The sequence below is a fragment of the Temnothorax longispinosus genome, chromosome 5 (assembly GCF_030848805.1).
Source record: "Temnothorax longispinosus isolate EJ_2023e chromosome 5, Tlon_JGU_v1, whole genome shotgun sequence".
NCBI lineage: Eukaryota > Metazoa > Arthropoda > Insecta > Hymenoptera > Formicidae > Temnothorax > Temnothorax longispinosus.
In genome coordinates this window covers 1,910,098-1,974,972 of record NC_092362.1, presented here as the reverse complement: position 1 = coordinate 1,974,972, position 64,875 = coordinate 1,910,098, and the positions used below count along the sequence as shown (strand labels likewise).

At 42.4% G+C, this 64,875-nt stretch overlaps 1 protein-coding gene across 1 annotated transcript; it reads right to left on the bottom strand.

Annotated features, from left to right (window-relative positions):
• Positions 1 to 11,618: 11,618 nt before the first annotated feature.
• On the bottom strand, positions 11,619 to 56,486 carry Dve (SATB1_N and homeodomain domain-containing protein dve). The gene is made up of 7 exons (XM_071778491.1): positions 55,281 to 56,486; positions 47,325 to 47,595; positions 18,156 to 18,298; positions 17,495 to 17,797; positions 13,202 to 13,738; positions 12,560 to 12,946; positions 11,619 to 12,202 (listed from the first exon to the last, which is right to left on the bottom strand). Exons 1-7 carry the CDS (start codon positions 55,353 to 55,355, stop codon positions 12,026 to 12,028), a joined length of 1,893 nt encoding a protein of 630 aa, XP_071634592.1. The 5' UTR covers positions 55,356 to 56,486; the 3' UTR covers positions 11,619 to 12,025.
• Positions 56,487 to 64,875: the final 8,389 nt, after the last annotated feature.

The following is a 64,875-nucleotide window of genomic DNA, read 5'->3' as shown; positions in this document are numbered from 1 at the left end:
GAATTTAAACAAAATTATTGAATGGGGGAAAGTAGAGTACGAAAGGAAATGGAGAAATTTGTGAGAAAGCGAACGTGAGATGTTGACTTTGTTCAGAGAAATGTGTAAATTTTTAATATAGTCTATACGGTTTCTAAATATTTATATCATAAAGTGCTTAACAATCTACACGGTTAAATTCGTGACTTGTGTCTATTTTTATTTTTAGATTTTAGAAACCTACATTTTATTCATATTCCTATTTTCTCGCGTATCATGACAAATTGCTGAATGTCCCGTGTGTTTCCGAGTGTCTTAGATTTTCTCACAAGACGTATCCGAAGGTACTGGGTCGACACGAGTTGGTACAACAACGAAAGGTATACGGTCAGATAATGCAAAGAAGGCAGAAGAAGAGAGCCGTTGGGCAACGGAGGGAGAGATTTAAGATGGCGCGGCGCCGCGGTAAACAAAAGCCGCGATAAATTTCATAAGTCGCCGAATTAATAAAAGATTACACCGCGGTTACTGCGGGCACCCGCGAGATAAGAAGACTCTCTTGGCGGAGCCTCGAGACCGCAGCTAAATCATCGGATATCTTGCCCCGTGATACATAAACCACCCTTCAGGCTTACTACGTATACGTTGTACACAACCCCCGCGCGTTATCTTCGCCGGGACGACGATGCTCCGACTCCGCGATATAGTCGATCCTCAAAAAGAAATCCGGATGTTGGTTCTCTCGTGACGTTTTCGCGAGAAATCGCGGAAACCGCGACACGGTTGATATACCTAGCGAGAGAATATTTGTTACCTGAAAATGCTCAAATTAACAATATAGATTTCCCAACTACTGCAAGAGTAACGTGAATTAACACCTGATCTGTTTAATTAATTAAAAAACTAGTTACATTGTGTTATCTTAAAAAATATGAAAAAATGTGATTTACAAGTATAACAATAAATTTTAGATATTTTAGATAGATATTATTTATCTAATACGTTATTTTTTGTATGTATTGTTTATTACAATATCCGAAGAAGAAGAAGAAGAGTGTCTGATGGAAAGATACAAGCAATAACAAGAAGCCTTATAATAGATACAAGTGGGCCAACCTCATCTCTACACTCGACCCTTCCTTCTTGGACTAACGGTTTAACGTCTCTTCCGAAAGACAATTTCTCGCGCGAGGGGCGCAGCTTTCGGAATATTAAAAATTCCATGTTTACGTGGCTCTAGTGGACTCGAACCTGGTTTCTTATATTACGAGTCTGGCGCTCTACTAGACCACCCTGCCGCCTTATGTATTGTTTATTTCGTAACAGATAAAAAAAATATTTATTCTACAGTAAAAATTTAATAACTAATTAATATTGTAATTGTAATAAAAATATTTATGAATAAAGAAACTTATTACTCGAGTACTTTTAAGAACGGAACGATTGGATCTATTTGAATCTTCTGCCGCATTTTTGTTATTATATAAACTTTTATAAGCTACATAAGAGATGATTATTACCGCGGCAGCACAAATTGATTCATTCGTGCGCGACGCACCATAGCGGGATCTCTATATTTACTTACTATTACGGGATAAGACGTAGCAGGAACTGATGGACAAATATATAGGTCCTTTATTAATTGGCAAGCAGGACACTTTGACAGATAGCTGGGGATGGGTGGAAGACCGAAAGCTTCGCTTTGATGTTCGAGGACCGCGGTCCATTTCATACTGCAAAGCTCAATTAATTAATTGGCGAGAGAGTGAGCGCGCGCTTACGAGTCCGACAGTTCCAAGACAATGTTAAATCTTTCTTCGATAAACGATTGGCGCAATGTTTTAACTTTCGCGTTTGCGCGACTTGCCGAGGCGACGCGTAGCGCGACAGTTAAATAGAACCTTAAATAATCCATAGGTCACGGATCGTTCGTGCAACTTCGTGAGATAAGATCCTAATCTTCTGACCCAGGCTGGAAACGTTAGATTGCGAAACGGGGATTCCGGCCGTACTCGTTTGCGCGACTAACTTACGATGATAAATTATTAAGGAAATCAGTAAGAGAGAAACTCTAGACTTAGCGAAGTGAAAGATATATGCGAAGTTTGTACTTCAGCGATTATCTTCTTTCAAATTGACCTCGCGACATCGTCGCAATTAGACATACTAAACCTGGATATCTTCACAACTTTCTTCCGCAAAAGGAAAGAAAATTTGTAGTTTGACAAATTATATATTATTTACTTCAAATATCTTAAAGACTCTATTGTTAAAATCAAAATATCAGAGGTTTCGGAGTAATAAACTCTGCCAAAAACACATTTTACACGTTATCAGTTTAGTAACAGAATACAGCAAAATTGAACCGTACATACATAAATATTAATCGTCTACTTGCAATATGAAATAATCAATAGAATTTTATTATCAGAAATATATTATAAGATGCAAATATAATTTACGTCTTCATCTGTAACTCTTTATTTCCTGCTCATTATCCTTCTACTGTATCAAAAGTCTCTATCTTTGACTTCTTTTTAGGGATGACGAGATTTACACATCCGAAGTAACACACGTGATCAAGATTCATTATCCTCTTTCTTGCTCGCTCTTTCGCTTTCTCTCGTTTCGCGATTTGATTTCACCGTGAAATTAACCGGCGCGATCTTTAACGCATCGATTTTCGAATATGACGTCTCCAGCGAATGTTCGTTAAGCGTTAAGTCCACGGTATTAAGACACGGTGGACGGCGAGCAAGAAGGAGGAAGCCCGCGACCGATGGCAGGCAGAGGAGGAGAACAAGGGGGACGTGCGAGAGCGGGTCGAAGGAGGAAGAAGACGAAGAAACGAGCTGAAGGCACAGTGGCGGCCACCAGAGGCGGTGATCTATGGTGGGATTACCGGTGGCGGTATTTCTTCATAACCGTTTCTCCGGGTCGCCTCTCTCTCTCTTTTCTCTTCTTCTTACCCACTCCGGCCGTCCTCTTCGCCCCTTCGGGGGCGACGTTCTCTCCTGGCTGCGGCTGGCCCCAGCAGGTTCTCACCGCGAGAGAAGCTCCACGAGCTTCTTCGGCACTGCCTATATCTCCCTACGTCGGTAACGTACACGCCCCCGCGCGCGCGTTCAGCTCGCGGGGGGTTGTATCTTAATAACATTCATGAGCTCAGATATACCCCGCCAGATTTATTGCCCCGGCACCCGCGGATTCTGCGAAGACCTGCGAACCGACCCCCCCTCCGCCCCCCTCCCCTCCTCTTACGTTCCTTGGTCTTCGCACTTCGCTTCCTTCGTTTTTCTCGTCTCTCTAAGATCACCCTCCTCGTCTCTTGGCCCGCGATTTTGCCCTCCTTGTATATAGATGAACGTAATTTGGCCGCGACTGAAACTGTAAACCGTGTTTGATATAATTTAATAAAAAAGGGTTACGATTCTGAAACACAGAGTGCGGAAAGAAAATGCAGCTGGATATGTTTCTTTAAAAGTTTATAGGAAATGCAAATAGAATTAATTAAATTATTAGACTGATTTATAATAAATAAATAAATAAATATTTAAACGAAATAAAAAAATGCGCAGAACTGTGGCACATGTTTATAATTCTATTGATGTATATTTCGCCAATAATCAGTGTTAGTTAATTTTGTTTCGTAATGCTCTCAAGCACTTCTGCGAATCCCTCTCATTATAAGACTAAATTATGTTGGGTCATGAGTGATTTAGTGACGGTTTTCATAAACGAGTCCCCGATATCGGTTTTAAATACCGCCGCGCGCGAGCTTTAATTGGGTCAAACGCGCCGATGGAAAGCTACGTCGTCTCCGCGTGATACGAAACCACTGTGGCTTCGCTTTTATCCGTTTATCAATTGAGTCTCTCTCCCCTTGAGACACCCTTACTACCTTACACCGCCCACCCTCCGTGCCGTGGCAGGCGCCGTCGACGGCTCTGTGTTTCGATATTTATGGCTCGCTGTATATTACACATGAATCTCCGCATTTCCAGCGCCGTTGTGTGTTCGGCATTAAATGCATAGCATTAACTATTATCGATTCAATTCGATCGACTAGCGACTGGAGCGAAAAGCGAGGCACGTTCGGACGTCACGTGTTTTATTCTCCCTCGCAATTTGCACAACAATCGCCGGGGAAATAGAAACGAAAGTAACGGAAAGTCAATCGAATATTCGGTACGCATTACTGTTACATTACTCCGTTAATTATAGAATTTATTATTATCATCCTCGTGACTACACAAGTTTATTGGAATAATTAACGGAATAATTCAAGCGTGACAAAATTATCAGCATTTATTAAATTTAGTCTCTAAATTATATCATGTTTATTCCAGACAACTGAAATTAGTAATAATTAAATTTCAATTAAATAAGAATTCAACATCAAGTGTGTGGAATATTAATTCTCAGTCTTATCGGTGAAAATTACTCGCTGCTATTGGCTTACCGATTTATTTTTTTTAATAAGTTGTTGCGTTTGAAGCGACTTATTAAAAGCGCGTGGATATTTAGAAGAGTAAACTATTTCCGAATTGTAACCAGGCATTTCCCTCTCCGGGAGACGAATCTCGAGCGCGGGTTACATCGCGGAGGCGCGTTTGCGTGCGCGTTCGTCCAACGTGTGTCTATGTGGGTGTAGTATAAGCTCCTCTCCTTGCTGCGCAAGGCAATACAGATTTATGTAAGTATTTAGCACGGGCTCTTTGCTTTATCGCGAGTCGCCCAGCCAAGACGTCCTCGGCGGCCCGGCTCGGCGTACCATCGTCCCATCCCCGGCCTGACCGTCCGAAAATTTTCAATTATTTTTTCTCTCCTCCTCTCTTCGGCCTTTTGCTCTCTCCCGCGGTCCCGTGGGACACCCGGAGATGCCCGACTGCTGATCATCCGGCCGTCTGGACCGTGAAAGAAGCCTAAACCGCGCTTGATATCGCTGTCCCTACGATTGCACGATAATCGGTTACGAAGAAATTTTTTTTGTTGGAAATTGAAGAAACGATTGTTGAATAAATTCGTGGACGTGTAATGTATTTTGACTTTCAAATATAAATAAAAAAATGAACCATGTAATAGCCATCTTTTTTAAAGAAAGAAGAAATTATGGAAAAAAGATGCATCAATTTGAAAAGCTTTAATTTTAAAAGAAGGATACTTTATCGAGTGTATCTGCAATATTAATTCATAATAAATACCATTGGAAAAGCAAAACGAAAATATATAAAAAATATATTTTTAATTTTGATCTTATTATGCAGTAAAATAGACTAACGGAATGTTTTGATACATTGATTTGGCTGTAAAGCTAATTATAAAAGGATTATAAATATTATAAACATTACAGAAATGTTGGATATTGATATTCCAGCGGAATATCCTTATTGATAAAACGTAGTCGGTCGTCGAGCTTTAAAAGGATAGCGTCGCCTTCGTGGGCTTCACGAAAATATAGTCAGATATTACACGTGTAATGTTAAATCCGGCAATAAATAAACACGGGGGTAAGAAAGATCGCCCGGAGTCAGCCGGCGAGGAAATATGTGCGCAATATCCTGATCCTTCTCCACAGTTAGCTCCAGTCGCGGCTCCCGTGCGGAGGATACGAGGATCAAAAGGACGCGCGCGCGCCTCTGCACCGGCACGAAGGATTCTGTTTGGCCAACCATGAAAAGGCTAAAAGCCATCGGTATCAGCAACCCCTCCGTTCGCGAATCCTGATCTCCTTCAGGAACGAAACTTAAGCCGCACGGCGCATTCCTTCTGATCCCCGAAAAAGAAGAACTAATCAGTGTCCTCGAATTTATCGAGAGTCTCGGTACACACGTGACATTGATCTTCATCCCCCTTGCAATCCCCGTGCTGGACGCGGATGTGTCTCGTTCAAATCGATGTTCGGACATTTCGTTTCGAACAGACGTGGGCGGAAATAAAATTTAAAGAGAACACCCTTCGCGTTTACTCCAATTTGTTATGTCCATAATTTGCACGTCGCTACTATGTGTTCTTGTGATAAATGTAAAATCCCTGTCATATTTATTTTTAAATTACAAATAATGCTTTAATTTAAAAAGATTTTAAACTATACGAAAACGTTTTATATCTACAAGATAGAAATCCAAAAGAGAGTTGAAGAATATCAGTGGAATACTGATTGTATAAACATTACAAAAAGGCGAAATTGATTAACGATGAACGTAGAAGGCGTAAACGGATTACTTCAAGTTGCGAAAGAAATCTTTCTACCGTGTATTGTATCCTAAATTTTACAATTCCTTTTCTTATCGGTCTATCGGGTCTATAGCCCACGGTTATACGCTTTTCCCCCATGATACACCCTCGTATCCCGCATAACGCGCTCACGTACATCAACAACCCCGAACCCATCCGGTGATCTATCCGCCTGTGAAGCGAGCTAATCGCCGGGGCCTCCGCGGTAAGCGCTTTCTTACCACGTGCAAATAACGGTCATGCGGATGCAGGGCACCGGTAGATCCCGCGCGGGTGCGAAGGGGGAGGGGACGGATGTGGCGGAGATGTTGGTGCTCGGTCGATCTTAATGCTGTCTTAAGCCCACCGGAGCGCGACATAAATTATGTATCGTCCGGGCGTAAGATGCCGCCAAGATCCCAGGAGCACCTGGTATTCCTGGTTCGGCTCACGGTTTCTCTTCTCCAAGACTACCCACCGTTCGCTCTCCATCCTCCGATCCCCCTCCCCTCGCCCCGGTTTATGTACGCGAGCGCATCCCTACCCCTATTCCTTACATCACCGGGGGTCCCTAAATTTTCTCGAAGTCTATAAGGGTTAAGGAATTAACTGCGGCTGCTGGCTGGACCGACCGCTCGGGCCTACGAGCTTCTGATACGTCGGGGTGGTTGCCTCCGGGGGCTTAATAACCGGGGTGAGGATCGCTCGCCGACGGGACGAGCGAAAGGGGGTGGGGTGAGGGGGAGGCTGGATGGTAGGAGAATCTTCGCTAAAGGCCATTACAAGGATTTCTTTTATTTACGGTCGCGAAAGGAGCTCCGAGCGTCGAGCGGGCTAAGTGGTATAATCTCCTCTACTTGTGCTTTACTCTCGCGATAGATCTTGGCCAATGACCGCTAAGCGTCCACTCTCCGAGGCTTAATACCTCCCCCGTCCAATCGTGTAACATTCGGCAGTAGATCAATTAAGGCGTCGTTGCTAGGTCCGGGCCGAAATCACGGTGGTATCACTACCGCGATTTCTGCTCCCTTTAAGCTCCCGTGGAATTAAGATCGATATTGGCTCTATTATTATGCAGTCTCCTTCGGTTTTTAAGACGCGCATAGATTCCGCGAAAGCTCTTCCCGTTCTTCCTATCGCGAAAAAGTTGAAGCTTTATTCGTGAAGCACGCTCTTCGGACAGTTTAGAGCATAAATATAGAAACGTTAAAAAATATTTCTTGAAACTATTTATTCTACTTCAACTAATTGCATCCATGTAATCTTTTGGATATCCTTAGGATCGCGATGAAGAATGTCTTCGACCAAACGTTATTGCTATGTTTTATTTCTCATAAATAAGAAAAGACGTTTCGTCCGGTTTTTCTTTCTTCACACGCACGATCGCATCGTCAGGAGTCGGTGCCGATAAATTAACGGGATTAATTATCCGACCATCGGATTACTTCGTAACGGAGAATACGGCCTATCCCTTCGGTGATTTTCCTTCCACGGCTCATTACTTTCAATCGTTGGCCTTCAGCCGCTCGTCCTCTTCTTCGCTACTCGTAATTTTTAGTATAGCCGGCGCAAGTGCAGGGGAGGGGTAGGATTAAAGAATAAGAAGGGGAAAGCGAAGTTCGTTTATATGACCTCATCAGAGCCACCCTTGTGAACGAATAGAGAAAGAAGTAATAAGAGGAGGAGACAGCCGGAGAAAGAGGGAGAAATGAGAGCGGGACAAGAAGATGGAAGCCGCGTCGCCGACCGTAGCATCCCTCAAGGATTATGAGGCCAATCCTGCGGCTAATTTGCGAGCTCTCGAATTCTCAAACCCCTCCGCTATCTCATGGACCTCATCCAAACCGCTCTCCGGTCTCCCTTCTAACTATTTTACCGTTGTTTCTTTCGCCTAACTCTCGGAAAGGAAGTCCTCTCTCTTGTCACATATTAAAGCCATTTCATTTACGCGAATTCCTTAGTAAACGTTAGAGTTTGTTCAGGAGATTCTCTAGCTGCTCACAACCTGAAAATCTCAACAAGTTTTACAACTACTTCCTCGTAAATCTTATTATTATTAAATCGCATTTATAAGCTTTTAATGTAATAAGTATGTGTATATATATATCCTATTATAATTATTCACGTTCAAACATAAATTGTGTATATCTAGTCGAGAAACGTATAAGCAATGAGAGTTATCGCATATCTCCTTTGCGACACATATTTTAGCAGCTATTTTTGTTATGGGAAAAGTTATGCTTACGAGATACCACTTGTGTCCGCGGTTGTGAATGAATAATTAATGGGAACAACGACGTTCTTACGCGGCCGGAACGTTCCACGCGCGTTCGTTTACAATCCGATTCAGCGACGGAGGGCATTTTCGGTTCTTATCAATCGCATCCAACAATCTAACCATCCTGGCCAACATTATCTACGGCGAAACGTCCGGCAGCCGTATGGAAACAGAATAGTTAGGCATATCCTAGCTGCGGCTGATAGCAGAACCGCGTGGCTCTCCCTCGCTCGCCGTCTCTCGCACCGTTTATATCATTCTCTCTTCTTCCTTCCCCTCTCTTTCCCTGTTTCTCTCTCTCTCTCTGTCTCTCTCTTTCTCTTCCACGAGCTCTCTGTTATTATTCAGGAACTTTGCTGACAGCTCCCCGGATAGGCAGATAAGAACGTCCTCTGAATGCCAAAGCATGCACAATGCTCCTTTGAAGCGACGTGTACCCACGTCTCGCGGATACTTTTCGTATATTTGATCGTGTGGGAATGCAAAAGGGTAATGTCTAGCTCGCGTTGCATCGCGCTATATTCGTCGGTCCTAAGTGATCCTAAATTCCCTTCGATCATTCGCAATTTGTCACCCGTCCGCAGCTCGTTTGCTATCGCGTAACTTGCAAGGAAACTTATTCCCGCCTATCGCTTATTAAATTGTAACGGTTAGCCGCTGCACGCATATTTCTACATTATATTGTGTTTTTCAAAAATACATGCAGCAAAAGACATTTTCACGCAATTTTAAAATGACTTCCTTATAATTTCAATTATTTTAGCAAGGCCAAGTCTTAATTACACTGCCAGATTAATTATTATTATATATTATTGTTACTATTAATTTAATTATCAATAATATGTTTGTTGTTTGTGTTACTTCCCCAAAAAGATTCTGTTTGGATAACATATCTATATATTAAAATATTTTAAAGATCGATCAAAAATATATCTTAATATAACAATGGCAGATTAACATTGCCATGGACATGTCTTGCACAGCAGAAATTTTATTACATCTACGTCAATGACGGTAGAAAGCTAATTTGAGCAAAACTGGCCATTTTTCATAACGATTTAGTGCGAATGGTGTGGTCTAAATTGTCTGCGCGCGACCTGACAAATTAAGATCAGATAGAGGGATGATCCTCCGGGCTGCTGACTTTCAGATTTTCATAAGACGTTGCTTCTCTTCTCTCCTCCGCTGCCATTTCACTGTTCCCTCTTGGTTCTTCGTACTCTTCGGCCCAGCAGCAATTTTCTTATCCGATCAACCAACCTGCTCTTTTTTTTTCGCTTCCTTCCGATTGAAGATCCTCGACGGTCGTACGAAGAAACGACATTCCAAAGAACGATAACAATAACAAAAAATAATAATAAATAAGTCTCGTTGCTTTACTTGTCAAATTTAATTAGTAAAATAATAAAGAAATATTCGTAAATTCAAAATTGCAATTCGAAAAACTGCATATAAATATTTGACAGCTATACAGTTAAGAATTAACTACAAATGTATTAAAAAAATATATTTCCAAAATTTCTGACATTATACTAATTAAAATTGAAATCTGATCGAAAAAGGAATTAATTCAATAATTTTATTAATTTCTATATTTTATGCATATACCAGACAAGTAGCATTATATTTGCATAACGCATCGAAACAAGATAATGTATTGTGCCCTAACATTGTGACCTGTAAGTTCTCGTCACTTTGAATTAACTGCCAATCCGCTCACCTTCGATTATGAATTGTGTTTTGCCCGATGACGCGGTAGAATCTGCACGACATTCGCGGATACCGAACGGCACTCGAGACAAGTTCCATAAATCCTTGTCTGCCTCGTTGCTGCTCCCCGAGTCGCGCTCGGTTCGGAAGGCGGAGCCCGATAATGATAACGAGAGGGATAACGGTAGGTAGGTACCTATATAGCGCGGGGATAAGAAGAGAGGCTGACTGCGGCAAAGTCTAGATTCGATGTTTTGCGAATGAGCGTCGACCCGGATGGATCCTTGTAAGACGTTTTAATTGGACAAATCCGCCTATCCTCATTAAATCCGGGACGACCCCCGGCGGGGGGGCCCACCAGGACGACAGGTCCTGTGCGCGTGTCGTAGATGACAACGATATCCCCTCGGCATCGTCTTTGCGCATCACTACGTACTTAAGTACGCGAAAGTCTTCCATTTCACTACGCATTTCGGAGCAGCGTCTCGAAAATCCGTATGTTACTATAAGGATTCGATTCTGCTCGGATAATCGCTTTTTATATCGAGTCTCTCCCAGCAGAATATTGATAACATAAGTATCCTACTATAACGATCGACTGCTCATTTGAAACGCGCCATCAATGAAAGCGGAAACTTAATGATAAATACGTTATCCTTCCGCAAAAAAAAAGGATATGTGCCGGCAATGAAAATAGCCAGATAACGAAAGAGGTTGGCTATCTTCTGCGCTCGGTGGATATTTTTTTCAACGCGCGTCAATACACCGTTGCTTCCGTTTCATCCGTTCTCTTTGTCATTCCCTGCCGCGCATCCGCGGTCTTACTGTCCCTGAAACTCTCGCGAACGTCGCGAACGCGAGTAGCGCGCCGTAGACAGATAGTAACGGCCGCTTTTAGAGGAAGACTCATTGACTATTGTGACGTTTGAGTTAGGGTTGACTCGATGACAGCTCGGCTGTCTTATCTTAGCTGCGAGATTTCGGTCGGGGCGGCCGCTTTGTGCATTCGTAGACTTGAAGAGACAGTATCGTTGTGCGCGCTTCTATTGCATGCACACGCGCGTGAACACAACGTTGTCCGTTTAGGCATGTATATACGTTATTGCAGGCTCTACGAAACTCGCGAAACACCATTTGGCGATTTATTGTGCTCGCCCTTTGCGCGACTAACGAACGAACGTATATGATAACGCTCTTAAAGCTCTTACCTCTCGATTTGTCCTTCTTGTGAGATGACGAGCTGTAAAATTGATAGCAATTCTTCGAGAAAGAAATTTTTCGTACGCTGTATCCCTGGAAATTGATTCAGCAATAATAAAATAAAATATTATGCTAATTTGTGATAAACGAACTTGTAATAAATTTGAAAATTAAAAAAATAATTCTAATAAATTGATATAATGTGTGTACAGGTTCATAGACGATCCATATTTATTTCTATTCTTCCAGTATTGCCTTTATATCGAGGTATAATTAATCGATACATAAATTAACCATAAATATTAATCGTCTGGAAATACCGTCATCGTTTTTTTTAATGCCGATACGTCCCCGCCAATTTGCACAAGGGCAGATGCTTAATAATATTATCTTGTCGTGACGTATACCTTTTATTCGACATCATCTCGTATTTACACTCATGAAAGTCCATAATAATTATATTAATCGTTACGTGATAATTACAATGAATGTGCGGCCGAAGTAAGCGTTTAAAGCCGCGTGTCAACGATAGTAAGGAGTAACAAGTCGGTTAACGATTTTTTTCCCTTTATTTCCGTGCTGCGAAAGGCATCGCCTCACCCGCGCTTTCTGTCCCTAGTCAACGTTATTTAAGGAAATTAACTAGTCGGCGTGATATGGATGCTGTTGCGGCGACTCGCCCTCGAACAGTGCCATCTTCAGCCGCTTATTCTTGGCCCTGCGGTTCTTGAACCAGAATTGCACGTTCTTCGGCTCCAGACGCGGAAACTTCTGGCGATAGGGCATCTTGTTCAGTTCCTCCGTGTACGACAGAATGAGCTACGGACCGATCATAAAATTCTTTTCAACGAATCTCCCGTAAGATAGGAGTTAAAAAACTGAGTAGCAATATTTAATCGGCAATAAAGTTAGTTGTAAAAAAATTCCAAGCAAAAAAGTTTAAACATTCTTAATAATTCGTGAAGTTTTATTAATGCACATAAAACAGAACGCGCTTTCTGTGCTACAATTGCTTTGATGTGCAATGAAATACTTTGTTCAGAGTGTTATTGTATCTACGAACGTGCTATTATAATCCACAGAAATTTCTCGTAACACGTTAATGTCACCGTCGAAAGAGAGACAAATTAGCGCGATAACAACGATACATAACACGTACGATCGATTTATACGTACCGCGTGGCTTGGATGAGTGCTCCGCTTAAACCAATACTCTAATCTCGGCACTTCCGTCACGGGATCGATGAACGTCCGGTTCCTCTTCCTTCTCTCGTCGGCCAGCATACTGGTGGGACAACCGGCTGGCCCGCGCGGCGGCAGATAATGCGACATGTACATTATACCGTGGCCGAACATAGGACTAGGCACCAAGGAGAATCCCGGCGGAATGGGGCCCGTGTGCCTGGTCTCGTCGTCCTCGGAACCGGAGGACACCCTCGCGTCCTCCTGCTTCACCGAGGATGGAGTCGACGTCGGTGGCTGCTGCTGATCCTCGGGTCTCGTAGTCAGGGATAGAGGACCGACCGGTGGACTGCTCGGTGGACAGGGTGACCCCGATGCCGACTGAAAGCAGCAGTTAAGAACCTCATCTCTTTGAGATTTTACGTAGAGTCCACAAGCCAGTATCGAGAAATATACTCTTATGCAGAATAATCTGAAAGCCTCAATTTTTATTTTTTGCTATTTTTCATCTAGTAAAAATATTTTTATTGAGAGGATTTCGAGGGGAGAGAGTTATCGCTTCTTGAAGCTATTAAATAATCCACGGCACCTTTTTAATATTGCAATTACAGTTTTAATTCTTCTTTCAGGGCGTACCTGATGCCTAGTGTCCTCCTCTTCATCCGTGCAGTCCTCGCTGACAATGCTGGCGCCTCTCGGGCTGAGTCCAGGCGGACTGCAGCCGTTCATGCTCGCTCTCTTCTGCGCCGCCCTGGCATTCTTGAACCAGTACACGACGTTGTTCGCGTCCAGCGGTTTCCTGCCGCGACGCGACTCCAGGGAATTCAATTCCGCGACGTAGTGCTGTATCTGTTCGCGCGACGGATGCTGATTCTCGGCGAACCAACGCTGGAGGCGCGGCAGCTCGAGCTCCGAGTCGAAACTGGTCCTCATCCTGGTCTTGTGCGAATACTGAAGGAGCGCCGGGTGCGGCGGCCCGATCGGACCGCCACCGGGTGGGATCGGGCCGCCGCTGTCCGGCTGCGGACTTTGCGTGTGATGATGGTGGTTGGAAGTGGGTGCTATTGGGTTCATACCGAGACCTATCTGTTGCTGCTGCAGCCACGTCTCGAAATTTCTCTTTGTCTCTTCCGACAGGTCGTTGCCGCCTCGGCAGAGGGACAGCAGGGTCATCTGTAAGAGGAAAGCAACGTGATCTTGTTTCAAAGACCTTACTCTTCTTGCTTGCATTAACTGTATAAAAGATTGATAAATAATGACGTCGATAATGACTGTCAAAATATTTTTGTTTTCTTGCTTCGCCTTTTTGTAAAATATATTTCAAATCTTTTTATTAAGAGACTATCAATTCGTAGTTGCATCGTAAACGCAATGAACAGTCATCTTGCATTTTGCTTTTGAGATAAGATACGAAAACAGGAGAATACTCGAAAGAAAATAAAACTGCTGGGATAGATTTATTACGTAAATTCACAAATTCTCCCCACGATCGATTTCTCGTCGGCTGGCTGTTGACGCAGAGGCGCTACAGAGCGATATCGTTTAGCGTCACCGTCGTCGTCACGGCATTAAGGTGACAGATTATGGAAAATTTCACGCCTCAGGAAGCGGTACGCGCACCTTATCTGGCCGATGATTTATAAGAACAAATATATCTCCGGGCTGGAAAGATCAGGCACTAGACGCCACTTTAATAACGCGGTAATCCGTCGCGTATCCCTGGCACCTTGGTAGCGTCAGATACGAAGACAACAATTATCCGGGCGCAAACGGCTTTCCGCTAGTCACCTTCTCGAATTCTCATCCGCCTCAGTTTTACGACACCGCACTTAATCACTCCAGGTAGGCAGGCCGTGGCGCGGAGTCTTGACAGGCAAATTCAAGATTTCAGAAATCGTTCGGCAAATAGTGGCACCACCGCTCGAAAGCGGAGCGGCCGGCTTATCTGACGACACTGTGAGCCGCGATTCGAGAGCCTGATTTACACGTATTTATTATTTAAGAGTGATTGCGCACACCAATCGGCTGATCCGTAGAACAGTGGTAAATCAATCGCGATCACGCCACCTTGATCAAACAATCCGCGAGATCGCAACAAGTTCGCGAAATTCACGACGCGTTTATCGGGTGCTGTTGCTATGGCTTTTGAACATAATTCTTCTATAAAACGCCAGAATTATAAGCGTTTAGTAAAACGAAAATTGATTAACCAATTTCTAAACTATTATTTAAATAAAAATTGTAGCTTTTTTACCAAACTTTAATAAAGATATAATATGCTATATATATAAGATATAGTATATTCATCGCCATCTTGATACATTTAACTTTATCGCGGATTTTATTTTGGTAAAGAAGCGGATGCCACAATCGCCAAATCTTTATTAAAGTCAACGTAATCTTTCTAACCCTTTATACACATATTTATGTAAAATGTAAGCCAGATTTCGCGATAAAAAATTTTGCAAAAATATATAGTAAATAAATCAAATGCCCCGCTGCCGCGCTATAAATACGGTTAAGCCCTAATCCTGATATATCAGGCGACGTCTGTTAACATCACTGTTCTACATTTCAAACTAAATAGGATTCAAAGCAGATTTTGTTGCTTTTTATTGTCTGAAATCGCGCTGACACCGCGATGATTTATGTTTGCCGATCCCAATTAATGCGAATTTCACGCGCGGAGCCCCCTTGAAAAGTATTTATTACCTTTCCGAAACTTTCCATTATCCCGAAAGAAATACGAGCGCTTGTACTTTTCAAAAATCATGTGTGCTTTAACGCACCTCGGTTTGCCTGACGGTGCATGTTATTCTAATTATGCTCTCCAACGAGAGCAATTTTGATATATCCAAATGCCACAAATTGTGCACTTCATCTTGAGTCACGATTACCAGAAATAACTGGTAGCAATCTTGTGATAAACATCCTTGCATCAAGATAAGGCTAAACAAAATTTGCAGAATGTAAAAAATAGTAAAATTTTTTCCATTTGCTTTTTAATACGACTGTAATAGGCATGCAGTTTTAATCTGACGCTACATTTCTGATTTTATTTGGAATTTAATATTAAAGATTAATGAAAGTGTAATATATGTCAGATAACGATATTCAATTTAATTCTTCTTTTAGAAAAAAAACCCTTGTCTTTGCAAGAAATTCGTGGCCAAGGGAAAATTTTCGAACCTTCAAGTCTCCTCACGGCGATAAAATGTAAGCGCGAGAGATGGAATAATTTATAATCTTTTGAAAAAGGTGCCGTTGCCGAGGAGTATCATAAGATACGTAAAGAGAAACGAAGAGGGGAGCTCGCACGGCGCGGCGCGGCACGTCTTCGTGCATCATCGTCAGATTAAGCCAAATCTATGCGAGAGACGTCGGTTCTCCATCACAGCGGTTCGCCATTAGCCGTCGGGCTACGAAACTCAAGCAGGAAACGTTTGCCAGGGAAAATTGGTAATCATAGACCACCGTGAGCGGCATTAAAGTTCGGGGATGGGCGGGTAGCGGGATCTTCAAAGAGAGTGCACTTAGATAATGCCGGCTCGGAGGAGGCGGCGGGGTACCGCTCCTCTTCTCTCCCCCCCCTCTCAATACCGATATCGAGGGGGCTTTTGATGAAGGCTGCGAATTTGGTTGAGTAAAGGGTAATCCTATCACACGCTACGAGATCTTCCGCTGTCGGAAGGGCACGTCTGCGCGAGCGGACGACCAACCCGAAAAATCGCGCGTCTATTTCAATCTTCGGGGAACGGAAGGGAGGATCCGCGTAATCGGGATAAACTTCCCGAGAAGTCATCGCGGAAAAAGATTTCACGTTAGTCGAAATTACGTTACTCGGTTTCGTCGCTAAAGATCGAGCGAAAGACGCTAGTTCGCGCAGCATTAATAAACTTTTGTCGAATCAGCTTTGCGAAACCGTCAGCGAAATGTTGACATTAAGTAAAAAAAAAAACCTAACCGTCGTCCACTTTTTCCTTAAGATCTCGATCGAGATATAGCTTCAGGAAAATGTCTGCTTTCGCTACTTTTAGGAAGAAGATAAACATAAATCGTAGCAACCAATAATAAGAATTAGCGCGATTAAGATAATGAACATTGCAAATGTACGTAAAATATTCCAGAATAAGACGAGTATCGCGATTGGGGGGAAAAGCTTCATTATTCGAGCGTTTCGATTCGCGCGCGGGGAACGAAAAGCTACCAAAAGCGCGGTGACTTCTCGACTGGTGATTCGAAACCAAGAAAGCATTTATTCAAGGTGAGGATCAGCGAGCCGCGAGCAAGAATCTACCGAAGATTACCACTTGCCGTTCTTACCGGGAGGTACCGAGGTACAAGGGTACCGAGCCGGAGGACTTCTTAATGAGATTAAGTGCCCCGACGACAAACACACTCTGGCTAGATTTACATTTTTAAGCGGTCGCGTCTTACTACGAATATTCCCTGCTCCGATCTCGCCTCCGAATGGCCCTTAAATTCTCTCGGTACGCCGTTATTCAACCTCGTTCTTCAAATAAACGCACCTTCATTACAGATTATATATTTTCTTCTTTTCCTGCGATTTTTTTTCTCTTTTTTATCTTCGTTTTTATCGGCACCGAGATATAAAAGAAAATTTAAAAAAATATGTCGCTCATTTAAGAACTTGAGAAAGTTCTTTTTAAAATAGTGTTCTGCAATTTTCAGACGCGAAGGATATGACTACCGAATATTCAGAATTAACTTATATTTGTAAAAAAATACGGGGGTTTTGTTTACATATGTTTGCATCTCGCTACTGTATCCATTGCAAACGCTTTTTTTAACATGTGCTTAATAAATTTAATGTAATGCAACTACGTGCGTTTCATTTTTTTTCAAATACCCATTAATTCCAAATATAAAAATATAAATTTCAACACCTAAGATCTCGAGACATCCTACCTCGTCCAAAGGGCACCCGGCGGAGACGAGAAGCGTATGGCTGTGCAACAGGAGCAACCTCAGCAATTTATTTCTAACCTCAGCTGCTGGACTGGGAGGTGGCGGCCTGGATCTGTACACCTGAATCTTCAGGGTCGCCACCGACGTCAATTCGGCCAGGATATCTCCTACCGTCAGTAGCGGTCCATCGGCGACCTTCTCCATCGGCAGAGGTTTCCAGTTACGTATAACGATGCTCCCTCTAGCACTTGGTATCAGATCACTAGAGTATCCCAGGCGAACAAGCGCCTCGCCCACCAAATCCTGTCAGCAAAAGAACAAAATTATTGTTGATGTCGTTTAGAAATGTTTTCATATATATATATTGTATATATATATCTCTAAATCCTTGTAATAATTTTAGTAAAAAAAAAATGTTTTTCTTTCTTAAGAATTCCTGACTTGTACAAAAAGAAACAAACCATGTTTGTGGAGAAGACTTTACTTTCTTTCTAAATTCAATTTGCTTATTATTTTATTTAAATAATAAATTTCTTAAAATAGGAAATATTATGATCTAAATAAGTTTCTCAGTTTTTTTTTTAACTACAACCATTTACGTTATATCAATAGATATAATGATATAATGATACATACTATAATAAAAGAAAATAATTCTTACCTGAAAGGGCATAGCTACCGGAATAATAACGTAAGAGTCCGTCTCCACTTGGGGACTTCGCCATTTTTCACGGCTGTTGCTCACATGGCTTTCCACGATATTGTGAATCGTCTCCACCACACAATGCACCGGCAGATTTTTCGCTGCGACAGACAAAAGAGTTTGCGTGAAGTAACGTCGACGCTCGACAATCTGCTCTCATTACGGGCAACAATGGAGTAACAAATTTACTATGGGTAACAAATTAGCTAACAATTACATAATTTTACGAACGTGACTTAATTGCATGTAATGTAAATCCTCGATTGAAAATTCCATGGTCGCTTTTGCCACTGGATACAAGCTATATAATTTTTCATATAATTACGTCGGTCTTTAATTATTTAATGTATTGTAGTACATTATTGTCTTACTTTTTATCAATATTTCAATTACACGTTTCTTTTACACTTTTCTACGCTTCTCACTATGATTGATCTTTAGATGATCAAGAATTAACAATAAATAATTTACGATTTCTTGAAAATGAGAGACCTTAGCCTAATTAATTTAATTCGGAAACCAAAGGTATCTTCACGAAGGCTCCGCGAAGTTCATGAATGCCTCAAATCGTCTCGTAGCTTCAGCTGAAGCACTAGCTTCTACATCCGGCTGACAATAGGTATAGTTTTCGGCGTTTCGGCATCCAAATTCGAGGGGCAGGATGATTCGCGGAGCGCGCATTGAAGATCGCCAAGAGAAGACAGGGAGAGAGAAGGAGAGAGAGAAAGAGAGGGCGATGCAAAACGCGAGAGGGAGAGAGAGAAGTTTAACTCCGGTGCTAAGCATATGCAGATCCACTCGTCTATCCCGAGACAATGGGACCTGTGCGATGGCACAATAGCTGCGATCCTTGTGTAACCCTGACTTAAGTCCGGGAGTCTATCCCACTCCAGGTCATAATCCCAGACTTCTGCGAAACCCGAGGAAATGGAGTGCGAGAAGGAAGAGAGAGGGATGGCGAAAGAAAGACTGAAAGGGAGAAGGGTGGAAGAGGGAAAGTTCCACCCACACAATTCCTGGTTGTGGTATATACCTATACTCATCCGTTAAAGAGCACCGCCAAATTTTCGATGAGATTACTGAACGCGCTGTTTACCGACATGCTCGTACATTTCGCATTGTTCGGAATGCACGACTATACATTTTTGTCAGTCGAAATCAGTGGATTAATCGATGTCACGTGTGTCCACCCGAAATGCATATCCCTAAAGGCAGTGCACTGCTGAAGAAATGTAATTTAGCAATTGCCATTGACATAACTTTTCAAACAACAATTTAATAATTTAAATAGAAATTTAGATTAATATTTAATTATAAAATGGCATTTAGTGCTAAAGTTACAATATTGTGGTAAAAAGTAATGACTTTATTTTCGCTTGGGATAAATCAACTTTGAAATTCATAGAAGGGACTATAGTAGAGCAATATCCCCGTAGTAGGAAAATACAGATGAAATTTTTCCTACAGATTTATATTCCTGACAGTAGATTGATATCAAAATTGCACTCCTCGCGAATATGATAAGCTAATCAAAGTGCAATATTGGATTGTACCCGGATTGATAGATAGGTCGAATGTCTCTTGATGGACTTGATGCAAGGCGTTAAGTCCCCGTCAGAGATGACCAACAAAGGATTTACTGCCAGCGGCATGATATTAGGTATTAATGGCCGAAACTTCCATCTAATACGCCGGGCATCATAGAGCCCGCTGTCCCTACGTTGCATAAGACAGGTCGTATCTCTGGCGGGTCCGAAGGCTGACCAGTGTCCACCTTAATCTAGGTACGTATAGTTTTCATTAAGGCGCCCCGTCCTTGCGTCGTCTTTGTACCGGGATCAGCTGGTTTAAGGTGGGCTTTTACGCCGCAGGACTTAATCGCGGGGACGTCGTATTACGCGCTCTGTTTATTACCGACGCGTCGCCGTCGTCTCGACGCGAGTCTACGATACACTCTCGCTGCCTGATCACGAAAGTATCCATTTATGAGATTTATCACGCAATTTAAGATCGTTTTTTCCATAAACTGAAGTAACGCCAACTGAAATAATTAATTGAGACTCTATTTCTATTTATGGACAAATTAAAAATAATTCCTAATATAATGTATTAATAATAATGAAGTACAATTCAAAGTGCGTTCTTTAATTGTTCAATTTATTTTTATACGCTGCAACAAAACACGCTAAAAATCGATCGTAAGGAAAGAAGTGGAAACGATGACAACTACTCATCCGCGAAATCTTTAATCTCTGCAACCGCAAAGACATTTCTCATTTCTGGTGCAGAACCTATCGGGCTTCCGGTTATCTTCCCGCACGACGGAAGCGTCATGCCGCTTCGTCTTTGACAGCTCTCGTCGAAAGATAAGATTCATCCGAAGGGCAACCCTTGAAGAAGCGAAACCAGTTTCTCTCGATGGTTCTTTTTCATCACGACGACTTCGTCTTGTATTTCGCGTTAGCGATTTCTTGTATTGTTAAGTCTCGCCGCAATCTATTTATCGCTGACTTGATGTACATACATCATCTTTTTGTATAATAGTATAATATTTATCTAAAATTACAAAAAATCAAGAAATATTTGCAAATATCGGAAATAAAATTATTAATTTCATTGATTAATCATATAAAAAGCTAAGAAATTTAAACCCGGAAGTAAGAGAAATGATAAATAGATACGTAATAATTATTAAAATTAATCTCCAGCAAAGGTGTTAAAAAATATATTCAAGACATATTATACTGAAAGAAAATAATTTTACAATTAAGGAATAAAGCTTCCTAATATCTCGTCTTCTTTTTATTTTGCAGAATCGTCCGTTTTGTGGCTGAAACGCATCGGACTCGTAGCACGATTACGAAACTCTCAACTTCGCAAATTAACAGACCGCTCAGTTCTGCACCGAGACGGTGCGGTGGTGCAGATACAAGATAAAAAGTTGGAACATATTTTTCAGCACCCCGCTATCGCCCACTCCGCACCGCCGCGATAATGGCCGCGTTCGGCACGGAAAGCGCGATTTGAAGGGGGTGCGGTCGAAGAATCACAGCCGAATATTTCTTTCCGCGTCTCTTCGCGACCCTCGTTTTCTCCGCGCGAGATGATTACCAGCGCGCTCCGAGATTACCGAGGATCTTTCTAAATCACTGACGGGAAAAGCACACGCCATTTAGATTCATCGACAGTGACGTTTCCGTCGCTATATCGGCGTGCTCGGATGCGATTAAACGGAGCGACGAAGGAGTGGGGAAAATAATATGAATTTAATTTCTCGGTGGCTTAAAACGAGGATAAGAATTTAGATTTTTAGTTTCGGTATTTAACACTTAAATTAAATTAAATGTTCAATCTAGGAAAAAGAAGAGCCATAATCCGTTCAAATGTTAGACCGTTCTTAACTTTCGTGAGTTGTAAAATAAGTCAATTTAAAAAATCTATAAGTGGTTTACATAAGTGAGTTGTAAAATAAGTCAATTTAAAAAATCTATAAGTGGTTTACATAACATTATACGTAGCTGAAGAATAAGCATAAAAGAATTTCTGAGTTACAATTCATACGTGAATGCATCAGCCACTTAACTAAATCGAGTTGCACTCGCGCTTATCAAGATAAACCTGTTAAAAGATATAAGTCGTTAAAGGACGTGAGAAAATTATCGCTTGTTTGACACCTTCATCTGAAATACCACGACCGAAGAGCGCAAACTCAGTGTCCATTCTGGGACCGTTAAGTCTTAAGGTTTCTTCTTCGTCTTGATGACTCGGTAATCCAAGACGACTCGGCTTAATCTCTCGAAATCGAATCAGGCTACGAAGCCACGTTCAAATCGTCCGAATAACACTATATTCTTCTCGGCTGACCCCGCGCCCGTGTTCGCCTCTGGTCGATCCGGTGCGCGGGCACGGCCGAAAAACCCAATTTGCAGTTTGCATGTCCAAAAGAAACGAATCGCGCCATCGGGATATCTGAGCCCCCAGCTGCGGCGCGGCGCGGCGTGCGGCGGAATTCGCGATCCCTGGAAGTCGGCTGCTTCCGTCCTCTCGGAACTTAGCCTAAGCGCGTGCACCAGAAGGAAAGTGTGGGTGGTTTCGGTATCTGGGGCTGATCCGGCGGATGTCGGTCTTTACAGATAAGCGACCGGCTCTTTCGAAGTCTTTATCTGCGACACCCGTCCTCTTTCTCTCTTCCCCTCTCTTTCCTTTCTCGTGCTTCCCACCGCCCGCCCTTCCGCGTCGCTTTTATTTTCCTCTCTCGCTAACGAACCGTCCCGGTCATCCGAGCTCTCTCCGTTAATGTCCTCGGTCCTCCGGATTAATGCTCGTCGAGATTCTACCATCGCGTCCGTTCTATTCGACGCGTTACATTCGATTGATTAAGGAACCGAGAGCTATCGATGGCCCACGCTCGTCATGTATTTATGATCAATCGATCGGAGAATACTGAATAGCTTCCAGCTTTCTCGGGCTCCGCACATTGCTTTGCGCAGCATGCAAAGCATGCCATTGTCCGTAAGCTCGCGTGCAATTTAAGCTCGTTCGGCGTCGCTAAGCTTTACGTCCGTTGAAAACAACAGATAAGACATAATTAGATAACCTTCCAGCTGGTGCTTATAAGATCACCGACCACGCAACGAAACCTTCTAAATCTAAAGTGTTAGCCGATTCATAGCGGCTGGATCACGCACCGTAGCCAACGAAGTATCTTAATAGCATCTGAAGTTACTCTCACATTTGTGTGAGCTAACTGCATCTAGATAGCGCGCAAGGAATATAAGATTAACAGTATTTCCGCTTGTTCTACGATATCAAATAAAATAAAGAAATAAAATTTCTACTATGTTCCGTCCATTTTTGTCATTTTTGGAATTTATACGTGCGAGCAATTAATTTAATTAGCAATAAAAAATATGATTTTGTTATTTACACCTTCAGAATTTATCGAAATATAGATAATACTATTGCCTAGTAAAAAAGTTACAATTTCTTATAAAAATCAATATATCTTCATTGATATCAATACACAATACTTCATTTTTTCGACTGTCGAGAAAGCGTGTGTAGTAACTGGAATAATAGTGTCTAGACTGAGAAATGGTTAGAAGATTACTCGTAAGAAAAAAAAACGGACATCTTCATTCATCGAGAAATGGATTCGGTCGATCCCTTCGCCGACAAACACGATCGCCGTGATCGCCGGTACGGCGAACGTACCCGTCGCTCGCTGGAAGCAAGGGTGAAAACTTGCCCTAAGATGCTTAGAGGGTAAGCTCTTATACAACGTGGAGAATAAGAGAAGGGTGTAGTTCTCCGATACTTTACCATCGCCGTTCTCCGTCTGCGCTTCTTCACACATACGCGCACACGTGCGACCGCGCGGCTCGCACGCACAACGCGTGATCGGTGCGTTTTGTGTGTGTGCGCGCGAGCGCGCGCGGGCACACGCACCACCGTGTGTCCCGCGTGTGCGGAAGATTAAAATTACTTCGGTAAACTGCCTCGCGGGACGAAAGGGGTGGCGCGAAGCGAGGCCCCCGAAGAGGGCGAACGTCTCGTAAATTTCTCGGCTAAGGAGCTTAATTTGGATTTTCGGTAACGAGTTATTGTGAACGCCAACTCATTGGGGGATGATTTAGGTGGCACCAAGGACAGGTTCCGGTCGTCTATTACCGCCGCGCGATAGACGGATTATTCCTCGGATTCTGAAGAGTAATATCTAGAAACTTCTTATCACCGTCGAGACGCGTAACCGCCTGTCACTCTGAAAAGTTTCTCGGGCGAAAGTCGTGGCGGTAGGAGCGGAGGGGGGGGGGGGAAGGGGAACCGCAAACGCCGCCACCGGGAGCTTCGCGCCCAATCTTCCAAATATTAACGCCAGAATCGGGAGAGACCTATCTTTGTATTAGCATATTTATTGCAACCAACTTAGGAACTCATATCACATTCTATAGCGCTACTTACAGAGACGAAGGGGGAAGGGATAATATCTCAATTTATACAGTTATATAGATATATAATATATATACTTGTTCTGGGGTAAAGACCTGAAGACCTAAATCCAATTCTACAATATTTGACGTAGAACCTATCTATGTTCGATTACACTAAACGCAATCTTAATATTAGCTAATAATAAAAAACTAAGTTTGTTTCATTCACCACTTGATGTTAATTATAAATGCAATCTATCAAAGAATATCACATGGTACAGTAATTCTAAATTTGAAACGAAAGGTCTTTATCTCTTTCGGGCGATGATTTAATTCAAGAAATAATTTAGGTGCAACGGATAAAGTAAGATAAACCAAAAATAGACGCGCAATTCGACGAACTTAAATGCTCCAGATTAGAGTGATCCCGGCGCATGCTTTGTGCCGGTGTACCCCCGCAATGTCGGTCGTAAGCGCAATGACGACGAGCGCGAACGAAATAAGAACGAAACGGCGTGCAATGACTCGGTCTGACAAGCTGATTTAGGAACAGGATGGAGTCCTGCGCGAAATCCTCAGAAGGAAGAGAGCTGATCCTTCCGGCGACCGGAGGAGTCCTGCAGAATGACGTAGTAATCCCGGGGGAGAGCCTCGGCCTTAGCCTTAGCTTAAGCCATGAGAGGGTTTGCATATACGTGGAATGGGGCCGACACTAAGACATCGGGGGGGCATATCCACGGGGCGGTGTGCACGCGTCCTTAAAACACGGATATGCGCGCAACGAGGCACCGAGAGGCGCCGTCTAATCCACGAGGGTCTCAAGCAAAACCTGAATTCCCATTGGCCGAGGAATACTAACGGATTTGGCTATTCCAGTTCGCTCTGACCGATCTGAAATATTTAGCTGGATCGACTTGGACTGGGGACAGGTCGAGAAGTGAGATCAAACAAGCTCGCGAGCGTACTCGGCGCGTCGAGGGATTATGGGTGCAAGACGTGCGCCACGGAGCGGCTCGCTCCGTGTGACTTGCATTTTTCGCGACGATCTGATATAATGAACACCGTGTTACCAACGTCGTGTTACTAACAAGTTGGAATCGTTAGACATTAAATAGCTTCTTAATGATCGTGTTTATCAACGTAAATTAATTAGAATTTTTATTAATCGAAAGACACTTTACGCAACTGGGAAGAATAAATAATAGGTGTAGTAAATTGCGTCACAGTGCGGTTTCCCCTTCAAACCTCGACGGCATTTCGGCGCGTAGGAGTTAATTGAAACATGGTTGCCGGTTCTTTTAAACAATGAACGGCGTTTTAGCGACATTGTGTGCTAAGATACGTAATCTTCGACGGTTTCTTCGGGGGAGTGATTAAGATCGAAGTGAGAGGAAGCGAGAGTGGGAGGAGCGGAGAAAACGGCAGCCACTAGAGCAGAGGATTCGTGATAGAAGGGTGAAGCCTGGGGGAAGGGTAAAAGGGGAGGGTTAAAGGGCTCCTTAGCGGAGATCTTAGGCAAATCCAGCGTGAAATCGCATCAGAACATCCCCCTTGCCAAAACCACCACTTACTCCTACCCATCTTCGCCCGGTATCTGCGGTGTATCCGCCTAAGGAAATTCTTACTCCTATTTCTTCGACCCTGGTCACGAAGGTCGCGGCTGAAATTCGACGACGTTCTCCCGTAATCTCGCGTGTCGCGTCGCAACCCTTTCGGAGAAAGTATTCCACGCGTAGCACTCCCGAATTCCTCGGGATAACGATTAAAAGTTATCGTTCTAAATCGAATGGGTACCGATAATAAATCGTAGTTTAATACTGTTCAGCCTGATAAAGCCAATTTTGTGATAGAGCTGCCTTGTTTTTTTTGGAGAAATTGATTCTTTCGGATTCACGATTCGTCATAACGAATTTAGAGCTTGGCTTATCTCGATCTTCGTTCGCCGTACTCCCGAAGGTAGTCAGCTTCTGACGAGCTGACAGTTACAAGCGGACAATTACTCAAAGCGCGCGCTCTCTTCCTCCCCGTCTTTTCCTCTCTCGTCGTATCTCGTCTCTCCGCTCCGGCGCATCACTCTCTCTCCTTCTCGCCGCGATCGCGAAGCATATCCCGGGCTCCGCTCTCTTAATCAAAACACGGAGAGAGAAAAGACATTAAAAGCCGCCGTCGAGACTCGCGTATCTCGCCTCGAAATAGAGTTCTAGCCGACCAGGGAAGATAAGACTCCCCCTCGGAGAGCTCCGCTCTCTTTTCCGGCGCTCTTATAGGATCGCTCTATATGCGCGCTCTATTATTACAATACACTCAGACGTGCCTGCCGAGAGAGAGAGTCGCGTGCGATTTCCACGCCCGGTGAGGAGATTATGTCAGACCCCGGCGAAACGGAAAAATGTTTCGGCCCGCGTGATAAACCGTGACAGATCAGAACAGGGGTCGCGAGCGGCGAAGTATAGCGGTCTTTTTACGCAATTTCCGTACGAGAGCGAGTCTGTGTGACATAACAATAGCGCGACGTTCGCGAATAACGTCGCTAAATATGTTATACGCCGTTAAATACTATCTGAAATGGTTTTCTGTGTCATCGATTAGCCTAAATGTGGAAAATGTATATGTGCAAATGTATATTTCTTGAAGAAGAGACGTCGAGGCACAGTTTCTCTACTTTTACCTGATTCACTTCTGTTAATCCTGCTGACATTTCGTATATCGTAATTCAATTTAATAATAACTACCGCATATGAATCGTAGAATCGCATAACGTATATGAATCTTATAGAAGTTAAGAATGGTGAAACAGAATATCTCGATCGCGTGACGTCTTTCGTGAAGTTGAGTAAAACAACGCAGCACACTCGAAAGAGCAATGTTCCACCGGTCGTTTCGATCTCGTTTAACGACCCGAAGATCCGCAAATCCATTCCCGCCTCTGACGACCCGAAATCGGCGCGCTCCGATGCAACGGATCGCTCATATCATACCAGGCACCGAGAGACGCGATCGTTAAGCCCGGCCACACACACGCGCGCACACACACACACACACACACACGCACGATCCAGACTTGCGCTTTCTTACACGCATGACGCGGGAACTCGAACTAGATCTCCGTTCGAATACATCCAGGTGAATACATAATGTGTAATCCCCGGGGTATGCGGACTCGGCGTCTTAGGCTAATCTTGTTAGGCCTTGTAAGCCTCCGGCTGACCCTATAGAGCAGACTTTTAATCCCTTAACACGCTACGCATACGGAGATTTTGCATAAGAAAGAAATAGGATTGTCCTGCCCTCGTCGAAGGCGACGAAGCGCGTCTTCCGTTCTGTCTCGCGCGCGAAGGGGCTGCTTTCCACATTCGGTTTCTATCAGTCGCAGTTCAACGGTTTGTGCTTCTATATACATTTCTAATTAGCTTTTCGCACAGCCCTGAAGAATCATTGGTCTGGAATGGCGATGACGCCATTCATCTTCGTTTCAACCGTTCTTTGGTTACATTAACAATTTTAATTAATATTTAGAAATTGTATAGAAGAAATGGTATAATATTGATTGATCAGAAATATATTCTTAATGCATTCATTTAAACGAACATTTTATCGTCGAAGCATCTTATGTTACAAAGCGTAATATAATTGTGGAAACGTTTATTGACTAAAAAACGAAATCACCAACATACGTGAATTTTTAGCACACAGTGGCGTCTCGTTATAAACCGCGAGATATTCAAACAATAAGCACTCTGGAAGAATGCTAATGCTTTTTGTTGATCTGCGTCGGCTATAACGTATGCGCGCATAGTGCAGCGATGCGCTGCTCCGCGAACGGGCGCGAAAACGCGCATGATGTTTCAGCAAGTGATTAATGCGCGCCCCACGCTCTACTATCCTTTCTCACTCCCTCTCCTTCCTCGCTGTATCGTGATACGCGGAATTGAAAAAGAAAGTAACAAAAATCAGCTACGCAGCTGTTGCGAGAAGCGGAAGACAAATGGATTCCCGGAGTACCAATCGTCGCCGGGTGAAACTTTAAATAATAATTAATGATGATTACGGCGTAATGCGCTCGCGTTCGAGAACAACGCCGATAAATAGCGGTCATTGTCAATATCATTTTAATAGTCGCGCCGCGCTTCACAGAATGGAAATCGCGGACACGTGTCTTATAAGGAGCTGCGATCAAAAACTGGCGTGGCTCTCGTGCAAATTCAATTTACCGGCGTTTCATCTCGACGCTCGAAGCCGAAATCGATCTTTCATCAACAAAACCTCAATCTTCCGTTTAAAAAAAGGATAATACATAATAATGGCGTTAATTAACATCGTCGGAAACTTCGATATCGAGGGCGATCTAACGATCCGATTAACCAGCAAGACAACGCGCTTTCCCAAAATGAAATTATGTGAAAGCGAGACGGCGAGTTTGCGTTGCAAACGACTTTTTCGCGACCGCGATAGCGGGCGCATTGTGTATCGCTATCTATGTAAAATTCGGTATGTATACATGTAGCGTCAGTTAACAAATCCTATTAAAAATAGATGCGGAGCGGCAAAGCCGAGGCCGAGCCGAGCGCGGCGTTCAACGGCGAGCCGACGTCGTGGCCGCCCCGTCAGTGCACAACACGAAGACGCTGCTTGCGAGACACCGCCTTACATTTATATTTATAAGAGCCTTAGAACATTAAGGCTCTCTCTGCCTTGCGACCATTATGAATGCACAATGGAGTCCAACGAGTCGCGCGGCTTCATCCCTCGTCGGGGATAATTAAAAAGGGAGCCAATTCGACAATTCGGCTTATGAGAAGCCTCCCTTTGCCGTGTAACTTCTTTACTCTTCTTATACATTTGGATAATGTATTGCGCGATATCGTATCTTTAAGGCTGCGAAAGCGACTCGTATTAATCGACGAGTAAAGTTCCACTCGCTTATTCAACTTATTATGCCTATGAGAATCGTAGGATTAATACGAGCTGTCGAGATTAACTCGTCACGTATTCTTGTGATTTTGATTATTTAATCTGCGTCAAACCATATCGGAAATATTTGAAGATATACCTTAAGAATTAAATTTAGTAATTGCAATTTTGTCATAATTAAAATAATATTGATGTTCACAATTATCCATTAGTCGTGTAAAATTAGCAAATAATAATATCAATTATTATCATATACTTAATAAATTAATAAAGTAATTTCATTAATGGTATATAAATATAATTAGCTGCTCTCCTCTTTTCGAACCGTGATCGGTGACAGTGGCATAAATCGTATTTAAATGGCTTATAAAAATATCTGATATAAATATAAAAATCATACTTTATTATAAAGATAGTAAACTATTTATGTCACACCAAAATAATAAAGCGCACTTTTAATTAATTTTATTAATCTATTTTAATTTGATTTATGCCACCACGCACACCATTTCGAATCTCGATGCACTTATTGTAGTCAAACCGCAGCGATTGATCTCAATAACAATGCTGCAAATAGATTCAAGTTACTTGTCGCGTCGCTTAGCCATTCTCAATGTTTTAATGATTATTACCGGTCGGCTGAAAAATACCTCCCGGCAACATCACCTGCCCCGAGTCTGAAAGAGGAGAAAGATAAATCGAAAGCAGGATGCAGAGGCGTGGATTTTCGCGGAGGCCGGCGAGTGAGCGAACGCACACGATTTCGCGCACACGTATACGCACGCTTTCGCGCGGTAACATACAGGAGAGAAAGAGGGTGAGAGAGAGAGAGAGAATAGGAGACACGCATGACGAGAAAGAGAGACGAGGAGAGGTTGACGAGGGTGGCGGAGCGAGAGGAAAGGTGAGGTCGGTGGGATCGCCGTATACCTATACGCATCGCGATATAACACGTCGGAGTTAATGCCACCAACACATCGCCGCCACCTTCGGGGATTATCCTACGGGGGATATTTTTGATCGTGCAATAATCCCTAATACGATTTACACAGCTCGTGCTCGCAGGGACGCACGCAACAGCCCGGCTAGCCGGTAACGATTCGGCCGGTTGCACCTGATCGTTATTCCAGGCGCCGCTCCGCGCGTTTTCGTTTTAATCATTAGAAGCGTTAACGCAAAAATATACACGTACAACGCCGTACATATTTTGTATAATAGATACCGGCCGCGATTCATTTCGAGCGGAAAAACGCGCCACGGCCGTTTCGTTAGCGACGACGGAAAGGAACGATATTCGCTTCTGTTGAATAGGTACTCTTGTGCGTTCGGAAAAGCGAAATTCTTTTCATTTATGAAGAATGTTACGAAAATGTTAACGCCGGATAAAATCGTGCAGAATCGTCAACCACGGATGGAAAAGCAAATAGAGAGAGATATATATACGCATACATATTCTTGTTTTTACGAATAGGGCGTTAAAAGAAAAACTAGAAAAAAGTTTACGGCTTAATTGTAATTTTCAATTGCGTATAGCGCTGTGAAATTAATGGGGCGATAGTATATTTAATGGACCTAATCCATGGCGAGAAGGGATGTCTCTATATGGAATATTAAATCACATTACGGTGATCACGCACATCAATTCAACTTTAAAGCAGATAAACTTAAATCATTGCAAATGTTGCATCCACTTGCTCTTTCAATTGTGCACAAGTTATCTGTCCCAGCTGCCGCATTCTTATGATTTACAAGATTACTCAAGTGCGATACTGTACAGTACGGCAAACGGGGAACAGCTGTAACGTATATATTTCTCGGTAACTGAGACATACGATTATTGCATCTTAACTAACATCTCAACGTAAATCAATTCGATACATCTATTGTTATGGAGAAACGTCCGTGCTACGTTAATTACGTACTTTTACACTAGACATTTTTCCGTTATCACGTCACTGTCCGTATTTTCGCAGCATTTTCGGGGAACGGCCACGGGCCGAGAAGTACCTAACTGACAGACAGAAGAAACCGCGGCGTGAGAAAGGATCTTCGATGAAATCGCTCGTTCCCTTCAGTGATTAAAACGCGCGCTAATCGCCCGCGCAGGTCGTTTCGAATCAACTCGTAAAAGAGCCGACGATTGCGAGCGACACTCCTCGCACGGTCGTTAGAACGCCGGATAAAGATAAGTGCCCGACCCTTCTCTCTGCGGCGGCGCGTCTCTCCTCCTTGTCTTCTTCTTCCTTCTTCGGCCGAAGATTAAGCCGGCACCCGTGGGCGCTGACCCGTGAAGATAACCGACGTGTATTCCTTCTTAAAGCCGTCGATCGGCTCTCCGCGCTGCGCTGCGCTGCGCTGGTATGGCACATACGTGCCTCGTCGCGCGCGTAAGCCGCGGCTTTTTTATCAACCCCCGCGCGCGCGGCACGGCTCGTTGCATCGCCGACTTTCGGATTTCCATCAGGCATCGCCGCCGTCGTTCGTTGCACTTTGATCCCTGTAACGCGTTCCGTCCGTTATGACGCGCGAGGAATCACGTCGCCTCGATAACGCGCGTTCATGGGGGGGAAAGAAGATCGGACGAGAATGACGGGTGACGGATCATTTCTTGCGACCAGCGGCACAACAGATTTTCCCCTTTGTCGAGGGACTGCTCATCCGTCGAGAAAAGGCACGTGCATGCGGATTATTTCGTTATACTTCGGCTTCAATAGCGCGCTCGAGTCATGGTCAATCGCCGATTTTCGCTGATCGCGCTTCGTCTTCTTCTTACGGGGGTTTTTAACAGCAACGTTCGAGGAACGTTCAAAAAGTGCTCTACCAAGTATATTAAAATTTTTATTTATAACGCTTTATGACCTACGGCTATTGTGATGCACAGCAACTTGTCTCAAAAAAGTCGTATAAATTATACTTACATGTATTTTGAAGAACAATAAAACTCTATTAAACAATGTGTCTTTTTCAATAATAGTAATTCATTTTATATTTCTTTTATTATTGTGTTCATTTTCATTTGTGAATTAAAAACTATAAAATAATACGCTATCATTAATAGAATATTTTAAATGCTATAAAGCGAACGAATCTGCCGTTTAACAAATTAATCCCAAGCAGTTGCGTATCTTTGCATATTAAACACGGCGCCAGTTTATTCGTAAACTCGACAAAAATTTAACAACTCACGCTCGGAATCATCAAGGCAAACAAAAATTACGTTCACGGATCCGATAACGCGATGAGAAAGATTAAATGCCGATAACGCGACGTAAAATCACACAAGTGCGATAAATAATGGCGAGGATTTGGTAGAAGAAAACGAAATTCTACCGTCAAACAGACGCCAGGCGCGTTTCGAACCTACAATAAGCAGCGGATCGCGTTATCGCGGCTACGCGCATCAAGGACGAAGAAAATCCCTTCCTGCTGATCCCGCGATTCGGTCTCGCGCGGCGACGAAGAGCGCGAAATTAATTCAACTCGCGCCGCGTTGTTCTCCACACATTCGACACGGCAATCGATGACAATCGCGCACCGCGGTACGGCGTTTGTCCGTGTGCGCGACGGTATAGTGTTACGAAAGTGCGCTTTTAATCCCCCTCGAGCTAAAAATCAATAGCGTGCCCCCTTGATGGTTAAAACCTCCCCCGGGATAAGCCCCGGGCTGGGACCGTAGTTAAATAAATCCTGGATCAAAGGATAAGTCCTACCTACCGCTCTCTCTCGCTCGCTCTCTCTCTCTCTCTTTTTTTTTCATTCGCATATACTTTCTCGCCCCTTCTCGCACGTTTCCCTTCCCTGCCCCCGGCATATCGCCCCTTCTCCCTTTTCCCGCGCTTTCCCATCCGCCGCGGATTATTGCCAAGATCATAAATTATGAATCTTAACCAGTTCGACCAAGTGAAATTATTTCTCATCCCTCCCTTCCTCTGCCCCTTTTCGGCGACGCGACGGGCCTGTCCCTTTATTCGGCACCGGGTACGACGGCTAAGCAGGAAGATCGAGATTTGTGACGGTCCCCATTCGACGGAATTAAGATCATGTTCCGTCCTTTTTTGCGTCCAAGTTCCTTTCTCCCCGTCGCCGTCGCGTCGCTCCCGCTCGACCCGAGTTTACTTATGCGCGCGCTTCTCTTTCATCGCCGTCATCGCTCGCGCGAGCTTTAATCTCGGATTATTTCGAGCCACCTCCAGGATCGGGGATTAATTCGAGGAAGAGTTGACTTATTTGCAAACGACGACGACGATGGCGCCTTTCCGAGACGCGCGCGATTACTGCGCGTTGAGTTTATCGAGCCTCGCGATAAAAATTAATGGCCACTTTCACCAAGGTCGATTAGCCGTAACCGGTAGTTCGTCTTACTCTTTATCATCGTTTAATTTTTACTACCGGAAGAGGATGAAGAATTAGTTGCGAGATCAAAGTTAGCCGACGACAGTGAAGCCGGCCGCGAACGATACAAGGATCCCCCTGATTAATGAATCCGCCGTCCGTCGCCGTCTCTCGGTGCGCGATTCGAATTTCTGAAAGAGTACACGGAGCCCCCCCCCCCTCCCACAGATCGTTTGAATACGCGACGGGAGCGGTAGAAAAGGACATCGAGATTTTCTAGCGAGCTTTCTAAGGATACTCGAGTCCTTAAGTCAGCAGGGTAGCATAAAAGGAATCGAAAGTTTGTACTACGCGCCGCAGGATCGCCGGTCGCACCCGAGATTTCCGTTGAATTCGAAGGGCTTTTTGTACCAGGATCTTATAGGATAGACGGCGAATCGTTGGTGTCTTAGCGGGAAGAAACGCGCGCCTGGGATAACTACCGGCGAGACCTCGCTGATCCTGGATTTAGACGGAGTTTAGGGCGTTTTCATATCAGGAGTTCATGATTACGCATTGACGCCTGTTCGCGCCTTTGTTCCTAATGGCAGGATCACCCGAGGGATCATCTTGCTTCCAACAATAAGTATCCGTCGTCCTTCGTATCGACCGAACGAAACATTAATTTTGCCACGGCTATGCAGAGAAAGATTGAAAGGATTACGTCGGTGAAAACACTGGAGAATGAAAAACTTAATTTTCACATCCAGATAAAATAACAGCATTGATTGCTTCTCGCAATCAAATTTCTTATTCAATTTAATGTATATATTAGTTTTTAGTTTTTACACACACAAATAATTATTCTTAGATTTTACAAAAATCACGATATTTTTCTTAAAATAATCAACGCGGACCACGAATTAATATTAATACTTTGTAATTAATACTTTTCTCAAAATGCTCGAGGATTTATGAGATCGCATGATACAGCACTGTTTCGCAAACAGCATGAAATATTACAGCGCAATTAATACAAAGGATCATATCGTATTTTAACATCGTCCCTACAGCACGTGATATCTCACTTACAAGCCACTCAAGATCACATTTGCTTGTCCTGGCGCGGAAAGAGACGCGCGTCTTCAATTTCTGACGTGCGGTGTACGAGGCTCCAGATTAGCGAGTTCCTCCACTTCCGTTCGACGGATTTGTCTAGATTTACCGGAGGTTTTGCCACCAGGGCACTATGACGTGAGTTTTCGCAATCCGTTCGGACGCCGTTCGACCGCTCGCGAGAGGATTCCGCCAAAGGACCCTCCGTATCCTGCCGCCCTGGTACCGCTCTAACTGTATATCCACTCAAAATCGTACCGCGGCTTTGCCTGCCTACGCAAGCCACCGGATTTCGTCTCCCATCCGCGTGCCTGTTGCTGGATGATGGCGGGTCATCATCCCTGTCGGCTCCCCACGATATCCCATGAGAATGTGGGTAAGGCCATCGTGTGACCTCTCCGTGCCAGGGGAGCATAACACGGGGAAAGGACCGGGAAGGAAACGACGTGTCGCGACGGGGGTGTCAAAGAAACAAACATTCGGGGCTGCTCGTTTGGTGGAACACCGACAAGTGCGTACGAGAGAGCTCGATATTATAGTTAAAGTATAACACGTATGCGCGAACAGGGAGAAGATTTCATGGGCAACGACGTGGACAGACGGTAAGCAGGAAGAAACGTTGAAATATCTTCAAAATTCGCGCAATATCAAGTGGCGTCAATCACATGGTAGTGTTAAAAGTTTATATTCAGAATTTAAAACGAGATCGAGACGGATACTTATAAACATTCGTATAGAACATATTCAGAGAAAATTTATCTGTGTATTTCGGTATCTCGATATTCTCTCTTTTATGTAACTAATAAAAGAAAAGATATATTAATTTATAATAAAATGAAAATTTTAACGGTTTAATTTTATTTATATTATCCTTCAAGATGCATAAGTTAGTACATGTAAGTTGTGTAAAACTCATTTTACCAAGTAAAATGATGAATTTATCCTTTCGTAGCTTTTGTAGATCTGTGAAAAGTCTGAGATAAAAAATCCACTTCTAATTTCTAACGTTCCTTCTGATATTTCAACGTTGCGTATAAAATCTACGTATCTTTATAATGCTTCTCTATTCTATTCACTTAAGAATGTCATTTCATAAGCAAATAGATGATTCTCGTATAATTTTATTCTCAACGAGGCGAGAAGATTCGCATCATATTTTCAAAGCGTCACAGAAAGTGTCAAGGGATAACAGAGAGTAGCTATATATACCTTTCTTCTAATGGTAAGATAGAAGGGAATTCTCCTCTTAAAATTATTAACATCAAGCGGTCGGTTCTTCGATAAACGAAGGGTTGTTCCGAGGGACCAGGAGAGCATCGACAATGATGTTATTTGTCTAATAACATCCGAACGCGGACGCGTCCGAATGGCGTCGGTATATTCTCGATGACTTCATTGCAATGATCAGGATTTCATTTTTGGTACTGGAGGTATAAGTTTGTCCGAGGTTTTCAGAAAGAGCGAGGAGGCCGACACATGCATCTGATTTGCGCATCTTTATCGCTTTCTTGCTTTCGTAAAGCTCCTTGTTCAAGTAGAATTAAAGTAGATATTGATATAGAGAGATAAAAGTATCATTTCAATTGCGCGGAACCGCAATTTTTCCGTCAAAAAAGATTCTAAATTTTTTACAGATGCCTTTCTTTTCTGTTTTAATTGTGCTCTTTTCTGTCATCTAATTAATTTAAAAAATTTTTATGTAGATAAACTTTATGTCAGATATCAATCGGCAGATCTGACTCACAAATATAATTTATATATTCTCTTCTCGTTGAGTATGTTTTTAAATTTATTAATTATGTGTATTAATTTAAGATATTTTATATTGATTTTTTTTTAATTTCATAACTGTGCTCGTTATAATCGTTATATTCGGACGTGTAAAACTAACAAATAAATAGTTAGCCTTGTAAAAATATGATTGCCAAGCACATTATTGAAACATATGTTCGTTTACGTTTACGTCGCGTTTCAAACTGTCTCCGTTGTAATCCATAATGAATTAACCAATCTCCGAGATTATATAACCCTGGGCGTTTTGTTTGGCGAGGCCGCTTTGAGGATTAGTAAGTCTAAGTCCTAAATGACGGGATTATATAATCCAGCGGATTGCTTACGTTGGGCTTACTCGAAAGATAGAAACATGGCAATTAATTTGACATCAATATGAATTTCATGCGTACCGATGAATGCACTTACGTTTATTAATTCAGATATTGTTGTCATAGTTATACTAAAAAAAAAGGCTATTGTATTATTTTTATTCTCATATTTGTGTAATTATATATTATTGTACATTTTATTGTATTTATTTATCAAGAAAAGAGTCACTGCGTTACAAAAATTCGTTAATTTTTATTATCGCAAAACCTAATCGTATATCTACCTATATCTAGCATAAAAATATACGTCGATGTTTGTCGAAAAACTTCCCAAGTGACTTAAATCTTTACGTCGAGATCAGTTGAGATGCGTGCGAGTGGTAAGCCATTGACGACAACAGCTCGCAATTGGACTAGCTTATTTTTTACTTATACGATGCAATATATCATTCTCGCATTAACCGCATTGCCCTCCATTTTTGTCTTCACAGAAGTCGAACATCACTTATTCGATTTGCCTTGTAAAACAATTAGGCCGAGATGAGATAATGTAGAGATCCCGAATGATACTCGGGACGACAAAACAAGAATAGAGACATAATTAAGACAGCTGACATCGAGACGTTATAGACTTGTCCTTCTTAGTTACGTCTCTTTATACTTTTTACGTCATCGTGACGGAACTATCTAGCTCATAATTTTGAAAGAGGACAAGTTAAGAAAAAGAAATATAAAGACAAAATGAGAGAGAGAGAAAGAGGCAAAAGTTAACTCGAGAGATTTATAAGCCCCGAGTTTAGACGCTAGATTCAAATTTCTAAGATTAAACGGCGATCTTTGAAACGAAAGCTACAACGCTACAACGATTCTGTATCGCTAATTATTGCTGCGCGGGTTCATCTACACGTATTATCCCCCTACTCCGATCAGCCACCGGTTGCTAGGATTTTTTTCACGACTCTCGTGCGTAAACAACTAGCAGGGTAGCATACGCACCCTGCTGGATTCCGCGGTCCTTCGGGAGTCACACAATTCGGCTGGCTGGCGGAGGGAGATAGAGAGCCAGAGAGCCGAGGGGCCGGGGGTGAGCCGAACGAACGAAGCGGATGCAAAGCCGGGGAGAAGAACGAAGAGGCGCGTCGATACGAGAGGGAGAATGAGAGAACGACGGTGCGGCGGCGGGGGCGGGGGAGAGAAGAGGAGAAGCTAAAGGGTGCGTGCGCGGCACATGCGTAAGAATGCCACGTCCTGCCGTCCTGCTCTCCTGGTCGACGGGGTCCTACAAAAGCCCTTATTTGGGTCACGGGGCATTTCGAGGGTCCGGGACAGGATGCGGGACACCTTCCTGTCGCTCCTGCTGTCCGGTCAGCGAAAATAAGGCGACAGGTATCGGACAAAGGACCTCATTTGCATATTTTTCGGCAAGACAGAACCGTGCCGAGTCGCCCGGCCGAGTAGGCGCTCCGCGAACGGAGCCAAGAACCGGCACGACGCGGCCACTCAGCGCCGGGATATGCGCTCCTGGTACGAGAGACGTCTATTAGGCCTATAAATTATCAGGCATCGATCCTGCGGGCAGCTGGGGCTGCGAAGAAGCAGAGGCTGATGAGGAAAGAGGCGCAGCGGTAGGTGTAATCGGGGTCAACGGAGTGTATACTTGAACGATAAAAAGAAACGAGTCGCACTGTCGTAATTTAGAGTTGTTAATTGAAATTGGGGGTGACGGGCATTTCACTCGATTCGACGAAAGGTGAATTTAATCGCAATTTAGGATTGTTGAGTGTCTCAGAGGCATCTCATATCTATCGATAGTATTGATAACTTAATCTGGATAAGAATTTTATGTATTGCAAGGTTTATATATTTTATATATTTGGTAGAAAGTACTGTCGTGCGTGCGCGTAAATTTCTTTTTATATTCCAAGTTTATGAGATGTTATTCCGCAAATAATATTTCATGCATGCATTGTAATTATGAAACGAATTTGTAAGTTCAGTGGATTAATCCGTCAATTATGGATTACGAAAAACGAACAACTTCTAAATTAAAATAGCAAATGAATATAATTGCAATATTCAGATAGTTCAATCCATTATATGCTAGTTTGAGGAAAATAAAACTGAATATCTGTTTATAAACCGGCAGAAATTTAGATACTTATAAGGATGTAAGCATAAATATAGTTAAACCATAAATAAATTAAGCACTGAAAAAATAGATTTTCTAACGTTAAAAATGCTTCTGTGTGTCCAAATTTATTCAATTTTAAAAACTATAATAACTCTAAAATTCTTATAAATAAAAATAAATTTTGAAAATACACGCACTACTTTGCATATCGTTGCATGTAAAATAAATTACTTATTTCTTAATATTTTTAATGTGTTACAAGTATCTTAATATTGAATAAGTCATAAATATTTTTATATGTGCAATTATATATCAAACGCATTTTATAAAAAGAATTTTTGCAACAAGTTATCGTTATTGTAAACTTTTGCTTTCCTGTTCTTTAATAGAATTATATGCGATTCACATGTAACTATTAATAAAATTTAACATTTTCATTATAACTTGTTTTCAACATTTGTAGCTACCAGTATCTTACAACTGTAAATTTGTCTAAAAAGAAAATAAACATCACGACAACAAAATATTGGCATTATTATTATAAGAAGCAATGTTTGCTTCGTTTAGATTAGAGAACGGAGCAATGCGAGTGGTCGATATGAAAACGGACGGGCGTTTAGGAAGGTAAAAAAGGGTAGTAGATGACCCTTGAGCAACAGGAACGCAGGATCTCGCCAAAGGAGGGCCTGGGGGCTCCCGGCCGCGAGTTTTAGGAGTTCTGGAAAACCGGGAAGCCCAAAAATCCGCGAGTAACAGGCCTTCATATCTCTCGTCGCCGAGCGCGACGGCCGTGCTATCGCACCTCCTGCGAGCCTGATTGCCGTCTCGGCTCCTTATCCCAATTCCCTTGCGCGGGATAACGCGGTCCCGATCCGAGGAGGAGTGATCCCGCATCCCGCGCATCCCAAATGGCAGAATGGCAGAATTCTCGCGCGACGGAACTTCGCGGCGCGTCCTTGAACGACGCAGAGACTCGAGGAGTCACGTGTGTGCCTCCTTCTTTCGCGTCCTCGCACGTAGAGCAACAGGCTAACTCGCCGCTTCTTCGATGGCACGCACAAAGGATCTACACGTGGCCGGTGATCCTCCTCGATACCTCCTGCTATCCTGGCCCACGAAACTCGCTGCAATAATCTCCTGGGAAGTTTCTATCCCGATCAAGGGGATAAACGTCGGCGAGGTCGCGAGACATGATAATCCCCTTTATTCGAAGGACGAGCCGAAGAGAAGACCGAATCTACCGCCGCGCACACGTGCGATCGTTTGATCTAATTCCATCTTCAGGTAATGTTGCGGTGATATAATAATATCGTGAGGGAGATCCCAAATAAATGAGAAAATTAGACCTACGCAATTTCAAGAGAGAAATCAACATCTAAAAATAATTCTCTATCACAAATCAGTCTTCTTAAAATAGATTTCTTTCAGTAAACAATTTTACGCAACAATTGTTCGCAACATGCTATTGCCAGTGTGCTTAAAACATACATAATAGGAGACATAAAATTTCGCGTATGCGACGTTAATAATCGAGCTTCCTCCAAAAATATATCCTGGTTAAAAATTTAAAACGCTCCTTTTTCAAAGCAGAGGATTATTAATTAATGTCGTTTTCCGCGGCGATCTCATTGATACGTGAATCGTTAATCCTGAATTCTCGATGTAACCCGTTATTTCTACGTTCAACGCGAATTTTCGGCTTGTCGTTACATATAATTTATTTTCCGCTGTAGCGTTGTAACGTATAATCCGGGATTAAGCGACAGCGGCGTGGTGATAATCAGAATTTTGTTAATAGTACTGCAAAAGGCTCAAAGCCAGCGGACCTTGATATTACTTGGCGATGATAAAGCGCCGCAATCCCGAAATCCCACTGTATCTTTATTATACAAGGACTCTCCGCGGGAGCCGCCGGACGGAAAATGCTGAAAAGTCAGGTGACACACGGCGAAGATATTAAATCTTTTTTTATGAATCATTTATTACGGCGTATTCGGCATTACGTAATCCAAGGTCACAATCCGCAGATTTATCGCCGGAGACGACGCCGCCGCGAGGTTTTAGACTCTTTAATCCCAAGGTGCGCCGCGGAGACAAAATAGCGGGATTATACAAATCCCCGCATCGCTTAATCCGGGATTAAGATTATGGTCATAGACCGACGACCCCTCGTACCTTTCGGAATTTTTCTCCCATGAAAGGGGAAATACCGGTTGAAAATCGCGTGAAGCGCCATATGCGTTCCGAATTTTTAAAATAAAACGTTTCCGCGGGCATGTAGCGCGCATAAAAAACAGAAGTACACCGAATAAATCATCTCGTGAATGTAAATGCATTATATCGTTATAAGTTCATGGAAGGTAACATTCTAACATTATAAACATTGAAATCGAACTGCAACACCAGTCGCGGTTTCCATCTTCTTAATTTGTGTTGTCATTTACATTCATTTTAGCGTTTATCGTATTTGAAGTAGCGCGAAGAAAATCCATTTCCATTTCAAATCGCGGCTATTAATAGCTGATTTCTCTAAAGAAAACCAGAGATGGTAATTGCGTTTAACCACAGTGCCGATCGATATTATCTTCCATCGTCGAAATTATTACAACTACCTTTGTGCCAGCGCATATTTATCGCGGCTAAAGAAGAACAACATGTCACGGCACTTATTCATAAAAATAAAGGGCCCACGTTTGGACGCAAGCGATACTTCGTTAAATCGGTAATTTTTCCCATAACTTCGGCGCGTTATCTCGCGACTCGTCTCTGACGCAGCTCCGGGACCGGTTTCACGAAACGTCGTCGACCGACATCGTCACCGCGTTTTCCCGTCGTTCCTCGTCCATCATTCGCGTGACAAAGCGCGCCTTGTTCCAGATCTCTTTCGCGCCGACCAATATCTCGCCGATGCAGCTCGACGTTACTCGCGAGCTCACGTATATATATATATATATATATATATATATATATATATATATATATATGTACACACACATGCTAACACACAGGCACAATATCTTTCGAATCGTTCGTAGAATTCCCGTCGTATCAGGACGGGATGTAAAGCTTCCTGGGGGATGAGCCGCTTAGCCTCTAAACCTTGTGTGCTCTGCCATAGTCCTCCCGCCGTCGCTCCCCCTCCGGCAGCCTCTCGACCGCCCTTTTGTACGAACCATCATCCACGGCGCGCGTATGAGTGAGCGCGTACGTGTGCACGCATACGGGACAGAAAGCGGGCCGTATACGCGGCCCTGCACGGGGATTATCCGGGCTCTGTATTCGTGGGGATTATCTTTGGGCGCCGCGCGTACGTGTGCAGGCCAGGCTGTGTGTGTGCGTGGCCAAATCCTTTAGTGGCTCCGGTTCTCTCTCTCTCTCTCTCTCTCTCTCTTTCTCTCTCTCACACACACACTCACTCTCCCGCCCGGTTATCTCTCTCTTTCTCTTTCGTGCGTACGTGTGTATATGTGTCAGGCACAAGGGTGCAACATATACACACATACACACGTTTGCACTTGCGTCACCGAGTTTGACCGGCCTGCACGTATGCGCGCTCGCGCGAACTGTGCCCGTGTGCGTGCGCGCGTACACGTGAGTCTGGGATTAATCCGGGATTATTGGTCGTGTGTGCGCCGCCCGCCGTCCAAATCCAAAATCCAACGCACACAACTCAGCTAATCCTAACCCACCCCCTTTTCACCCTCTCTCGCCTGCATCTCGTCGCCCTCACCTCGCTTCCCTCCACTCCCGCGTATCCTATATGTTCTCCACCGACAGTTCGGAACAGTTGTCTACAGGGTGTGCCTGAAAATACACGCCCGCCGACGTTCTATTTTTGCCATGGCTGTTTAAAGTGCCGATTTTCGAGCGCATCGTCGATCGACATTAAAGTATTCATATTGACATTGATCAAGGATCTCTGTAAGTCTATCGATCAATTTTACCTTTAACAGAAGTGATAAAATCGATCATTGTTAAATTTGTCAGCAAGATTGTCAATTTGGTCAGAATTCAAAGATGTTCAATCACGACAATTCAATTTTATCAAAATTTCATGGACGTTTTATTGCATCAATCATCTTCCATACCTTGCGCCGTATTGTTTTTGAAACAAATATTTCCGATATTCGAAACTATTTGTTTGTTAATAGAGGATGGAAATAGTGCATAGAAAGTATGGAACACTAGCTTTAGAGATTGAAATTGCGAGCGATTATAAAACATCGGGATAAAACTGACGTTATATATACGGAATATGACGTTATATGTATACATGTCCATTGTCTAAGATGCCGATGACGTCACGGATAATGCGCGACTGAGACACTGAAGAGAGATTTAAGTGATTTTTAAGTGGGGCTTGAAGCTTCGTTGAGCCCGCAATTACATTACAACCTTCATTATTCGAACTGCGTCACGACAAATAGTTAGTGAAATAGTTAACCGTTATATATTAATATAAATTACAGACCAGAGATTTCTATTTTTCCAATTATATTTCAATCAATACTTATATGTTCGTGTATGAGCAATAACTTATCTCGAAATTGACCAACTGTCAAAGAAAAATTGCAGCTAGAAGGAAAATTGAATTCCAAATTAATTAGAAAATAAAAACTGTTAACTAAAAAGTGTGCACGATATTTTAGAATATTCTGTATATCCTGTAAAAAGTAGGAGTATAAAAAGTAAAATTATAAGATACATTTTGCAATTCCAAAAAAGAAATTATCTGAGCACAGCGTAAACAGTGTTTTATGGATATTATACGAACTGTTTTACTTTGTCGGTAGCCTTTGCATCGGTATATAAGAGTAAGATTTTGTAATGTATCATAAGAACTTGCTCGGTAAGCTAAATGTAGGACAATATTCGAATGTAAGAACTATAAGGATAAGGACACAGACGCACTTCCGTACATGTGAGAAATATCTATTCGCAATATGGTCCACGATTGCTCTTCGCGAGTTATGATATCGATTTTGCCTTTGGCTTAACGCGTGGTCAGGTTGAAAGCTAGAACGTATACAGGGCGGCCTGTAAGAGAATCATTCCTGAATCGTGAGAGAAAGAAATGAAGGAAAATAGCGCGGGTTTTTTATGTTGCAATTTGTATGCACTATATTATTACAACACATATAATTTGAAAAATCGATGCGTTTTTACTGTATTTTAAAAAGCTTTCTTGTGCTTCTTTCCTTTTTGCTATTTTTATATTCTGCTAAATGTTAAATATATAATTTTACTGCACGCATGTTCATGAACAAAATGTATTTCTAAATTTTTGTAAACAAACGCGCCTTTGTGTTGAAATATTTCTGTAATTTGTAAATCTTCATGCTATGAAAAATATATGAGTTCGTTAAATATTAACTTACTCATTATTACATTATTTATGATACCCTGGTTATTTATAAGTAATAAAACGACTTCCAAAAATTAAAACATGCTAAAACTGCACAAGTAAAATTTTTTAATCTGTAAAATCGTTTTTTGCAGGCGTGCCGAAGGGTAGCTACGTTTGAATTAAACTATGCTACGTTTTTTTTTTTATATAAAGCCTGCGATCGTTTTCGAGTTTGCAGTATCATCGCAAGTCTTTCCCACCCAAATATATATTTCTGATCGCGGTTTTGCATCGCAAGTCTGGGGATTACCAAATCAAAACTTATATGTTCTGGGAGCTTTATCGTTCTGTCCACTGACGAGAGTGTAAATGGCGGGAATTCAAAGGCTCTCTGCCACAAAAGGTGTCTCTCGGTCTCTCGGGAGGGAGAGTATCGCGTAGGGTTAAATGGCGTAACGAGCCCGATCGTATGGCGCAAGACGCCATGGTGGATGTTCGCAGGTCGCCTAGCCGCATAGCCAGGGATTCGAATTTAATCCGGATTAGTTCGTAAGGGTCACAATACCCTCCCCTCTGGCTGCACCTCGTCGCCGTCCGCCCAACCGTCCTCTTGCACACGGATGCGCGCATATATAGACGTCCAGGTAAATCCGGACGGAACACACGCGGACGATTATCCTAATTCCGAGCTGACGCTTACGGCTCGCGGGCTAAAAGGGGACAAACGACCTCATCTTTTCAGCTCATCTTTGATGCATGCCGACGCGAAATCATTTCATGATAAAAAACGATGACAGCTCCCTTATTTTTAGACGCTCTCTCATTTAGCCTCTTGCAGCCTCTTGTGTAAAGAATTGTTATGAGATTAAAATAAGAAACTAACATTATTATAATTATTAAAAAATGCATTGTATAATCTGTATTCTTATGCGAATCAGTTTTCAAAGTTTAAAGGGATTACGTATAAAGCGATAAAAATTATATTGAAGATTTAATAAACTGTTGCTTATTTTAACCAATGTTACCATTACTTTGTCACTAAAAATCTTGTTGTGCGTCTTATCGCAACCTCAGTTAAAAATAAGTAGGTCACACTTTCGAAAATTCGAAGAAGTTAAAAAACTGTTGTCTCGACTAAGGGAACAGGGAAGGTGGAGATAAGAACTGGAAAAAGGCAGAAAAAGGATCCACGAGCACGGGGAGGGGAAGGATTAACTGTGACGCACGGGAGATTTAAAGAGGATCCTCAAAATCCGTAGATTTAGGAAGTGCGTGCTTCTGTCCGCCCGCATCCCCCATCGCATCGCGCCACCCTTTTCTCCTCGCCCAAGTCGGGGCTGGAAAAGCAAATATGTACTCTTGCTTCCTGCATTCCTGCACGTCTTCGACATGCCGAACTTTCGTAGCGATATCGCGTAAAAAAAAAACCAAGTAAGGGATAAAAGTAGAGACACGCACAAACGGCAAGACTTGTAACAATTTTTCGATTTTGTAAGCATAAAGAGATTGATTTCCTCCGCTCTATAGCAACTTTATTTTCCGTGAGAAACAAAATACATAAAGGAGATATCTGCAGCTACGCTTAATGCTTCATTTTTTAAATAAGTCCAAATTTTAAGAAACAATTTTAAGAGAATGTAACAAGTTATCATATTATCGATCATTAATGCAATTAAGTAGACTTGCAAACACACATATATATATTTCCTTCAATATTTAAAGATATTTTTATAGCAAGATAACTCAAGAATAATTCAGATTCGAGGAAATATAATTAACAAAACTCTCTATAATGAAACAAAAATGAGTAATGAGTTAAGATTGCGCATTGAAAGTTGTTGAGCAAAAAACGCGGTTGTTAATGCGTAAGCTTATTTGTAATTTATTTAAATATAATAAAAAGATTAAAAAGAAACGGACGTTTCAGCTCCGCTTTTAGCAAACTTCAAATATAATTAATAAATTGCTGTCGAATGTATTCAGGGATAAACGTGCTGTAAATATACATTTACGTATTTAATTCTCGTTATTTACGAATTTTAATGTCATTTTAAAATTAGAATGCTGAGCATTATGCATAAGCAGCCTCGAATCAGTATACATAGTGTTATATTTATACAGCGTTTAATTCTACAAACGGACGCGTGCAAATTGTTTCCACCGCATTATCGAGGATCAAGGAAATTCCGCCGATAGTCCTATCTCGTTTGGCGAGCTTTAACGACCCCTCTCACGCGACCTCCACCGAGTGCGCACGTCTTCGTCATTCTTAGCGGAAGCGGGCTTTATGACGCGACATGGCAACTGAATTTCTGGATTGTCACGAATGAAATAAGAGCAATGCGAGCAGGTTCTTTGTATTATTCGTGTAATACGTTATTGAGCAACAATCTTTTGCAATAAATAGATGGTGACAGCATTCTAAAATACTGCCATTGTCTACAATTCTACAAATTATAATACTTATAATACCACAAGTATAGAGTTGCACTGTCACTCTATATTTCTTTTTATAAACGGATATTATTAATCTGGACAAACGATATTACATAATTTTGAGTGGAGTAAAAAAGGGAAAAATAATAAAAATCAAGAATATAAAATTACTTGAACTTTGAATGTTCGTTTTTTCCCCTTTTGTTCTTTTTATTTATTACACAAGAGCTATATCGGCCTTCGCCGGACGCGAGACGGTGACGACGATTAACGCCGCTTCCGTTCGACAGAATGCATTTAATGGGCATGACATCGGTGCGTCGTTACCGCATTTTCCTCGCCGCCGTCACCCGAGTTATCCCGACCGAATTACGCGTTGTAAAGATGTTAAAGCTGTTTTCGCACTCAGTCTCTCGTAAAAGGTGACTTCATTCACCCGACAAATTGACGATTTACGGTCGCGGGAATTCTGTACAAGCCACTACATTCGAGATGCAACCCGAAGTAATGGGGTGTATACAGATGTACTCGTAGGGATAAAATGGTGAGGAAACAAAAACATATAGGATGAACGTTTGATTATACGAAATAATACAAGTTCGAATACGTTCAGATTGATAACTATATGGAGTTTCTTCGTTATATTATGTTGTAATATTCTTAAATTATTGTAAAAACTATTTAAAATTTACTCATAATGTTATCAAATAATATCAACTTTATTGAAATAAGGTATTGATACTGCTATTATATGTGCTTAATTCTATTCTTTGCAGACAATTAAAAAGTCAATTACGTATAAGGCAGCTGCAATAAAATATAAGAGAAACAGAAACTGTTTACCTGTGCTGGAGGTGGATTTGCTGAGATCGAAGCCCTCCTGCTTGGGACTGACGTTGATTTCTTGCTTTGGGTGCTGGTTGTGAGCAGAGAACGGTGTCTGGGGTGTGCCGAGAGGTGTCTGCGATTGCAGCGGATGCACCGGCGGGTGCTGAGGTGCGTTCTGCGGCTGAGACTGCTGGGACTGGTGAGACTGAGGGCTCCTCGGTAACGAGGACACGCTGCTCGGTCTCGATGGTGGTGAGGCCTTGTGCGTCAATGCCAACGCTTGGCTCTGTAATCGCGGGAGAACATCAATTTTTTTCTGTTTCGTGCAATAAATACAATTTCGGCGCGACACCGGATGATATTGATTATGTAGGACCATCGTACGCATAAATGTGGCACATTCATTCTGCCAAAGAGGAGACGCGGAGGAAAGTAATCCCATCTATTTAAAAGTATAGACGAGAATATTATACAGAGAAATTCGATAAACTTTACATTATAAAATGTGAGAATCTTTTTATGTACCGAAAAGATGCGAAAGAAAGTTCTAGGAAGGATGATTTGTACATTTTTACGCTTATTACTCAGGCAACCAAGTTCTTCCCCGGCTTCTGCATTGTCCTTGGTAAAGTTTCACAGCAAAAATATTTTCTGCGTACAAGAGCACGTTATGTAAATTATTATCGCGATGTTTATTTCATCGCTCGTTTGTGTATAATCCAGCGAGAGTGCGGTAATCGCCGCGGGGTAATATAAATCCTTTGCTGTCCTTAATCTCTGAAAAAAAAATCGCTAGCACATCATGCTTCTAACGGTCGCATGACTTTTACTGGGGGCGATTACCATAAAGGTTACAGAGACGTAGCTTTTTACTAATCTTTATATACAAAATATTATCTCGCAAATCATTGTTGTATGTGTATCTTAATTGTTTGTATCTTCAATTTTTATAAGTTCAAAATTGTTTAAACATATTTTTACGATGATAATATATTATGAAAACTAAATAGGCTCGACGTTGTATCTTGGCCGAAACCCGCCCGACCGACTAGAACGTGCTTCTGAAAAGAAAAAAAAGCTAACTCGCGCGCGAATTAACTATGCGCGATTGGAGGCAATCTAGCGATTAAAAAAGCCTTCGGCGGCAATTCACGGGTATGGGAGCGTCGCCTAAACGCGGTCAAATCTACGACGTTTCGGTCGGGCCGAGCGAGCCGGATGATCTAAGCGTCGTCGCCGATGAAATCTGAGCACGTGCTCAATTCCGAGCGGCGGCCAGGCTAAGGCATAAGCGCGGACTTAGATTTATGTATGAGTGAACTGAACTTAACACTAACGGCTAAGCCGTCCATGGTGTCAACTGGGGTCAACTGGGCTCAGAATGCGACAATCCTACACCACCGCCGCAGCAGCCGTAGCAGCCGCCGCCGCCGTCGCCGCCGATGTGCGAATTGCACCGCGGAGCGATGATTTTCGTCTGGAAACTGGATCGTCGATGACGCCTCCGTGGAATACGGAGCGTCGAGCGCGGCAGAAGACGAGCCGAGAGATACGAGGCGGCGTTTAACCCTCCGTGATCCTTCGCGACTTCCTGCCCGCGTTTCGTGTTTGCTCGCAATAAGCTCGATTTTCGCGGGTACTTAGCCTCATTATTTAATCACGAAATTATCAAATTTAATCAGCCGGCACTCACGCACGCGCCACCACGAGACAACCTTGAATAATCGATGGCGACGAGCGTCGTATTAATTGCTGCACGAAAATGATAGTCTCAATTCCTAACCGAACGCGATTGGAACTCGTCGTTGTTTTATATTTGTAAATTAATTCCATCGAATCACAAATCAATTAAACTTCAGTTCCTTTACTTTCTCTTAACAATACTGCTTTTACTCGCGTATCTTTATTTATAGAAAATATTAAAACGTAAATGCATACATAATCATTGAATTTAGATCGAAAGAAAAGGAAGTATTTCTTTTTTCATCTAGCTTTTTCAATATTTTTATACGTTGCTTTTCTCATCGATCTAACGATCGACTGTAAAGGATCAACCGGCGATTTTTTCGCTTGCCCGGACTGTACCGGGGTACCAGCTACTGTTTCGGGAGCTCTTCGAGGTATGCACTCGCAAAAAACACGTCAGACCGCTGAAGACCCGGGCCTGCCTCCCTGGAACGGGAGTGAGTGAGACGAAGAAGACGATGAAGAAGAGGAAGAAGGAGAAGCAGGAGAAGGGAGCGGAGAAGCGGGATGCCTGAAGGTGCCGAAGAGAGCGAGGAAGAGAGATAAAGGCTGGTCCGCATCGTTGACGAAAAAGAGAGAAAGAGAGAGAGACGAACGGGAACGACGGGCCCCGAGGGTCCACGTGGATCGGAAGAGGATGGCGAGGGTCCCCGGCTTGTTTCCACGCGAGGAATGAAGACGAACGCGAGCTGACTGAAAGCGGGAGCGTGTAAGAAGGGGCAACAGGTGGATGGGGTTAGCGGCTTATCCGGCTAACGCCCCAAGTGATATCGCGGTAACTCCGCTGTGACGTGCGAGGGGTTACGACGTTGTTGTCGTAAAATCAGGAATTTCGGTTCGCCCATCGATCCGGCTTTGAGCCGCGGTTGAGAATTCGCTTGGCCTCCCGTCGAATCCGGGAATCGCGTCCGGAGGCGTTAGCCCAAAGAAACGTCCGGCGCGAGGAACACGGTCCTCCGAAAATTTTCGCTCCCTCGAGCGATAAAAATTGCGTCTTATCAGGGGCCAGGTTAATTGCGCGGTAATTAATCCGACAACAGTAGTAATTAATTCAACGATAAGTCACGTTTGTCAACTGGACCGATGCAAACGACTCGCATGTTCAGTAGAAAGATAAAATTGAAATAAAGAGTTAGAGGAGAATGCATGGGAAAGTTTTGTAATAATTATCAGTCGCAGTAATTGCCAAAATATTTTTTCGCGTCCCCATGCTATCGTCCTAATAAGTTATCGCCTTATTAAATATGTTAACGAAACAAGAGTAACTGTTTAAATTAGGTAAGAGTTGAAGCTATAATAAATTTTTGAATGAAATTATATCTGTCGCATTACTCGTCGATGTATTGCTGATACAAAAAGCGACAAATGCTGCGGGGACTCATACAGTTTGGGCGAGCCAGCGTGAAGTACGTGCGTGAACCGTGACGACTGTAAAAATGAAATGGCAAATAATTAACCGCGAAGCGCGAGCGCGATATCGCACTGCACCACGGACGACGACAGTTCGGCAGGCGTTTATCAACGGATCAGCTTATCTACCGGGTGTAACGGAGATACGCATAGTATACGACGGCGTTTCCTGCTGGTGTGTTTCCCGTTAATGCGATAACCTTAATCGCTGACCGTGCCCAGGATCCTTCGTGGACCTGAAGAGCCAGCGAGAGAGTTTGACGGAATTCTCGACGGAATTCATCGCGACGGAACACGGCGTGCGCGCGCTCCGGATCGTCCGCACGAAACGAGCTTACGTAAGGCCGAATCGCGATGACAGTCTTTAATGTTTGGCCAATTGAACGCGTGGTGGTCCTTTTCGGCGTATATCTTACGTCAGCGGCATCGTTCCTCATGCGACCAATTCTACCCGTTGAAACAAAAAAAAAAAGAGAGAAAGAGAGATTCACGATGTTCTCGTTTCGTCGTACGAAGATCCTTTCTTCTCGTCTCGTCGCGGTTTCTGCGACGACGTTTGATGCGCGCAAATTATCGGACGCTCGTCTCGCTTGTCTTTATTAATTCTTCGAATGCTGCATTAAACCGCGAGCGCTCGCGTCATGAAAAATCGCGCTGCGGTTCGCGCTGTGAAGCGATACGCCGCGTGGTATTCTCGCGGGATGTGAAATCAGTTTAGAATATAAGCTTATTTTAGTTGCATTTTTTCCAGAAATAAAGCGGAAATAATATAGAGAAAAAATAACTCTAACAGTTGTCGACTTTGAAATTCTTTCAAAGTCTGTCGTTTTCACGATCGAGAGAAAAATCGAAGCTGATCTCGAAATAAGGAAGGAACTTATTCATTCGTCTTTGAGATTTTTTTGCAATTCTCTATTGATTCAATAGAGATTCTTGCTGAACAAATCATAGGTAATTGACAATTAGTTTTTTATCGCGGAGTCGGAATGTTTTTTAAATCAAAATCAGAGACTGGATACTCTATTGTAAATCCTCTGAAACTTTATGAAAATTCGATAATGATGACATAATCGTTCCGTAATTGTTACAGACTCCAATAATAAAGATAAGCTGGTTCTGTTATACTTTTATAGAACATTGGAAAGCACTCGCCGGCTTCTAATCTCCATCAATATAATAACATGCAGCAGTGTGTACTAATAACAATTCGTAAATCTACTTAACAAAATTTCAAGCGATTCACTATCTGTTTCAGCGCGCGTGATAATTTCACTATCTTTCGGCGGTCATCGCATGAAACGGAATTAAATGTGGCGCGACCCATATTAATCTGCAACATTCTAATCACGCTTATCGAAATATCGAGCCGGCGATATCCCCGAGCGATAATTGGCTGCCTCTTTGTGACAGATAATCCGCGGATTGATGCGTTTGCGATCGCGTTACGTAAACTGTTGCCGACTGTGATGTCGGATACCTCGTTCCTAAGTGCAAAACATGGTAGAGCTAAAGATTAGAAAGCAATAGATAGGATCTTGCACTAGCAATGATCACGGATTTCGAGGGTTTACTGGAGAGAGCAGCGAGGATATCAATTTTTCAAAATTTACAATTTTCAATTAACCATGTACATAAATTATTCTTCAATATTAGGACATCAGGACATTTATAAACGCACTTGTTAATATTTTAAAACAAGAATATAATGTTTTTTTTCCATAATGGTTAGGTTCAAACTAAATATATCATGATTTCTGAAATCTTTCCTTCTATCTCTTTCTCTTTGAAAATAGAATTCTTTATTATGTAAATCTTCGTGGAGTAGTTGCTGTTACGCATTCTAATTAAAATAAATTAGTACGAAAATAAATAAGAACGCGTGCTCTTTTATAATAAAGTTACCCGACACGAGACCATTCTCATCGCCATAACCAATTTTTCCTCACAAAATATTCACCGAGAAAACAAAAGATCGTGTCTGCGGCATAAAAAGGCAACGCAAAAGGCCTACGGAGAGAGGACCGCGAGCTCTACCTGCGTTTGATATATCGGCTTCGGTGGCCGGATAGATGGATTACAATCATTCCGGGAGCTGGGGTGGTCAAATACCGTGACCATGCGTGTTTCAAACGTATCCTCGTGCACGCACACGTATATACGTACGACGCACTTTCGAGTACACACGTGGCGGCCCGTGCGTGCACGGGCAGTCCTGCGTGCAACGCGCTGCAAGGACGCGTTTTCAAGTATCAGAATGCAGAAGGTGCGTCGGGGCAGCGTGAAAATTTTACATCGCGAGCTGCTCTCTCCTCGTCCTCACTGACGTTTCTCTGCTGCTTAATATATCGCGAGTTCGCGCGGCTTAAAATCTGTTACGTTTGTCAACGACACGTTTATTAAGCGTCATAGATCCAGCTATAATATTGATAGCGATAGAAAAATTTAATTAACTTCGGCACGTTACGCTTATCCTCTTTTTTATTTTTCCCTCGCGTGCGATTATTATACTCGAGTTTCGCAATCGCGCCAGCGCTTTGTTAAAGTTACGGTCGCAATTGTTGTTATTTACGCATATTAATTTTTGCTCCTTTGACGGTTTAAATGACTATAATGCTAATTATAAAGACTAAATTTAGAATTTTTACACATTTTGTAATCTCCAAGTTAATATATTGTTATTAACGTTTTCACAAGAAAACTATAAAATGAGTCTTCGTGTGTTAATACCGCAAACATAAAGACAGAGCTTCATATATTTCGGATTAACAGTATTACGAGACTATCCTCAGTCTTTGATTTCGTTTTTAAAATACATCTGTATGGATAATGCATCTCTCGAGGTGCATATGTTTTCATATAAGTTGAGTGGATATCCTCCCTCTTCAAAATTTTATTTGCGCTTGACTACAATAATAATTTTATAAATATAAAATATATAACAAAATATATTGACAAAATGATCCATGTTATGTGATTCACGTGTAATAAATTGGCAATTTTTTTAAAATAAATGACATATACAGTATAATATTCCAATATTAAACTTATGATTTATTAACTCGCAAAAATGTTTCTATTTATTCTAATATTTTGTAACAGTCAAAATAATAGGATGTGGGACTGATTGTAAAACAGAGCGTGTTACATTATCGCGATACTTTGCTATTAATTTATCTGTTACGACGATTTATGTAAACGGTTTTTTTTACGGATGTATTCGCAGAGTTTTTTATCGTCAATTTTTCGATAGTCATGGTAAGCCGAAGGCGGCCATGGATCGAGAGATCGAGCGGTCAATGGAGACATGCGGTCTTATTCCGTTGAATGCCAGAACATGAACATGGTCGTGGCACAGGAAGAAGGCAGGGGCACATCCGTATCGTGGTCAGAACCCGTGACCCCCCGATACGTACATACACGTGTAAACGTACGCGCTGTTCGTCCGCACAGCACACACGCGAGCCGCGGCTTTGCCAAGGATTATCCCCCGCCCTACGTTGCCCTCGGTTTTCATTGTGAGATCGCGAAGCGCGTCGGATATACGCGTCGGATCTGAATTTGGTACGCGATTTTTGATGCGGAGAATCGAGAATCCTAAATCCAAGCGAGAGTGCTCGCTCACGCTGCGTTTAAACGGATAATTATTTCTTTCCAAAGCGATCATACATCTAAAAAATAATATGTTTTTCTTCTCGATGCTGCATAGATTACGTAAATGCCTACCTAGATGTATAAACACACTTGTTCTATATATTTTTCATTTTAACTTGAATGCTCGTCTTAAAAGGTAAGATTTTAAGATAATGAGACTCTCGTGCGAGAAAATAAAGATTTCCTTTCGAATCTATTGGAATTTTTTGCATTTTTCTACATAATGTTCCCAGTTTATTTTATAAACGATTGCACGATATAAAAACAACGCCTTTTCTATTTATTTTAGGTACTACGAGATAATCGCGCGTTACACGTGGAGTGGCCAGCCGCTTTGAGATGCGAAAGAATGTGCCAAATTGATGACGAGGAATTAAACTAGCTGAAAGCGCGTCCAGAGAGAGAAAGAGAGAAAGAGAGAGAGAGAGAGGGATGCAAGAGGCGATAGGGTGGCCAATTGGCTGTGTAATGTCAGAAAGGGGTTGTGCTTCTCGCCTCTCGCTGACACCGAGTATAGACGCTGCGTTATTTTTATAAGTTCGGCAGACCGAACGCCGAAAACGACGCTGGCACGCTAATCCACGACGTAAACCGTTTTATCGGAATTTTTTATTCCCTGTCAAATTAAGGTCACATACTTTCGATATATATAGCTGTAACTTTTTATCAGTCTCTCAAATATTAAAAATATTTCTATGATTTTTATGAAAAGGGATTTTAATTATTCTAATCAGTAAGTTGGTCCTACATAGAATTTACTTCAATTACGCTTTAATCTTATTGATCTGCTAATAAAGAGCTTGTCTGAAAAAAATAAACTGTGTAAACTACAACTTATATTTAGTTTTATTTTTTCTTTTTTTTGTCTGTTATATTTATCGCAGTATTGAAAAAAAAATTTTTTTTTAATTGTGCTTATTCTTATACATATATGTATTTTTAATAAATATTACTTTTAAAAAATGTAATACCTTTCACACTCTCATAAATCTTTGAAATAATACTGTCACATAATTCTTTTCGATTTTATAATGAACTTTTACAATTGTGTTTAAGGAAAGATATTATCGTATGCATAACTGTTAATATTTTATGTATGATGTTTCATTCTATACAAACAAACAAAAATAAAATAAAATATCTGAAACAAAAATGAGAGATTACCTGTACTTGATCCGTCTTCGTGTTAGCAGCCATCCATGCCTCTACAAAGGTGTCCATTGCGCTCTGAAAATCCATTCCCTCCTGGGGCCTCAATAATTCTCCTGAGCCTCGGAAGTCGCCGCCATTCGTGACATATCGCGTTATACTCGAATTCTCACAAACTCATAGCGTCAATTTTAGCCTTGGCACTGATTAATTAAGAGTCGAATGCGAACGGAAAGACGTTGACAGATCCCTAAGCCGAATGCCAGTATTTCTTGTTCTCTAAACGTCACTTTGAGCACCGGTGCCTACGATAAGTGTTAAAGATCGCGCGAATGTCATAAAACTTATCTACGATCGAAATCACAGACGTGTTGAGACGTTCATGAAATGTCCGCTTATTTAAGTAGAATGTTTTTACAGTTACAAGTTCTTAATTTCTAGCTAGTGCTATGCTAACGACGCGTGGGTGCATTTTTCATTATACTGAACGATCAGTCTTCTTATACCGAAAACGACTTATACACCTACAGTCACTACAATCTGCTCTAAGTTCCTATTTTGGTATTAGCATAAAATATTAAATATGTGATTAAACTGCGCGTATCTCTGACTAGACTGCGGAAAATCACACACGTGCTCGCAACTCATTACGATAAGTATCGTCCGGAGTAAAATCGGAGTAAATAGAGCGATCTACAAGTCTCGTCCCGTTTCGCGATCACCAATTAGGCACGTCCGCCCGTTCAGAACGTCACGTACACAATTCTGAACGTTAACATCGATCGGAGTCGCTCGATCATCGATCACAAGATCAGTCAACGACGTTGCCGGTCATCTCCCTGAGAGAGCCGCGAGACACTGTCTCGGTGCGCGTAGATCGTCACCAGTCATCAGCACCAAACATGTGCGTGGCTCTGCGTGGCTCCGAAAACTCGATCGATCCCTTCGGATGTTCTTTAGTTTCGGGAAGCCTCTTCGGAGATCGGCTCGGGATCACAAACGCGCTCACGTCATCGTCCCATCTCCCTCTCGTCCCAAGTGTCTCCTCTGGAAATCGCGTGCGATCGCCGAGCACCAACGGAATGTCATTCGCGCCGCCGAGGACGGGCGCACGGTCCGCGAGGACAACACACGTTCGCTGAGAACGGCGTTCGAGCCGCGACTGTGCGCGTCGAGGCGTCGCGGCGCTCGATCTGCTGCCCCTACGACGCCCTACCCGCGAGCGCGCCGTCAGTATCAACCCCACCACCCGGTCGTATCGCTGCCGCTACCACTGCCACCACCACCACCACCACCACCATCACCGTCACCGTCACCACCACCTTCATCGCCCACCGCGCGATACCGTCGTCCCGCGTCTACCGATATCGCGGCCGAGTGCCTCCTCTGGTCCTCACTCGGCTGCTGGTTCACCCTCTCGCTCGCCGACTCCTCCGGAACCCACCTTCGTCCGTACCCCGCAGCCCGAGATCCCGCCGTCTCGTTCCCGCTCCCACTTATCCTCCCCCGATTTCGCTGCGAAGCTTCCTCGCTCCGGATAAGGCGTCGTCTCTCTCTTTCGCGCTTTAACCGCCTTCTTCTCGTTCTTCTTTGTTTGTTGCATTGAGTTCCTTTCCGATCATGTTCTCATCTGTTTTTGTGCCTTTTAATATCGTCGCGTATTACAATCGTTATACGCCTTTAAAATTGCAAATGACCAAAATTGTAAATTTTCCGGGAAATCTAGAAAAATTTTCTTATTTTTTTGAGCTTTTTCGCATTCGTAATCTTATTTAAATTAGTTTTGTATCTCGCATTTTTCCCTGTCACTGATCCGTCTTTTATCTCGCTTTTCTCCACAGTTTTATATCTCTACTTATTTGTCAAAACATTCTTTTTTAGAACTACCACAATTCTCTTTCTCTCGTCCAATTTCTCGCTCATATTCATATTTCTTCCTCGCGCCATGAAAGATCCGCTCTCTCATCCCAAGCCCATTTCGCCCTCCTTCTTTCGAAATCTTTCTCTGTCGAATTCGATTCTCGCCCACTCTCTTCTCTGCACTTCGGCACCCCCACCAAGAGTCATTCCGGGAGTGTATCTAAAGATAATATGCACGTACACTTGTCCACCTGCAACACGTTCTTTGTGAAAGACTCCATGACTACTGATGACCGAGCTTAAGTGCGGAAGAAGCACGAAGCGATATTTATCGCCAACTTATCGATTTTTTCGCGGTCGTTGCAAAGCATTGAAACAAGTTTTTATATCCGCGGGAATTTTATATTAAATGAATCTTCAAGTGAGCTTTATTTAGAACTGACCTTTTGCTTTAAATCATTAAAACTTGAAATAATAACCACGTTGAATAAGGATGTTCAATGATAATCGTAAAGTGTCAAACTGCATGACGCATTAATATTATTACTTGTGGGACAGATTATATTTTCAAGTAAAATATTTTTAAGAATAGGTATATCAAGTTTAAATTTTTTATTAATATATTTTCTGGATAATCTTAGTGTGTAATCTCAGTGTCTCGATAGTGCGATATCTGCGATAACGGGCAAATGTATAAAGTATATTATATGTAGATATAATGTTGCATATGTACTAATAACTGAATACGCAGTAATAAATTAAAAATGACGTTTCAACAAATCGATGTGTTTAATTCCACGCGATAAGAAGCAACAGATGTATATTCGGATTAGAAATTGATTCGATAGAATCATTCTTCGACCTTCATAATAAAAGCGATTAAGATCCGAGACACCGAAATCTCATCCATCGATAAGCAAACAGATTAATGAGCTAATATTAAGAAACTTATGTCTCTTGATATCTGTTGGGCCAAAAATATGATTTGGATTTCAACTTTAAATCAACTTGAAAAAAATCTTACATAAATAAGGAAGAAAGAACTAAAAAAAACAACTCATGAAAAATACAGTTATAAGATAAATACAAAAGATGTATAATGTATGTAGCATAACAAAAAAACTTTACAAATATATATTTATCAGAATTAAAAAAATTCTAAATTTTAATATTTTGTAATATAAATGTTTTTTCTGTTGCTTTATCTGATTAATCAGTGGAAATGACTTTAGATTAAGCGGTAATTAATATGGAAGCAGATATATATATATATATATATATATATATATATATATATATATATATATCAATATGTTAACTACGGTTCTCTTCACTACTAAAACGGGTCGTTCGAAACTCAGAGCCTCAAAGGAAATATACACATACGCATACGTATTCGCATGTTCCTGTAAACGTCGCCGTCAGATTAGACAATATCTGGGAATTAATTTCCATAGAGGACAAAAGTAGTATCGTTGCCGAATCTCGCGGTATCCGCGAATTTTCGGTGCTTCGCGAACGAGCGAGCGGTCCTTCCCGATTACATCCTTCCGCGTTTGCGTATGTCACACGCGCTCTCGTAATGCACGTATATACGGCTTCGCCTCGTCGGATGTGATACGAGACGGGCGCGGGCGGTGTCGACGTGCTCCAAGATACGAGCACGTTATTATCGTCTGATAATCCGCCAGAATTAGGTGAGTTCGCAACTCCACCTGACCGTTTTATCACCGGATTAACGATGAAATGAAGTATTTGTGGTGTAAGAGGGATATCTACGAGGATCGGCAGATAATGCGACGGTTACGTAATCGGTGGCAAAGTTTATCCGATAACGCTTTTTATCGGCGATGTTACCTAATCTATCGCCGCGCCGCGACGAAAATCGGTTCGATGGGATGCGCTTTTGTTTTTTTCTTCCTGAACATTCATTGGAAATTACGTAATAGGAAAATACCGATGACGATTATGATGTCACGGATTATCGTTTCCGGTTTTTGGTGGTCACTCTAGAAACATTTTAACCACATAGTTTTGTTGATATAATTCTGTCACTTACAAAGGACGAATTTATCATAACTTCAGTTACATCGATTTAATTACAGCCGAATAAAACTTATCTCGTGTTTTATCCATGTTATTGAATAAAAAAAAGTGCGGACTATCATAGCATATATGGTTTAATTTTAGCTTCAATAACGTCCGATTGGTATACTGGATAATCCTGGGATTATACTGAGTGCTCGAGATAATGCCTTATTCATCTGCCGGTGTGTCGATCGATATTGCTTTTACGTAACGCAGAACGGCTGCGTTAATTTTTTTTCATAGATATTATTTAATTACAATTGAAACAACACAGGGAACGGTTAACTGCTGTTATAACAGCGCACGCCAAACAAAACCGCAATGGCAGTTTAGAATAACGCCGACAACATTTTAATTAAACAATTTAATTAAGACTTTCAAGTTTTTCAATTCAATTAATCAGAACCTGCATTCAATTAAAACTTTTTTTTTATAAAACGGGCCGTTTAAAACTCGTCGAGAGTAATTTAAAGTTATTCCCGTTTTTGAATATTTATCTTTTTATTTTACTTATCATGCACTTTTATCTTATACTTATTGTCCATTCTTCGAACACGTATTTGCTATGACATATGCCTGCCGTGCGCGCTCTCGTGTGCGCATCACCGAAAACCGCGCGTGTAAATCTCCAGACAAATTTGTCTCGACAGGCTAAGAGTCTAGCGAGATTTCGTTCGCCGATACAACATTTTACACTCGCCACATCCGAGCGCTTTATTTCGCGGGGATAGACGGTAACTAGACGCGTCATAAACGCATCTGCACTTTATCCTATCTTTCGTCTTAATCCGTTTTAATCCATCCTCTTATAATTCGAGTTTAATTAAATGTTAAATCATAGGGAAAGCCTCTAAGAAGCTCTTAATATTTTGTTAAAATGCTTTTGCAAAGAAAAGATTTTGCAAACGTGTTATTACAGTAAAATTTAAATGTTATCTCTTTCATTCATTCTTTTTTATTACTTTTACATATAATTCTTAAATGCAAATGCCACGATCAACCATGTACATTTTATACGTCTTTATTAATAAAGTTCTTCGTTTCTAAGATTAAATAAATATCGAGAGCACGATTCACGCACAGACATTGCTGTCTATGCATATTAAGCGTTTCGTAAATTACTCATTCCCGTTGAATATTATTGGTCAATGTACCCGGCATCTAATCCCGCATCGCTGATCACGACGCCGAAGCCAATAAAGCATCGTAATCAAAAGCTTCGTCTCGAACTTCCCCGTCGCAGTCCGGCGGTGCATTCTTCGCTCCGCCAACGAAACCGGCGTCAGCTATTCCTTTAACGTATACCAGACACACGCGTATACGCACATGTACACGCGCTCGCGCACCACCCGCTTCCAAGGGGAGAAAGACGACGGGGTTGGAAACACGACAGTGGGGTAACGATTGCATCCGCGGATGGCTCTGATGCAATCTGTGTGCAAAGCGGTCTAAAGTTGCAACTCCTACGTCGGAGGGCCGTGGGTGGGGTACCGTCGCCGAACAGGGAGAAGGGAAAAGGAAGCACGGAGCAAAAGGGGTTTCGAGGGGGGTTTTCGTGCGCCGCGAGTGGAAGAAGGACCGCACGCCCTAGGTAGCGTCTCAGGACGAGAGGGTTGGCGCGGGGGTTAACGTTATCGGGCGCGGTGTGGCCCTTGGCAGGGTGGTTTGCCAGGGTCGACAAAGCACCGGATGGTAAAGCCCTGTTCCCTGGGCGTGTACGCCACGAGCTTGCGGGCGGAGCTTGAGCGGCACGCCTACTACAGAGCTTTCGTGTCGAACCACGAAGACCGGCGCGCGTTCGTCCTACGTCCAGGACGGTGTAGCCCCCACCTTGGCTGCCCTCTCTCACCGGGCTCTCTCTCTCTCTCTCTCTCTTTCCATCCGGAGCTCTTTCGAGGTAAGGACGAGCCTCGCCACCTTACGACCGGCACACGGACGTCTCACACTTCCGCGCGCGGGTACGCGCGTTTATCCGAGGTGTGCAGGGAGGCGGACTGGAGAGAGAAGGGAGAAAACGGTGAAGGAGAAACGCGCGGACGAGGCGGGCTGGCTCGCTACGAGAAAAGCCGGGTTTTCTCCGAGAGGGGCGATAAAGGAGAACAGCGGGAGAGGGAGAGGACTAAGAAGCGCAGGAGAGGGACAACTAAGGCGAGAGTAACGTATGCCCGGAGCTAATTTGCCGGAGCTTACCCGGGAAATTACGAGCATCTCACGCGATGCATCCGAATATCCTCGCCGTCCAATGGACGATGGTCCCGGTGATACTCGGCTAGAATTAAAGGAAGCTCGCTCGAAAGCCCCGGACTTTGAACTGCAACGACGTGACTTTCGACGTGGAGGAGTGTTTATCTTTAAGAAAGCTTAACGTTTCAAATGCATCTACGTATATCAATCGCTGCATACAAATTTATTGCGGATTCGTGCGTTGTCTGTTCACTGAATATTTCAGACACGGTTTACTGGTAAGAATCAAATGTTATCTTTAAATATTTCCCATTTTTCGAATTTGACAAGGAATTATTTCGAAATTTATGGAATATTTAGAAATTTAATGACATAATTGAATCGTAAACACCTTACTATTTTTACTACTATTTTTAAGGTATCTTGCGTTTTGATAATTTAAGTAATTTTATCGTGTTGAATTTAAATACTTTATTGATTACAAATACCGAAGAGACTTCTTCCGAGTTACCAACACGAAGATCCAGCCATTGCACATCTTAAATTGTACATCGACATTTGCCACAAGATACATTCACGTCTCGGCAAAATAATGCGCGTCACTGCACAGGAAATATCTCATGATACTTTCTATAGTGGCATTAAAAAATGTCGCGTTCATATTTTGCTAAGAGACATTCATAGACACTTCATTTAACAACTGAAAAATTGGGAAATCCGAAATCATGTTTATATTGATTATCTAAGCTGCGATTAATATATTATTATAACATGAAAAAATCAATAAGATGAATCCGATTTCTTATCAACGTTAAATTTGTCATGCTGTTATTATTGCTGATAACAAAGCCTTATGAGGATTATCTTGCTTGTATTATTTATGCAAGTTGCGACTTCGATAATTTGAAGCCTGTATAGGTAACCTACATACGTAAATATAATTTTTCTCTAGAAAATATTAAAATAAAATAAATAAATTTACAACTGACGAGAAAGTGAGATATTGATTTCTCAGAGATTTCTTATTACATGAATCTGCATGTATACATAGGTATATATTAGAGTGCATATACCAAACAATTAACACATCCCTGTAAGAAGTTTGTTCCATCATCGATTGTATCAGCAAATAATTTCAGTAGAAAGATAAGCTACTGAGACAAAAGACAATTAGTATTAAAATAATATATAATCTTTTGAATCTCCTATCTAACACTTTAAACATTCTACTCTCAATAAAGCCAAGGATATCATAAAACTGGAAGTATAAATTAATAAAATTAATAAGTAATTCTTTTTAATATAAGATATAGATAGAATAATATGAGATACAACTTGTACAATATATCGAGCAGTCTAAATAATTTACATCGCGATTATTTATCCCGCAATTCCATACGCTCGCGTTCGCGGTTCTACTTTTTTTCGATTGATTAACCCGCGGGACCGCAATAAAATGAACTTCCTTCTCGAATTTCAATTTCATAGCCCGCGAGCGGCGCCGCTGTATACTACAGAGGCTTGCAATAATAAGCGCAATGATAAAGAGACATTTCGTACGGCAAACTGCGGGGTAAGATACGTACTCTCTCGCCCGTCGAGGTAGTACGCCCGCGATATCTGTCGCGCCGAATCTGCGCCGAGCATGTGGTCTCGCGGCGTTAAGATACAAATTGAAAACCATTTAGCAAATCTCCCCGTCATTCGAAGTGTTAATAAATTCAGGTTTACGAGGCTCGGAGGGTTATGGTACGTTATGAATCCGCGCGCGAGGAGAGACGCGGCGCGCGCGACGCGATGCTTTAACTTGCATAAAAGCGACCGCGCGTATATACATATACGCTCGCTATACATGGCGCGGGAAGGGAATCCTCGCGGAATATTTCGAGGCATCGGAACGGATCTTTTTATCGCTCGATCGAGCGGAAGCTCGCGCGCGGAATATACACGGCTGTGCAATTTGCTGAACCGAAGGTAACGTGTGCGCGAACGTTAATAAAGAGCGCGATGGAGAGAGATAAAAATTCAAAGTAAGGATAGGCGTGTTTTATACATTGCGTCTGCGTTACGTTATTTATATCCCGCTCTAGCGAATCGATGGAATGCGCGGTGAGGTAGGAAAAATTGCGATAAAAATGGGAACGTAGATGAAAATTATATGCAATGTGCGAATTTTTCGATTTTTTTGTAAAGTCGAGTGGAGCTATAATATTGCATGTGATGCAATATGATATTTTTGAATTATAAAATTCGTCGATTATTATATATAATTGTTACGATTATATCCGTTGATTAATAAACATCTCAAAATTGCGACATTAATTCTAGATATTTTACCGAACTCTTATTTTGTTACCAATTTTCCGCGTCAAATCTACTGATACAAGATGAAAATGGTAACAAAAATGTATGCGTTGTTTTTTAAAACAATAATATTCAGCCTGTTCTAACTTTCTATAGATAAAATGTTTCTGCGAAAAAATGCTAGATTATTCATGACGGAAAACAGACGAAATTTACGCAAATGCTGGCGCATGATGCGCTCTTTCCCCGGAAAAGTCGATCAGCTCGCAATCAGCTTTCCGGCCAGCCGACTGCTTTCCAGCCGGGACCGCGAACGATACAGAATTTAATACAGCTTCAACGTTCAATAAACTCCGGCTGCGGCCGCGCACGTGTGTGCTGTACTACACGTCGCATCGTGTCACCGCTAAATTCTAACTCATCGTAGGAGACTTGTACGCCGTAATCCCCCAACTACTGCCTCGGCGCGAGTCCTTTGAGGGTGAAAACGTTACCCGGGAGCAAAGGGAGGGCCGGCCGCGCGAGAGCGAGACGGAGAAGAAGGCTATCGAGGCACGGTCGTAGTTTGCGGGAAATCTGTACATATAATATGATGTAATGGGAAAGAGGAGATTTCAGTTGGTACAAGAGGAGAAGGAGGAGGCCCGAATGGAGGGGGGCGGGGGTGAGCCAGGGGATACTGGGCGAGGGAGGTATTATCTGCACGATGCGATGGGGACATGTATATAAGCGAGCGCACGAGAGGAAAGCCAAGAGGAGAACGACGAGAGGATAGACGAGAGCGAGTCAAAGGCAAATATGAGGTTTGGAAATTTGGATTAGGACCTTCGGTACGAGGAGAGAACGCGGGGCTGGTCCGTCAATGTCCCTTTTATAGAGTCCTCGCGGAGCGATCAGACACGTGTGCGTGTGTGGACGTTGCGAATAAGGACTCTCCACATGGCGACCAACATCAAGCTGCTTAGACAACAACCGGGACTCGGGTTAACTCGCGAGGATTGCCTGAATCGTGTATTAGGCTAACTGACCGTGAATTGCCGGCGAGACAGATACTTATTCGGTGAATTTAAATTATGCCGAGCTCGAAAATATTGAATCGTGAAGTTTTAAATTATAATTGACAAAGTTGTTTCCAGAATCGCGCGACGACGTAAATTTAAAACATAATAATCAG

Coding starts and splice junctions, on each gene's coding strand:
- Dve (XM_071778491.1), bottom strand. CDS start 55,355: ATGGATTTTCAGAGCGCAATGGACACCTTTGTAGAGGCATGGATGGCT. Junction 12,947..13,201: donor AGGAGGACACTAGGCATCAG/GTACGCCCTGAA, acceptor TGCTGCTTTCAG/TCGGCATCGGGGTCACCCTG. Junction 12,203..12,559: donor GCACTCATCCAAGCCACGCG/GTACGTATAAAT, acceptor ATCGGTCCGTAG/CTCATTCTGTCGTACACGGA.